The sequence below is a fragment of the Notolepis coatsorum genome, assembly GCF_963971535.1.
Source record: "Notolepis coatsorum genome assembly, chromosome: 3".
NCBI lineage: Eukaryota > Metazoa > Chordata > Actinopteri > Aulopiformes > Paralepididae > Notolepis > Notolepis coatsorum.
In genome coordinates this window covers 178,864,497-178,936,585 of record NC_140167.1, presented here as the reverse complement: position 1 = coordinate 178,936,585, position 72,089 = coordinate 178,864,497, and positions in this window count along the sequence as shown.

Genomic DNA, 72,089 nt, shown 5'->3' with positions numbered 1-72,089 from the left:
CCCCTGGCTCCAGAGAAGGAACCAGGAGACTAAATGATGGAAGAGGATCGGTGACTGTCATGCACCAATCGGAGTCAGTGCCAAGCAGTAGGAGCCACAGTACCCCCTCAAGAAAGGAGAAGTGGAAGATAGTGTGCCCCTACTGTGAGAAAGAACACTGGCTGTCACAATGTGACTCATTCCCCAAGATGAATGCGGAGGAAGCGAGTCAATGGATAAAGTCCAACAGACGCTGTTTTCGCTGTGCGCGATCACACATGGCAGCCGAATGCCGCTTAAAGAAAAAGTGCAGTCGGTGCGATGGAGCCCATCTGGACATACTCCACGACAGTAACAGACGGCGGCCTCCACCCGCACCATCAAGCAGCAAAGCAAGCGTCATGTACATCGACCCCGCCAGCAGCAGCGGAGCCAGAGTGCTCTTAAAGGTAGTCCGTGTGACATTGAGCTACCAGAATAAAGTCATGGACACTTACGCCGTCCTTGATGACGGGTCAGAGAAGACCCTTCTGCTCGCGTCCGCTGCGGCCCAGCTAGGGCTGCGGGGGAGCGAAAACCAAATGACAATTCGGACAATAAGAAGAGATTTGAAAACGATAAAGGGCGAGAATGTCTCATTCTCTATCGCAGCAAGCGGCCAGCCCGAGCGACGGTACAGGATTACAGACGCTTTCACCAGCCAAGAAATAGGACTCTCGCGGTACACATACCCCGTAGCCAAGCTGATGGAGAAATATGTACATCTACGCAAGCTACCGATCCCACTCATAGACGGTGCTACCCCGACACTGTTGATAGGCTCCGACCATGCAGACCTCATTGTCCCGATAGACCGGGTTCATACCGGACCCAGAGGCTGTCCTGCAGCAGTCGAGACCCGCCTAGGATGGACTCTCCAAGGCCCACTCGCCAAATCTCTCAACCGAACCACAGCCACTAGCTGTCTCCACTCCCGAATCACAGAGGGAGACACCGCACTCCTGCAGCATGTAGAGAGGCTATGGACCTTAGAACAAATGCCCTTTAAGAACGAAAAGAAAGACATTCGCTCTAAAGACGACATCTACGCCATTAACCTCCTCGAGACGGGAACAAAGAGAGTCCCAGTCAGCGGCGTGTTGAGATACGCCACGCCACTCCTGCGGCGGGAAGGGATGCCTACCTTTCACGCAAAGAAAGACGCCACAGAGCGGTACCTACTAAACACAGAGCGGCGCTTAGCCAAGGACCCCGCCCAAGAAAGTGTATACCGCGCTGAGATTGAGAAGCTCATCACAGCGGGACACGTCACAAAGATTGACATTAAAGAGGCCGACCAGACGACTGAATCGTGGTACGTGCCCCACCACAAGGTTCATCACAACGGCAAAGACCGCATCGTGTTTAACTGCAGCTACCAGATCGGATCCCAAAATCTGAATAAAGAGCTATTGCCCGGTCCTACACTCGGCCCCTCCCTACTAGGCGTACTACTCCGCTTCCGCCAGGACAAGGTGGCTATCAGCGGGGATATCAAAGGGATGTTCCTGCAGGTGAGATTAGTAGAGGAGGACAAGCCCCTGTTGCGGTTCCTATGGAGAGAGAGGCCAGGAGATGAGCACCCAGCCATCTACCAATGGGAAGTCCTCCCTTTCGGAACTACATGCAGCCCATGCTGTGCTACATTTGCACTACAGAGACATGTCGCAGAGGACCCAGCAGCGGACGAAGAGGTCCGACACAGTGTGAAGAACAGCTTCTACGTAGATAACTGTCTACAAAGCGTTTCGACCCAGGAAGAAGCCGAGGCTCTCCTACTTAAACTCCGCGCCTCTCTGATCAAAGGCGGCTTTGATCTCAGGCAGTGGGCCAGCAGCGATCCGCACGTACTGCGCAGCCTCTCCTCCGCGGACAAGGCAGCGAGCAGCGAGACCTGGATGGCCACAATCCCAGGAGAAGCCCAAGAGATGACACTAGGACTAGTGTGGCGCTTCAAAACAGATTCGCTCCACTATAGACACAAACCCCTGACCACGGAGCAGGGAAGGTCGACGGCAATACCGACCACCAGACGGAGTGTGTACAGAACACTCGCCCGACAATATGACCCGTTAGGATGTATACTACCGTACACCACCAGGGCAAAGATGATTGTACGAGCATTGTGGGACAAGGACCAGGGCTGGGACGACCGCACTCCTGCAGCATGTAGAGAGGCTATGGACCTTAGAACAAATGCCCTTTAAGAACGAAAAGAAAGACATTCGCTCTAAAGACGACATCTACGCCATTAACCTCCTCGAGACGGGAACAAAGAGAGTCCCAGTCAGCGGCGTGTTGAGATACGCCACGCCACTCCTGCGGCGGGAAGGGATGCCTACCTTTCACGCAAAGAAAGACGCCACAGAGCGGTACCTACTAAACACAGAGCGGCGCTTAGCCAAGGACCCCGCCCAAGAAAGTGTATACCGCGCTGAGATTGAGAAGCTCATCACAGCGGGACACGTCACAAAGATTGACATTAAAGAGGCCGACCAGACGACTGAATCGTGGTACGTGCCCCACCACAAGGTTCATCACAACGGCAAAGACCGCATCGTGTTTAACTGCAGCTACCAGATCGGATCCCAAAATCTGAATAAAGAGCTATTGCCCGGTCCTACACTCGGCCCCTCCCTACTAGGCGTACTACTCCGCTTCCGCCAGGACAAGGTGGCTATCAGCTGGGATATCAAAGGGATGTTCCTGCAGGTGAGATTAGTAGAGGAGGACAAGCCCCTGTTGCGGTTCCTATGGAGAGAGAGGCCAGGAGATGAGCACCCAGCCATCTACCAATGGGAAGTCCTCCCTTTCGGAACTACATGCAGCCCATGCTGTGCTACATTTGCACTACAGAGACATGTCGCAGAGGACCCAGCAGCGGACGAAGAGGTCCGACACAGTGTGAAGAACAGCTTCTACGTAGATAACTGTCTACAAAGCGTTTCGACCCAGGAAGAAGCCGAGGCTCTCCTACTTAAACTCCGCGCCTCTCTGATCAAAGGCGGCTTTGATCTCAGGCAGTGGGCCAGCAGCGATCCGCACGTACTGCGCAGCCTCTCCTCCGCGGACAAGGCAGCGAGCAGCGAGACCTGGATGGCCACAATCCCAGGAGAAGCCCAAGAGATGACACTAGGACTAGTGTGGCGCTTCAAAACAGATTCGCTCCACTATAGACACAAACCCCTGACCACGGAGCAGGGAAGGTCGACGGCAATACCGACCACCAGACGGAGTGTGTACAGAACACTCGCCCGACAATATGACCCGTTAGGATGTATACTACCGTACACCACCAGGGCAAAGATGATAGTACGAGCATTGTGGGACAAGGACCAGGGCTGGGACGACCCCATTCCCGCACACCTTGCATCCACCTGGAGAGAGTGGGAGATGGAACTCCACTCACTCCCAGGCGTTAATATACGCAGAAGCTACTTCCCACCCACGGTGAGGCCAGAGACATGTAAAATGGATCTACACGTCTTCAGTGACGCCTCCGAGGTCGCCTACGGATCAGTAGCCTACTTGCGGGCCCAAGAAGAGGGGGGAGAGATCTACACAGCATTCATCCTCGCCCGCTCGAGAATAGCCCCACGCAAGCAACAGTCTATCCCACGTCTAGAGCTCTGCGCAGCCCTCGCAGGAGCGCATCTAGCCACGCTCATCCAACGTGAGCTCACCATTCCGGTGCATAGAACAATCCTGTGGTCAGATTCCACGACAGTACTCGCCTGGATCAAATCGGATTCATGCAAATACAAAGTCTTCGTGGGAGTCAGAGTCACTGAGATTCAAGAGTTAACCGGAGAGTTAACCGGAGAAGCAAACTGGCGCTATGTTGATACAAAACACAACCCAGCTGACGTCATCACCCGGGGAATGTCCCTAGATGACTTAACCCGTCATAACATCTACAGTGACGGACCAGCATTCCTCAAGCTCCCGGAAGGAGATTGGCCCACGCCCACCCCGAGGGAAGCAAGTGACGAGGAGGCTGAGAATAAGAAACCCATGTTCTGTGGATTGAGCACCGTTGTCTCCGCAGACCCCAACATAGACGATTGCATTACCATAGAGAGTGCGCAGCAACGGACATTCCTGCGGCACCACCCAGAGATTAAGTCCCCCGCTGATATGTCAGCAGCTGACTACGAGGAAGCAGAACTGCTTCTACTGCAACGAGCCCAGAGAGACTCGTTCTCCGATGAACTAGACTGTCTACAGGGAGGAAAGCCCGTCCCATCAGACAGCAGATTGATTCATCTGGCCCCCGAGAGTGACACACATACCCTCATCAGAGTGGGTGGTCGCCTGCGGAGAGCCCCCAATTTACCGGATGACATTAAGTACCCGATCGTATTGAACAGCCGACACAAGGTCACAGAGCTGATTATAAAGAAATACGACGAGGATGTACACCACGCAGGAGCAGAGAGAGTCTTCGCGGAAATCAGACGTCGTTACTGGATACTTCAAGGAAGAGAGGCGGTGCGACGCTTCCAGCGAACCTGTCTAGACTGCCGAAAGTGGCGCGCGCAGCCCAGCATACCACGGATGGCTGACCTACCTCCATGTCGCCTCCGACTCGGCGACAAGCCATTCCACTCAACAGGCATGGACTGTTTTGGCCCGCTGCACATAAAGAAAGGAAGAGGCACCGAGAAGCGGTGGGGTATTGTATTCAAATGCATGACCACCAGAGCGATACATATCGAGCTCCTTCCGACCATGAGCGCAGACTCATTCCTTATGGCCTTCCGAAGATTCACATCACGGAAAGGAAAACCGTCTACATTATTGTCCGATCACGGGACAAACTTCAAAGGCGGAGAAAGAGAGCTGAGGGAGAGCTTCCAAGCTATGGGCCCAGAACTTAAGACCCACCTCGCTCCAGCCCAGATTGACTTCCAATTCAACCCCCCAAACGCACCCCACTTCGGTGGAACTTGGGAACGAGAAGTACGTTCTATAAAGACAGCCCTGTACGCAGTACTTGGGGCCCAGACTGTGGCGGAAGAAGTCCTAATGACAGTCCTCACGGAGATTGAGGGAGTATTGAACTCCAAGCCCCTCGGTTACGTCTCCAGTGATGTAGCAGATGTCGACCCAGTCACCCCCAACACCCTCCTGATGGGGCGGCTAGATCCCGCGTTACCCCAGACAATGTACCGGCCTGAAGAAGCGAACGGCCGACGAATGTGGAGGTACAGCCAAGTATTAGCCGACAAGTTTTGGAGCAGTTTCCTACTGCACTACCTACCGTCTCTACAGACCCGCCAGAAGTGGGTAAAAGAGAGAGACAATTTGACGGAAGGAACAGTCGTCATGATTATTGACCAGTCACTACCCAGAGCTATGTGGCCGGCTGGCCGCGTAAGCAAAGTGATCACCGGTGCCGATGGCAAGGTCCGAGCAGCTGAAGTACTCGTCCAGGGGCGCATTTACACCCGTCCTGTGGCGAGGCTCATAGAACTGCCCCGACTCCCAGACACAATCGATGATGACCATGACCCTATGACTTTGTGAGTTGACTGACCCTTACAGCGAACCCTTGAGTGGTAGACAGTGCGGTTAATCTGTCTCTGCTTAACTAATTAGGTTGGGACCAATTAGGGGCGGCTGTTCTGAAGGATCAGATTAAACCGAATATATATATTTATTTATATATATATATTTAATTGTATTTGTATATCCCCTGATATCCCTTGTATATTCCTTGTACAATATGCATTGAATATCCCTTCTAGTCTACTGAACATCCCATAATAGTCTCCATTCTACCATTGGACGAGACCTTGGTGCCAGGTCGCCATACCCCTCAGACCAGGTTCAATCGTACCGCTCAACATGTATGGACAAGTCCTAGTTCCGCGTAGGAATATGTCTACCGCACCACTAATGGTACTATTTGTTCATAGTGCGTATATATACTGCGCTATTAAAGTAGAGCTTTCCTTTTAGTCCAGTTCCTTACCCTCCAACAGAGTGACAGACGCAAAAGCCTCCCCGCGAACCACGTGTGGGCAGTAAGGCCAATTCGGCCCAGTATCGGCATTGAGACATCGTGTATATTAATATTTGAATAGTCATATTTGGCACTATATCGTCGAGTTGGACGTATTCTATTAAGCTAATAATAGTCTATTCATATGTAGTGCCTCGTGCTGTAAGAGTTCTATAGTAATCAGCACCCCCATCGTTTCGGGCACCAGCTGGACGCTTATCCAGGGTGGTTGACCCCACGTGAAGCTGCACCCGAGGAGCTCCAGGCCAACGAGCGAGTGGACCTGTATATTGGATTATTCTACCGACGACGGCTAGCCTTCCCCGGCTTGGATTATGCTTTGAGTACTTTGATTATTCTATGGATAAAGGCCAACACTGCGGTGTGTTGGAAATACCCCCCCCGGAGAGGACGACAGGTGAGAAGACGCTCTACACGACGAGGTCGCCTCACGTCTCTCCATCGTGGACCGGAGGACGCCGGCCACAGAGAGTCCAACTGCTTTCATCTGTGGATCGAGGATCGCTGGGCACCGGGTCGCACGACTGTGGGCTCTCCCAGGATACCCTCGGCCAGACGGGATACAGCCAGACTCTACCCCCCCCCCCCCTCCAGCTGTCCTACAAGCAGTCGGAACCTCCCCCTAGTGTATCCAGCTATATAATCATTCAAGTATCATTGCTATTGTTCCCTAAATATTCCAGGTTGTATATTTGCTTCCTGCGCAATCAGAGATTGGACATTCGATATTGATCTACCTACGAATACTCATTTGCCATAAAAGTGCATCCTATTTCAAATCATAAATGTAATTAAGTGATCGTTGTACATACCTTTTGCTATGTATTATTATTAAACGCAGACTTTCGACTTGGTACATTTGTGTTGGATCCGTTTCATCAGGTGGGAGTGTTTATCATAATTATTTATACCTAGTACTGGGTGGCCAGAGTCTAAAGTACAAGAGGTAGTGGTAGTAAGTATCATATCTAACCATACAGTCAGGGAATTGTACCCCTCAGTTACACTATGAGTTATTGGAAGCCAGTGTAGAGTGGCTAGGACTGGAGTGATATGTTCTCTTATCCTTGTATGAGTTAGTAATCGAGCTGCAGAGTTTTGGATAAGCTGAAGCTTCCCAATGGTTGCTTTGGGAAGACCAGTGAACAGTGCATTACAATAGTCAAGCCGACTTGATACAAAAGCATGAATAAGTGTCTCTGCATCCTTTTTATTTACGAAAGGTCTTACTTTCGCTATGTTTCTTAGGTGGAAGAATGACGTTTTCATCAGTGGCGTCGCGTGGGTAAAATAACAGGGGAAGCAAAAAAAAAAGTATTAAAAAAAAAATTATTCAATATTTTTATTAATAATTTTTTTTTTTTTTTTTTTTAAGTCAAGCAGTCACCATGTACACTACAGTATGGCTCGGCGGCCAGTCAAACGTTATTTTTATTTATTTAACAGATTGCAGAATGGGTACAATACAGTACGGCTCAATACACATTTACGATGAATTGAAAATGGGGGACCCTGATGTAAACAAGACGAAAGTCTTTCTCTGGTCTGCATCCCCTTAACAATTGTATGTATTGAGCTGTACTGTACTGTACCCATTCTGCAATCTGTTAATAAAGTTTTCATTCATTCACACACAATTGTATAAGGGGATGCAGACCAGAGAAAGACGTTTGTCTTGTTTACATCAGGGTCATTAATACTGCTGGAGCATTGGTTAATTTTTGGTCCGATTTTTCCTTGCGCGATTTTGCGCGCCGCGTGGGAGCAAATTCGAGACACATATTCGGTTGCAAAAAGGTGTCCCACGGTCTCCTCTATGGCCGTGAATATTTTCACGCGGATCGGAATCACGGCGCGCCCGTGGGACACTTTTCCGTTTCGGCGAGTTTATTCCACGCTTTCTGTTTTCCTTTTCTAAGCATTTTAGGGGCTACATGTGAATCAGTAAAAGTTGCGGGACGCCCAGATGTTTCCACGATAGAAGGCTCGCATGGATCCCATAATAGGCTCACTTAATACAGCGTTTTTAAAATCACGCGACATTTTCAGGGTCGCGAGCCGACCTTTTCCCCTCGTTTTCGATGATGGAAGTGATTTAGGAAAAGCTTCGGCACGCCGAGAGGTCCCCGTGGATTTAATCTCGCGAGGATCGGGGCAATATTCGGCCCGTGGGAACAGTTACGGGTTAATACAATGTTCAGAGTGCAGAGGGGAAAATATGGCACCTGCCCCGCCTCCAGGTGGAATATTATGCTGAACGTCTTCCTCCCAGCTCCGTTTTAAACTTTTAGGGTGTGGCCAGTGGCAGTCAGCTCGAATCTGATTGGCTAGGATCGGATTTGGAGTTTGGACTCACTCTATAATGCTGGAAGCCTGGAGAAAGAGACCTACCCACTGCTTCTCTCCTATACTAGCTGCAGTAGTGAGCACAGTCTGACAGTGTGTTAGAGGGAGTGAGAAGGAGAAGAGGGAGACATAAAAAAAAAAAAAAAAAAAAAACACAGATGCACAGATGAAAATGAATGTAAACTATATTAAAAAAAAATTATATTTTAATTTTTTTTTTTTTTTCATATTTCATATTTCATAATTTGATATGAAATTTATAGGGAGGCATGGCTTCCGTTGGCTTCCACAAGGATTCGCCACTGGTTTTCATGGCCTTATTTATATGAGACTTAAAGGTCAGGTCTGAGTCCAAGATGACACCTAGGCTTGTAACCTCAGTCTTTACATAGGATGACAGACTCCCCAGGTTTTCACACAGTACTTCCCTTTTCGCTTTTGGGCCGATCAATAGGATTTCGGTCTTGCTTTCGTTTAATTTTAGGAAGTTATTGTTCATCCACTTGTTTATTGCTAACAGACAATTTGTAATGGACTGTATGGCTGTAGTGTTATTTGGTTCTGCGGAACCAGTGAACACAACAAGCTAGCGCCGCAGCTAACAGCTGACTGGCTAACAACAGTAGGCCACAAACTAGCGCGCCAGCTAAGCAGCTATCACCTGAACTGTACACAACAACATAATAAGCCACACTTCAGACAGGCCGCCGCCTGAGTCCCTCCCCATCCTAAGAGGGAAGAGAAAAATAAATGTCAAACACAGTTTTCAACGGTGATTTACCAGACATACAGCGGAGCCGGCACAATTCCCGTATGGGCTGCAGCCGACTTGAGCATGGAACTCCCGATAACGAAGATCCATGACCACTTTTCCTCATGCTTTAGGGTGTACTTCCACATTCATGTGAAAGATGGGGCCTGCACAGGACAGAGAAGCATCTGCTCGTCCAGAGAATCCCGGGTTCAACCCAGGTCTCGGTCGCGGCCCACTAGGTTGACCATCATGGGCGTCAGACCAAGATCCTCCGTCCACCGCTTAAGAAGCCGAGCAGAGGACCCCAATCCGGGGCCGGCCTTTGTAAAAATTGTCAGCTAACCCCCATAGCGTAAACAGACAACTAGTGCTCGCAAGCAAACAGTACTCACCCAGCTCGGAAGCAAACCGGCTTCTCACAACAGCCGGTGCCTCCCACAGTCCAGCTGTATGACCGGAGGTTCAATACCTATCCAGCCGCAGCAAGGAGGACTGCAGGTGGGGAGTATATCAGCGGCGCGAGCCCCTAATACGAAAAAGCCGGTGGAGGTCAGAATGATCATCATCTTCCAGACACTCCAGTGACGAAGACAATATCGCCGTATTTTCTCGAAAATAGTGAGAGAGAAAATAAAGATATAATGTCAATGTATCTCCTTATCTTCCGTTTTCCTTTCAACTTTCTTCAGCTTAACAACCTCATCAAGTGATGTATACAACAGGCACTTCCTTGTGGTGAAAGTGAAGAAGGAGGCGAGTAGGTGACCACACACCTGCTTATGAAGGTAGCGGATAGGGGTGTGGCCAGACGAATGTTGGTATGTAAAGGTACATTGTGGATTTTTATTCAGTGCATATGCACGAAGTGAGGTTAGTGCAGATGACGCTGAGCGGCAGCCAGTATGATATAGAACTAACTTTATAGCTACTCCAGTTGGTTTTCATGGCATAACGAACATTAGGTGGCGATGTATGTGTTTAGAGGAATATTATTTTCTATACTGTTTATTCATTTGCCTCATTCATTTACAATGAGTTATAAGGTTAAATATTCAGGGTTTCCCATCAATGACCTAGACTGTGGCGGCCCATCTAATTAGTCCCGCCACAGTTGTATAATGAACCAAAAATAATATTTTTTTTTTTTTTTTTTTTACTATATTTTTTTTAATATAAAGTTTGCCAATAAGGATGTATCAGTAGTATTGGCAGTGGTAGTAGTTGTAATAGTAAACCACTATATCTTTTTATTTTCTAAAAAATAAACCAGTTCAACACAGGTAACCACTTTTGCTTCATTTCTTTGATGGCTCAAATGTATGCTCTAGTTCAGTGCTTCCCAATCCTCTCCTCGAAGCACCCCAGCCGTTCCATGTATTTGTTAAATTCCACCACCAGCACACCTTGATTCAATTAATAAAGTGCTAGTTAAGTTGAATCAGGTGTGCTGGTGGTGGCATTTAACAAATACATTGAACGGCCGGGGTGCTTCGAGGAGAGGATTGGGAAGCACTAGTCTAGTCGATTTTGTGTTTTGAGCACAAAGTTCATCATAGAATCTAGCCTCTTTATTTTGCTCTCAAAGTGCACCAGATTGATGCATTTAACACTTTGAGCGCCACGCCTGGTTTTCCGTTTTGCCACCATCGGCGCCAATGTTAACGTTAATATCGCCTAATCTATGTTTTAAATTATGGCTATGTGTCTAATCTGCCCATCGCATTATCAAATACTATTTTCCAGTCAGTGCTGTGAAGGCAGATTGTTTTTTTTATCGCGTCGTTTCCGTTTCAGAGCAGTTAGAAAAGCCCCCGTTTTGATATAAAAAACAGCTCATTCTGGAGCATTCTATGAAAATCGTCTTTTAGTGGAATATTCCACAACGTTGATATTCGTCGGCCTTTTTATGAATCGTTTTCAAATAAACGCTAGATGATCAATATTATACGTGCACGCAAGCACATTACGGCCGCGCACTGATAATCGCTCCGTTGATTTCCTCACGGACTTTTACAGTGAAACCGAAAGAGGACATTTCACAAAACAGCTTATAACTTCATCAAACTTACTCTGATTATCCTAACACTGATAACATAGAGTCCTTACCTGACATCAGATGGTATCCAACTGGTATATTCCAATTCCTGATCACCATTCGAAAAAAATCGATACGTGTATGGATCCAACGCGATACTGTAGATCTCCATGATCAACGGGGATCTGAGGTTCCAGAATGAACTGTGGTAACCCCGGCTGGATCAATGAACTGGAAAATGTGGAGTACCGGATTTTTTTCCCCATTCATTTTCATTGAGTCCATTCCAAAATCACTTATGTCATCTGGGAGACGACAGGGGGCGCTTTTTTCCACAGTGATCGCCGGCGCCCCTCGGCTATACTCGGGTAGGCTCGGGTGATGCAATAATTTTTCAGATCGCTAAAAAAAAAAAAAGAAAAAAAAAATCAGAGAAATCTCGTGAGTGGCTAGCAACCACCTATAAAAAACCAGAGAAATCTCGTGAGTGGCACGGAAAGTGTTAACTAGACTGGGGTCAGCAACCTTTTTGACATGGAGTGCCTGTTTGAAATATAGTTGTAACTAGTGTGCCTCAACAATATTCCATGCATCGTAATTTCTTTCCCTCATAATCGGGTCTTTTTAATGATAATTTTTACATTATTGTTATTGTTATTGTTATTATTAACAATATTATTATGATGGTTGTATCAACCCTAAATCTGAGTTGGGGGGGGGGGGGGGAATGCAATGCAGACAAACAGCTGCATACAGTGCGACCATTTCACTCACATTTGCCCATTCATTTTTGGACACATCACACACCATCGAGCTATGTGTTGTCATAGCTCCACCTACAGGCCTAATGGAGAACACCAGGAGAACACCAGGATGTAAATGAGGGTGAATGTGAGGTATATCGTGTAAATAAGTTTTGATTGATCGCAAGACTACACTGTAAAAAAATATATAATAATAAGTTACCAGAACTTAAAAATATTGAGTTCAGTTACTGTGCATTAAGGTTTTCAGTTTTCAATCCATAATAAGTTAACAGAAAAAAAAGTACACAACCACATTATTTCAACCTAATAAAACTGTGTTTATTGTCATTGTTTTAAGAACACAAGTTGACTTGGTAATACTCACATTTAGAGTAAAAAAATGGCTTTTAACATGTGCAATGTTCAATGAAATACAAAAATAAATAATAAAATGTGTTGAATAATCTCACTGGTCACAATGGTGACCGTAATAATGTTTTTGTTATAAGGCTCTGCAAATGTTACTGAATCATGTAGCAATGTATTTCCAGCTAAATTGAAATAATAAACAAATAAAGGGTCTCAATTAAATATGTGATAGTAAAAAGAACCTGTGGGAGGATTTCAACAAGATAAATGCGACAACAGTGCAAAATATTTCACTATAATATTAAAAAAAAAAAAAAAAAAAAAATTAAGAGATGATATTATGATATTAATTGAAAATAGCATATGAGAGTATTATATAGTAATAATAACACATGGCGATATACTAAAAAGCTATTTATAATTTTTGGCTGGTAAAAAATCTGCCCGGCTGGTAGTTTTTAAAATCTACCAGCCAAATGGTAAGTCAAAAAGTTTACTTTGTTCCCTGCTCACACCTGAGACCTGTAACAGATTCATGGGGGCTCGTTCCTGGATTGGCGCCATAGTGGTCGGAGGTCGTCAATCCAGAGATCATTGAACCTGTGGACAAACGAGATACATCATCAGAGCTGTGGACCACGCTAGTCCAGGGTACCTGTCTACAGTCTACACTTCAGCAGAGCGGGGAGTACACAAGTATCCAGACCGTCTGAAGAGTGTGCATCATGGCGGACAACAGTACCCGTAAAGGACTGACTTGGTCCATAAAAAAAGGACTGCTCCATCTTTCCTATGATGAGATCTCCCTGGTGGCGAAGGACTTGTTATCATCTGACCAGGATCCAGCTAAGTTGGAAGATGAGGGGTAGGGATGGGAATCGAAAACCGGTTCCCGTTGGGAACCGGTTCCTAATTGGCCGATGCCTGGAACCGTGTGGCTCCTGTGACTTTCGATTCCCTTAACGCTGCCAGGTTTTTCCTACAGTTGCGCGCGTTAGCATGTAGCCATGGCAGACTCTATTTGATTCCTTAAGGGCTCGAAATTGCCTGGCTTTTGGTCATATGCTCCCGAAATGCTCCCGCTGTTTGGCTACTTCTATGTGCAGTGAAAACTACTTGAATGCTTTCATTGATTTAGTTTAGGGTGAGCTAAAATTAGCCGCGGAGCTATCGCTAGCTAACGTGAGCTAACGCTATTTAATCAAGCTCACAAAGAGAGATAAACAGCTGACAGCGGATAGTACAGGTACAAATACAATAAAACAGCGGGTGGGGACTGTTCTGTAAACATTGTACTCTTTAGTTCACATATAATAAGAGCCGGATTGTTTATTTACTAAGTCCGTCAGACAGGAAGTACCATGGTGCAACATACAAATGTGTCCGTGTAGCAACACAAGCCAATACCTACAGGACAGGGGCCCGGGGAGGGAGCTCTGTGTGTCTGTGTGTGTGTGTGTGTGTGTGTGTGTGTGAGACAGAAGTCAGAGGAATAACGACTGTTATTCAATAGATTAAATTAGTTTAAGAATAAAAAAATAAATACATTTTAAGAGAATCTCAAATACATTATTTTATTTAAGTGTAGGCTATAGTTAATGTTTTATTTTTTACAGTTTTTGTATTTTTCTGACATGGTAAATGGCTGCTTTTTTATATAGCGCTTTTATCCAAAGCGCTTTACAATTTGTTCCTTACATTTTACCCAATCACTCACACATTCACACAACGACGGCGCAGGCAACCATGCAAGGTGCCAACCTGCTCATCGGGAGCAGTTAGGGGTTAAGTGTCTTGCTCAAGGACACATCGACACGCTGCCCGGGAGGAGCGGGAATCGAACCGGGAACCTCCGGATTGCCAGACGACTGCTCTACCTCCCGAGCCACTGTCGCCCCTGACATGGGGGCTCAACAATAAATGACAATCAGAAATGTCAAGTTGCATGTTGTTATTCTAACCAGCTTAGTTCTGTTGCATTTCCAATTTATTTATTTAAATTATAAATTGATCAGGTATCGATAAGAGAATCGATAAAGAATCGAATCGATAAGCAGAATCGATAATGGAATCGTATCGATAAAATCCTATCAATTCCCATCCCTAATGAGGGGGGGGTGTTTTGATCATATTTGTGGTTACATGTCTTCTACTACTGTATTACAACTAGAAGATCAGGGCATGGTACAGTTGTTGTGTTTGAAGGATGTAATTTATCGGATGATTGCAGGGCATGGTCATAGTCCAGTGACTCCACAGGGAGGAACAAGTCTGACATTGTTGATGCATCAGCAATTAGTGTAAACACAAACAACCTTACCCCTGCTTCCAAAACTGATACCCTTGAGTCACAATTTAACAAGTTAAACAGTGAGTTGCAACACCTACAATCCTCACCCATTACATACCAGCAGCCAACTGCAGATAACGGTAGCCAGTCCTACTGCGCACAGGCCAGTCAGTCCCCTCACAGAAGTGAAAGCTTAATCGCTCTCAAAGATCTAGCTCTTCTCCAGAGAAAGGAGTTTAAGATACATGGAGGCCAGATAGGGGATAGTGCATCTGACATTAGTTATGGTAATATCTGTAAACAGATAACCGAGGGACTAAAAGAAAAACACAGTGAGGGTTAAGTTATCCGAGTAGTGCTGTGCATCATCAAACCTGGCAACTTCAAGGACATGTTGATTAGTAAAGATTAACTGACCGTGACAGAGCTTAAAAGCTTCCTACAGCAGTGGCGGCCGGTGGGTACTTCGCCACTAGGGGCGCTATACCAAACATTTTGCAAAATGCAAACATGTACAGTACAGTACCACGCAACACTCATGGCAAGACGTGAGCGATTCGACTCACGCTCACGGCAATGAATCGGCTCTTATGAACGAGTCGCTCAGCTGTTACTACAACAACACACAACCAGTCAAATAAAGTATAGTCTAGACTCTAATTCACAACTTGAAACACAATATATAAATAGAAAAGTTAGAAACAAAACTCGCCCGTCTACAAACACAGGCAGATCTCTCCCTCTCTCCTTCTCTCTCTCACACACAGCGCGACGTGGAATCGATTCGTTACACAATCAGACCTATTATATACCAAGAATAACTTCAGTATGAGTACAGGGCTGTACACATATTTTGCATATTGTTAAACGAGCCAAGGCTAGCTATTAAACTATCGATATGAATCGAAAATCTGGGACCCTGATGTAAACAAGACAAACAACACTCAACAAGTACATTCCTTTGTCCATTTCCGCTCGAACAGACTGCAAACTACCTGGCGTTCTATCGCCATGCTCTAAGACAAACTCTAACCTTAACCAACTTTGAAAGAGTGCCTAAGCTTAACAGTCTAAAGAACTTCAGTCACGGCACGCTCGTCTAAGACAAACAGCTGCATGCATCTCACAACAACACAACTATCTCCACCGACCAACCTAGGACCAACCTAGGAACCAAGCTAGAAGCTAGAATTGGAACATTAGAAATTGGATTCGGCCAATCAGAGATCGTCTCTGTGAAATTCTGCCATGGAAAAAAATACTGGCGTCGGCCAATCAGAGAGCGTCTCCGCGAAATGCGGCTATGGAAATTCTTCACGGAAGTTCACGCTGCTGGCTAGACCGCTTCAAATCGCGCTCGGATTCCAACATAATAGTCATATTTCAACGCACAACGGCGTATGCACTGATTGGCTGTGACGGAGACAGCGATCAAACTGTGACGCGCACTCAGAGCGCTATCGCTTCTAGCCCGGGCGAGAAATACGAAAAAATAAAAAAAAACGTCACTTCCTGTTCAAGAAAACGAGTATTTCTTTTTTAATATAATAACGTTATATTGTGCATTGGAAACACAAACATACTTAAAATGAGTAAATATTATTAATTTTAAACATGTTTATATTATTTATAGGGCTTTAAAACAAAAAACTAAAAACTTATTTTTCTTGTTCTCTCATATAACCAGGGTAGGAGCTGAGGGGGGGCGGCGCCCGAGCGCCCCTAGTGGTAGAGCCGCCACTGTCCTACAGTCACACCTGGGAGAGAAGAATACAACGGAACTCTTCCAAGAACTGATAAATGCACTGCAGCATGAACAAGAAACACCACAACAGTTCCTCTACCGGATGATGGGGCTCAAGCAAAAAGTGGTTTTCACATCAAAACAGATAGATGTAACCGATGGTTTAGCTTGCGTTGTGTTCTGGTGTACTGTCAAAAATCAGGCAGGACTGGATATCAGGTTGTTTATTCACCCTGTTAACCCAAATAACACAGGAATTAATGTCTTGTCTTATCCTTTTTGGCCACAAGATGGCGCCTTGGTTCTTAGATTCTCTTAACAACCAGAGAGAAACTCCATTTTAATTCACATTGTAATAGCACATGGAATGAATAATACAACATGGGTCACTCATCCATCTGTTAAAACAGATACACAATAATACAATATGGGTCACTCATCCATCTGTTAAAACAGATACAAAATAATACAATATGGGTCACTCATCCATCTGTTAAAACAGATACAAAATAATACAATATGCCAATAATAAGATTGACTCATTACCTATTAAACAAATACATTAAAATAATAAACAAAACCATTAGTAAGATGGACCCATTACCTGTTAACCAGATACATTAAAATAATAAACAAAACCACTGATAAGATTCAATCTTTACCTGTTAACCCAAATAACACAGGAATTAATGTCTTGTCTTATCCTTTTTGGCCACAAGATGGCGCCTTGGTTCTTAGATTCTAATGGGAAGACATGCAACAGCGTCAGGGTTGAAGTCTACTCAATGTGTTACACAGAAAATTGAATTTCTAAATAACTCCACAGAAAGTGCACAAAAGTTACTGTTCACCATAGGTAGTTAATGTATATAATCTGGTTCATTGCCCAGCAACTTATCCATACATTTACACCACAATAATGCTCTTTTAACCCAAAGATATGTCTAGAACCACAGAGCAGTCCTTACCTCTTAACAACCAGAGAGAAACTGGCGCGAGAGGGGAGCACGCTCAGAAATGAGAGACGCGAGGGGAAATACGTCACTTCGGCAGGAAGTGACGATGTTTCAAAACAAAAGACTTTTGATAATAAAATAATAATAAACAAAACAATGAAAAAAAGGTGTTTTGGCGAAATTCACAAGAGGGACATATTAACCTGTTACATTCACCCCCCCCCGAATTTCCCCAAAATCACCTAGCACCAAAGCTGCACTTCAACACTAAGGACGCGCATAGGACACCACTCAATTCTACCCCTCTGGATCAGTCAACACACTGTTAGCAGGCAAGAGAGAAACAAAGAGAAAAAAAAAATAGATAGTCTACCACTGACCCAAACTGGCACAAGAGACAAAGGACCTAGTCCCCCAGTCGACTCAAAAGTCACCCCCCATAAGAGGTTCAGAGAATAAAAAGACTGGCCAAGTCTCAGAATTCCCCTAGACCAGCACGACGCCTGATACGCCACACCATTCTTGGCACTTATTAAAGAAATGATAGACACCTACTAAGAAAAAACTAACCGGGTCTCTAGTGCTCCAGACTCTAGCTCCATCCCTCACACTCGTCTCTGAGCTATCACCCCTGTATATAGGAGATCTCTAGCACCTGAGTAATCGAGAAGAAACAGAGTCCCCCACTAACACCCACTGGCTTTAAAAAAAATTCTGGGTCTCTAGGCCCTGGTCTCTAGCTCCACCCCTCACTCGTCTCTGAGCTATCACCCCTGTATATAGGAGATCTCTAGCATCCGAGTAATCGATAAGAAATAGAAATCAATTACCAACACCCACTACCCTAAAAGATAAATCCTGCATCACAAATTAACCTGCATCCTCACCGTCACCTAAGTATGTCCCACCCTCTGCTAGGCTCCTAACCCTCATAGACTAAGGTAGAAAAAAAAACTGGAATACTCTAACTGTAGTAGCAAAAAAAACTTGAATGAATGAAATAATTATATCACAATAATGAATTGACCAAACAGATCAATAACTTCCACTGTCCTCTAGAACAGACGGAAAAATGGACATTCACTGGACATCCTCTCCCTTTCAGAAAGAACACAATGTCCTCTTTTTTCCAGAAGAACACAATGTCCTTTCAACTGTGACAGTCACTTCGACACAACCCTCCCAGGGGAACTTTTTTTCTTTCTTTTTCTACTATTCCAATTGTCCTTGTCCATGTCAGCCCAATCAGTGAACTGTACACTCAACTGTACACTCAACTGTACATCAGCCCACTGGCTCACCTGGGCGTGGTCCATGGAACCACCTGACATTTTTCTCCTTTCTTCAATTGTCAACCTTTTCTCCTTTTTTTTTTTTGATTTATTCAAAATGCCCCACACGGCCAAGAGTGACCAACTTGGAACGAAGGCGATCTTCAGCTTCCCTCTGCGATCGAGACGACATCGATGGCAGATAAATCCGAAGGTCGACGGCACCAATGTAACCCGATGGTTTAGCTTGCGTTGTGTTCTGGTGTACTGTCAAAAATCAGGCAGGACTGGATATCAGGTTGTTTATTCACCCTGTTAACCCAAATAACACAGGAATGAATGTCTTGTCTTATCCTTTTTGGCCACAAGATGGCGCCTTGGTTCTTAGATTCTCTTAACAACCAGAGAGAAACTCCATTTTAATTCACATTGTAATAGCACATGGAATGAATAATACAACATGGGTCACTCATCCATCTGTTAAAACAGATACACAATAATACAATATGGGTCACTCATCCATCTGTTAAAACAGATACAAAATAATACAATATGGGTCACTCATCCATCTGTTAAAACAGATACAAAATAATACAATATGCCAATAATAAGATTGACTCATTACCTATTAAACAAATACATTAAAATAATAAACAAAACCATTAGTAAGATGGACCCATTACCTGTTAACCAGATACATTAAAATAATAAACAAAACCACTGATAAGATTCAATCTTTACCTGTTAACCCAAATAACACAGGAATTAATGTCTTGTCTTATCCTTTTTGGCCACAAAATGGCGCCTTGGTTCTTAGATTCTAATGGGAAGACATGCAACAGCGTCAGGGTTGAAGTCTACTCAATGTGTTACACAGAAAAGATAGTCACTTCTAAATAACTCCACAGAAAGTGCACAAAAGTTACTGTTCACCATAGGTAGTTAATGTATATAATCTGGTTCATTGCCCAGCAACTTATCCATACATTTACACCACAATAATGCTCTTTTAACCCAAAGATATGTCTAGAACCACAGAGCAGTCCTTACCTCTTAACAACCAGAGAGAAACTGGCGCGAGAGGGGAGCACGCTCAGAAATGAGAGACGCGAGGGGAAATACGTCACTTCGGCAGGAAGTGACGATGTTTCAAAACAAAAGACTTTTGATAATAAAATAATAATAAACAAAACAATGAAAAAAAGGTATTTTGGCGAAATTCACAAGAGGGACATATTAACCTGTTACATAGACACTGACATAAAATATGAGGCAGGAACTGTACAGAATGTATTCCTCCACACCATCTACCAGGGTCTACGAGAGAAGCACGATGACATCCGGAGGGAGCTTAAGCCATTGCTCTCTAACCCAACAATCACAGATGAGGCGCTGTTGAGGCAAGTCATCAAAACGACCAGTGAAGTGAGTGAAAGGAGACGTCGACTGGGTCAGAGCACACATAGCAAAGTGACCTACAGAGTGACCTTACAGCGGGCAAGTTGACACAGACCAGTCAACCAAAGATAAGGAAGACACTACCCGCACAGACAGGGATGAGGAAGTCCAACGACTGAGTGCCCAGATACAGGCGTTAACACGAATGGTGGAATCCCTAAAACCGCCACAAGCAGTGTCACAGCCAGCCACACCCCAGCGCCCACCTGAACATTCATGCTACTGTGCGAGTTCCCAGGCAAGACAAACACCACAGAGAAAGGGAACGTATGGCTGTCCTACCTGTGTTGAACAGAACTTACCTAACTGTAATCATTGCTTTGCATGTGGTGAAGAGGGACACCGTGCGTTGGGGTGCCTTAAAAGGTTCAAGTCGTCGGGAAACCAGCTGCGGTCACGGCAGAGGGACAACCAGTGACCGGCCCCAAACCCCAGTCCCACTCCTGAGTGGGCAGAACTAATTCAGCCCCATATAATGGTCACTTCCCTGTCGCCCCTCACTCACCTACCACCAGTGTCAAGTCTCCATCTGAAAGAGTAGCTCAGTTAATCGGGAAGCAATGTCACTTGAATGGCCATGCTGTGAGTGTTCTGTTAGACACGGGTGCCCAAGTTAGCCTTATCGATCGGACATGGAAAAAGAAATACTTGCCTCATCAAGAGACCCGCCCTCTCAGTGAGCTGATGGGTGATCGTGACCTTGATGTCTACGCTGCTAATGGAGAAACAATACCCTTTGATGGCTGGGTTGAAATGACAGTCAACTTACCTGGCAATGATGACCCCGGGCTCTCCATCAAAGTGCCGTTCCTGGTGAGCTGTGGGGACCTGTTAAGGCCACTGCTGGGCTTTAACGTCATTCAATGAATGAATGAATGAATGAATGAATGAATGAATGAATGAATGAATGAATGAATGAATGAATGAATGAATGAATGAATGAATGAATGAATGAATGAAAACTTTATTTAACAGATTGCAGAATAGGTACAATACAGTACGGCTCAATACACACAATTGTTAAGGGGATGCAGACCAGAGAAAGACGTTTGTCTTGTTTACATCAGGGTCCCCCCTTTTTCAATTCATATTGACATTTATGACATAAACAACATACATGACATTTATGGCATAGGGACATACAGGTATTTAGTACTGATACATTTGTGACATATACGGTATTCAAATATACAGTACTGTTACCCATAGATCCTGACAGAGTATATACATATGATGGGGAGGGGACTGTACATAGGAGGGGGTGGGTGGGTGGGAGAGAAATATACATACGGTGGGGAGGAGACTGTACATTAGGAGGGGGTGGGTGGGAGAGAAATATACATACGGCGGTGAGAGAATATATACATGCGGTGGGGAGGAGACTGTCTATTAGGAGGGGGTGGGGGGGTTTAGAAATTTACGGTGGCCAGTTTCGAATTGCAGCCTCCTGTAGGTGCTCTTTAACACTTTCAGTGCCCAGCAGGGGGCGCACATTTAGTGCTTGAATGCCCACCATCCACTGCAATGTTAGCATTAATATCGCCTAATCTATGTTTTAAATTATGGCTATGTGTCTAATCTTCCCGTCGCATTATCAATGACTCATTTCCAGTCAACATTGTCAAAGCGGATTGTTTTTTTATGGGTTCATTTCCGTTTTATAGCATTTTGAAAAGCCCTCGTTTTCACGGAAAAATAAAAGATTCCATGATAATCGCCCTGTACTGTAATATTCTAGAACATTGTAATTTTTTGGCCTATTTATGAATAGTTTTCAAATAAACGCTAGATTATGTGTATGTGTGCACGCTGGTGCCGTGCGCTGAAAATCGATTCTCTCAGTTCCTGATCGATCTTCCTGCCCTGTCCTTTGCCCTGGCCCTGTCCTTTAGCCTTAGCCCCTTAGCCTGCTCGCCTCTTAAAGGCACAGTGCCAATTTTCCCTAATTCTTGTTTCCAGTATTTTGTGTTCTCCCTTAAAGGGACAGTGCCGCTTTTTGTTTGTATTCAATAAATGCCCTGTTCTTGGCTTACTCTCATACCTGTCTTGTGTTGTGCGATTGGGGTCGGTTACAAACCATAACAGTACGACCCGACCAGTCGACGACCCCAGCCAGCACAGACAGTGTATGTTGAGTTAGCCTTTGTTAGTTCCCCTGTTAGTTCCCCTGTTGACTCCCCTGTTAGCTTCCCTGTTAGCTCCCCTGTTTAGCCTGTTAGTCTCCCCTGTTAGCTTCCCTGTTAGCTCCCCTGTTAGCCTGTTAGCTCCCCTGTTAGCCTTTGTTAGTTCCCCTGTTAGTTCCCCTGTTGGCTCCCCTGTTAGCCTGTTAGTCTCCCCTGTTAGCCTGTTAGTCTCCCCTGTTAGCTTCCCTGTTAGCTCCCCTGTTGGCCTCGTTAGCTCCCCTGCAGCTTGCCAGGCCTCTACTACCAGCTTGGCCCCAGTCTGCTTAATGCAGCCCTTTCAGCTAGCAAGGTCAGTTTCCCCACTGCTAGGACTGCCCCTTCAGCTAGCAAGGTCAGTTTCCCCACTGCTAGGACTGCCCCTTCAGCTAGCAAGGTCAGTTTCTCCCACTGCTAGGACTGCCCCTTCAGCTAGCAAGGTCAGTTTCCCCACTGCTAGGACTGCCCCTTCAGCTAGCAAGGTCAGTTTTCCCCACTGCTAGGCCTGCCCTTTCAGCTAGCAAGGTCAGTTTCCCCACAGCTAGGACTGTCCTTCCAGATAGCTTGTTCTCTCATGCTGGTCCAGCCCTGTCTGCTAGCCTAGCTCCGGCAGCTAGCGCAGCCTCTATGTTAATGTAGCAGTACAGCTAGCTTAGGCCCTGTAGCTAGCAGTGCCCTGGTAGCTACCCTGTCCCTCTGCTAGCCCCACTTTTGGTGTAGCTTCCCCGCTAGCATGGCCCAATTTTTTGTTTGTTGCCTTGTTTTGTCCCCTGCCCCTCTGTCTGTATTTTTGGGTCGCCCGGTGGCTCCCGTGGAGGGGGGGGTACTGTGAGGTTCGCCTGTTCCCTGGACCTTTAATTCCCTGTCTCCTCACCTCACCAGGCCCCACCCTCGCGTTGTTGATTTATTGCATTCCCTGCCTCGCTCCGTTCCTTTAAGGTACTGTGAGGATTCTGTGTTGATTGGTCCGTGCCGAACACACACTTCTAAGTCAAGTATCAATTACCATCACGCACCTGATGTGTGTTCTAATTAGCGCCCCAGAGGGCTTTAAATACCTGGACTTCCCCTTCAGTCCTCGTCGGGTCGTTCTCTAATCTCTATTCCATATCCGTATCTTATCTGTATGCTGGTTCTTCTCCGGCATGAGACGAGGTGCCAGCCATCGCCACCTGTCGCCGTTTGCCTGGAGTGGGACACAGCCGGTGCGCTCTCTAATTCTCTACGGGAGGTTTTCCAGTGTTCCACTCCAGACGTCTAGCTGGCGCGCTACTACTCCAGACGCACATCGCTCCCTATCCTACGGGGGGATGCGCGCTCTTCAAGCCGACGCGCCCCACTCCAGACGTCTAGCTGGCGCGCTACTACTCCAGACGCACATCGCTCCCTATCCTACGGGGGGATGCGCGCTCTTCAAGCCGACGCGCCCCACTCCAGACGTCTAGCTGGCGCGCTACTACTCCAGACGCACATCGCTCCCTATCCTACGGGGGGATGCGCGCTCTTCAAGCCGACGCGCCCCACTCCAGACGTCTAGCCGGCGCGCTACTACTCCAGACGCACATCGCTCCCTATCCTACGGGGGGATGCGCGCTCTTCAAGCCGACGCGCCCCACTCCAGACGTCTAGCCGGCGCGCTACTACTCCAGACGCACATCACTCCCTATCCTACGGGGGGATGCGCGCTCTTCAAGCCGACGCGCCCCACTCCAGACGCGCTACTACTCCAGACGCGCTACTACTCCAGATGCGCTACTACTCCAGACGCGCTCCACTCCAGACCCCCGAGCCGTCGCGCTCTTCTAGCCGGCGTGCTACTACTCCAGACGCGCTACTACTCCAGACGCGCTACTACTCCAGACACGCTCCACTCCAGACCCCCGAGCCGGCGCGCTCTTCTAGCCGGCGCGCTACTACTCCAGACGCGCTCCTACTCCAGACGCGTTCCTACTCCAGACGTGCATCGCTTCCTAATTCTCTACGGGAGGATGCGTCTCTCCGAGCCGGCGCGCTCTCCGAGCCGGCGCGCTCTTCAAGCCGACGCGCCCTACTCCAGACGTCTAGCCGGCGCGCTACTACTCCAGACGCGCATCGCTTCCTAATTCTCTACGGGAGGATGCGTCTCTCCGAGCCGGCGCGCTCTCCGAGCCGGCGCGCTCTTCAAGCCGACGCGCTCCACTCCAGACCCCGAGCCGGCGCGCTCTTCAAGCCGACGCGCATCGCTTCCTAATCCTCTACGGGAGGATGCGTCTCTCCGAGCCGACGCGCTCCACTCCAGACGTCTAGCCTGCGCGCTCCTACTCCATCCCTGTAAGCAGCTCTGGCCCTCGCCCTGTCCAAGGCCTTAACCCTGTTTTTTCTGTCCCTGTCTCCAGCCCGCCTCCCCGGGCCTCTGTCCCTGTTCCCCTCTCCAGTGCCCCTGTTCCTGCCCTGTCCTTTGCCCTGGCCCTGTCCTTTAGCCTTAGCCCCTTAGCCTGCTCGCCTCTTAAAGGCACAGTGCCAATTTTCCCTAATTCTTGTTTCCAGTATTTTGTGTTCTCCCTTAAAGGGACAGTGCCGCTTTTTGTTTGTATTCAATAAATGCCCTGTTCTTGGCTTACTCTCATACCTGTCTTGTGTTGTGCGATTGGGGTCGGTTACAAACCATAACAAAGGAATGATCACAGAGTCACATTGAAAATTATATTGTTAAACAGGACAGAACCAGTTGGTTTGATCCAAGACACCAAGTTTTGTTTTGACCAGTGATAGTATGCACCAAAAAAAAAATACTAGAACAATGCATAACGATTATCATAATCACCTTTTATATCAGTTTTATTAACCATTAGGTTAACGGTTTTCAATTTTATTTTGACACATTAGCCACTAAGGTAATGTCTATTATAAATATTACTATGTTTGTATATGTACAACCATGACATTAACTCCCCTGAGTCACGACATGAACGACTGAAGGTATGCCAAGATATGTGCACAGCTATAGCTTCTAATGATTATGTTAAATGTTGTTTGATATCAGAGTTGAGGACCACTCATTGATATAGGTATTTTGAGCGATAAATAAAAGAAAAGGGTGATATCTATTCCCACATCTCTGATATAAAAATAACACAGACCGCAGTCCAGTCGATCATGTCATGAATCATGTATATAAATAATACTATTTTAAACTATTAGGCCAACCAACAGATCACATTGGCCAACATTTTCATTATTTTAATTATCTTCTATTTTATTCATTATCTGATAACCGATGGATTACATCGGTCCCATTCTTGTACCATACCTATTCACGTTTACCTGTCCCAAACAACCCTGGTATATTATACATTAATCTCACCCACAGTATAAGAAAGAAAAGTGAGTATTGTGGTATAATGTTCTCATGTAAATATATTCCCCTCCCCTATATCCCCTTACCTGTGCCCCCCCCCCCTATCTGTGAAATAAGACATCCCCCTCCCCTCTCCCCAAACCTGTACCCCCCCCCCATCTGACCTATCAAATGGGACCACCCCCCCCCCCCCCCCCCTTGTTACCTATATAGGTCTCCTCCCGAGATCTATCGGGGTCTTTTACCTGGGTCATTTCAGCTGATCACCTGGGGGAAGCCCTCAGCCATTCTATCTATGTATTCTATCTGTTTGGTTAATAAACCTTGTTATTATCCAAACCTCGGTTGACTGAGAACATCCTTCATCAGGATATCCACAAATATCCCACACTGCTATCTGAGTTTTACTAAGGAAAAAACACAGAACAGAGAGGGCCCCTTTAAGAGCCCCGGTCCAGACTTACACATGTGCTTATGTGGGCCAAACCTAACCCAGTTGTAGATCACAACGACACACACAACCCTTCATCACAACAAAAAATGGCAAAAGTACACTCTTACTACAGAGGAACGCAGTTTTTCATAAGTCCTTGATTACGTATTGGCCACAGGCCTTGCTAAGCACACATGATAAGTGACCAAACAACCTTTTCTTTAGGAAAAAATAGTTTCTCAAGCGGAAGCACAACCCCAGCAACTTAAGCTGAGGGTTACATCGTATCCCCACAAACACAGTGACACAATATATTGTAAACAAACATGTCTGAGAGGAGGGGGGGAAGCCCCAGGGAAACCAGGGGGGTCACCCCTCCTACCTTACCCTTGATACGACCATGTTGAACAGGTACTCCTGTTAATATGTGAACATGCTGTTTATTGTCATCACAGGCTGAGAAAAAGATTCATTCCTCAATCACATGTCACTAAGCATAGCTTCACAGGTTAACTAACCCTCTTAGTTGTGAGTTCACCCACGTTTATAAACGTTACATGAACACACATGTTCTCATCACAACTAACCAGTTCATTTTTACACATGTAAAAAGCAATGCCGATTTTCTATGGAGAGAGAAGCTATACCAGTGACAAGACAATTCACACACAACACGCGTCATATCCTCAATGTATTGCAGCAACACATGTTTTGAAAACATCGTTATTACAAAACATTTAGAAGGGAAGAAAAGAAGAAGTGTTTAAAGCCCGGTCAGGACTCCTACCTTCACCCTGAGCGCAGGCCGAGAGGACTGCAACACTGGTCAACGGGACACAGAGTCGAACCCAGCATCTCCTGCGTTGGTGACGAGGGTATGTCCGCTACGCCACCCAGCTGCCGTTCTCCATGTTGACGAAGTCCTCGCTGGCATGGCACCCGGGTGTAGGGTCGACTAACATCCTCTGTCAAAGATGACGTCGTAGTCAGAGTGTTTAAGGCATGTTATAGTCACAGTAACGTTCAACAGTGTAGCATTAAGCTACAGCCGTCCGACTGATAGCAACAAGCTAACGTTTACTAGCCTAGTAAGTAAGTAAGTAAGTAAGTAAGTAAGTAAGTAAGTAAGTAAGTAAGTAAGTAAGTAAGTATTTATAAAGCACCTTTCATACATGTCATGTAGCTCAAAGTGCTGTACACAAATATAGGCATATATAACGATAAAAGCAATAAAGTCACAGTGATCAGTTAAGATCAATGTTTAAAAAAAAATTATAATAATAATAATAATAATAACGTAAAAATGAAAATAACGTAAAAATGAAAACAGTCATTTGCCTACCAGTTTGGGAGAACAGGTCCGCACAAACATGTCCGCTCAGTAGCAACCGGAAATGCACTAAACCAATGCACTTGTACGGTAGGTAGCAATGTTTAGCTCTTATAACGCTAGTGTAGTTACGTTTTTATCAGTGGTCAGAGTTGGGTCCACAGGACTTTTCCAAGTCCCATGGATCCATCAGTGGCCGTGTATTGTGTGCGTATGTACCCGTTCCCTCATGTGGTCAGTGGCCAGAGTTGGGTCCACAGGACTTATCCAAGACCCCATGGATCCATCAGTGGCCGCGTATTGTGTGCGTATGTACCCGTTCCCTCATCTAAAGAGTTGGGTCCACAAGACTTTTCCAAGCCCTACGGATCCATCAGTGGTCGTGTATTGTGTGCGTATGTACCCGTTCCTTCATCTAAAAAGTTGGGTCCACAAGGCTTATCCTAGCCTCATGGATCCATCAGGTTTTTCCAAGCCATAACTATTTGTAAGCTAGACTGTATAGGTACGTTTTTAATTTTCCTTTAAAAATGTGTATGGAGCTGGCGTTTCTGATGTGTGTTGGTAGTGTGTTCCATAGTTTTGGGGCATAGTTGGCAAATGCCATACTTCCTATCCTCTTTTGGTTTCTGGGCGTGTCTAGTAAACCTGTAGTGGATGACCGTAGCATTCTTGAGGGCAGATAACTAACTAGGGAATTTGCTATGTATTTTGGGCCTTGCTCATTAAGAGCTTTATATGTTAGGAAAAGGACCTTAAAATCAATTCTATGAGTTATTGGAAGCCAGTGTAGAGTGGCTAGGACTGGAGTGATATGTTCTCTTCTCCTTGTATGAGTTAGTAATCGAGCTGCAGAGTTTTGGATAAGATGAAGCTTCCCAATGGTTGCTTTGGGAAGACCAGTGAACAGTGCATTACAATAGTCAAGCCGACTTGATACAAAAGCATGAATAAGTGTCTCTGCATCCTTTTTATTTACGAAAGGTCTTATGCGTTCCACTCCAGATGCGTTCATTTCCGTTTTATAGCATTTTGAAAAGCCCTCGTTTTCACGGAAAAATAAAAGATTCCATGATAATCGCCCTGTACTGTAATATTCTCGAACATTGTCATTTTTTGGCCTATTTATGAATCGTTTTCAAATAAACGCTAGATTATCGATAGTATATGTGTATGTGTGCACGCTGGTGCCGCGCGCTGAAAATCGATTCTCTCAGTTCCTGATCGATCTTACAGTCAAATCACCATATCACATTATAGGGGAAAAGCTTATATCTCCGTGAAAACGGGTCTGATTATCCTAAGACTGGTAAAATAGATTCCTTACCTGAGATCAGATGGTATCCAAATGGATTATTCCAATTCCTGATCGCCATTCCAAAAATCTATCCTTTTATTGATCCCACGCGTATACTGTAAAACACACTCTGTGCTGAGGGTCCAGAATGAATCTGATCGGCTCCGGTTACATGCGTGAGAAGTAAAATGTGGATTCCGGACTTTTTTTTTTCATCCATTTTCATCTAGTCCAATCCAAAATGGTGCATTACCATCTGAGAGACGATAGGGGGCGCTTTTTTCACATCTGAGCGCCTGGCGGGGCAGGATTACCAACGGTAGACTCGGTTGATGAAATATGAATTCAGATCGCTAATAAAAAATAAATCAGAGAATTCTCGTGATGGGCATTCAACCCGCGGGCTGATAACCCGAGAAATCTCGTGATGGGCATTCAATGTGTTAAGAGCGGTTTTGAATGTGGGTAGGGATTCACATTCCTTTACAGCTTTGGGTAGGGCATTCCACATTGATGTGGCATAATTGTGAAACGTGTTTAGTCCCTTGTTTGAGCCGAATCTGGGTTTAACATGATTTGTTGAGCTTCCTCTGGTGTTGTGGTCGTGGTATTCACTGACCTTTGGGAAGTATTTTGACATGTACATGGGTACCTTAGTCGTATAGTGTATCTTGTAGACCAGGCCCATTGTAAGTTGCTGTACTCTGTCATCTACTCTAAGCCATCCCAGAGACCAGCAGGGCTGAGTCGTCCGCAAACAGGAACAAATTGCATTCACAAGCTGACGACATGTCATTTGCATAAATTAGGAACAGTAGCGGTCCTAGTATGCTTCCTTGAGGAACACCACAGCTCACTGTGAGGGGGGGGGGGGGGATAGAGTACCGTTTACCTCCACCATCTGTTCTCTCCCCTCCAGGTAGGATTGCATCCAGCTCGCTGATAAACTATCAAAACCAATTGCTTTTAGCTTGTCAATCAGAATGGAGTGATTGACAGTGTCGAAGGCCTTTTGTAGGTCCAGCATGACCATGCCGCAGTATTTGCCCGCGTCCACCTCTTGTTTGATGTGGTCGTTCAAATAGAGAAGGCATGTGTCAGTGGAGTGGGGTGTTCTGAAGCCAGATTGGAATTTGTAGATTCGATTTTTTTTCGCCAGGTACCTTTCGACCTGTTCGTAGACTATTTTCTCCATGACTTTCGAGATGGAGGTAAGAATAGAAACAGGGTGGTAGTTGCCTGGGTCTAATTTGCTGCCCTTTTTGTGCAGAGGGGTCACTCTGCAAGGGAAAGGAGATGGAATGGAAGTCCTGTCTATCATCGTTGACCTGCTAAGAGGGGCCATGGAGATTGGAAGTGAGAAAGCAGAGGCTGTGGTGAGTTTTCTCCAGACCCAGAAACCTGTTGATGAGCAAGTATCTGTCAAAGTAGGTTACCATGAGTTCGTTGTACGCCCTGGTCAAGTTACTCACCTGAAGTGTCCAGTGCCTGCAGGTTTCTCCTCTTCTGTCGAGGTCAACTACCATGACCGGCATTTGGAACAGTTAGATGTAGGTGATGGACTAGTCGAGGTGCATCATACTGAGTGAGAGACCATTCGTAAGAATCCCTGTGAGCAACAACACCAAGCACAATGTAACCTTACCCAGTTGTACAGCCCTAGGCAGCATCCAGCCGATAGACAGAATAGTACAGACAGACCAGACAGACAGTGTCTATGTGAATGAAATGAACTCACCTTCCCCCATCAGTAGAGATGAAAAGAATAGCTCAATAACTCGGTGGCATCCCACAGTTGACGTTAGCCATCTAAGTGAAGAACAGCAGACAGTAGTGAAGCAAATGCTTTATGAAGAATCCAACGCATTCGCCCGTGACGATAACGACCTAGGGTGCATTCCAAGTCTCCAAATGACTATAACTGTGAAAGATGACATCCCAGTGGCCTGTACGTTAATGCCAAGCAAGCAGTGCAAAAATGCTTCCGCATTCGTCACCGCACGCTAGTGCGGTAAAGCGCCCTTCTTTTCAGACAAATGCTACCGTGCGTGCACCGGCGGCGGCGTGCTCGCTCAGGTGCGTGCGTGCGCCGGCGTGCTCGCGCGAGGTGCCCGCGCATGCGCATGAGATCCCGCCTTGAGCGGAGCTCAATATATATAAGTCACCGCCCCTTATTCAGTATCTACCAATAGCTCAATTGGCAAGGACACATGGCTGTGGATCCTATGGCTTGTTTGCTGGCGAGTTCGAATCCCATCGAAAATATTTTTTAACGTGATTTTTTTTTAACGTGTATTATTTCGCCGGTTAAGGTTATTTCGCCGGTTAAGGTTAGGCATGGTTAAGGTTAAGGTTAAGGTTAGGCATTGTTTCGGAGTTGGTTAAGGTTAGAACGGTTAAGTTTAGGCGCTGTTAAGGAGCTGGTTAAGGTTAGAGTTTGTCAAAGAGAATGGCAATATAATTTCTATGGTTAAGGTTAGGCATGGTTTCGGAGTTGGTTAAGGTTAGAACGGTTAAGTTTAGGCGTTGTTAAGGAGCTGGTTAAGGTTAGAGTTTGTCAAAGAGAATGGCAATAGACAGCCTATTTCCGCGCGACCTGGGCGCTGGGCGGCGGAAAATGAAAGGCGCATTACTGCATGCCACTAAGGTAAATTTTTGCACTGCTTGCTTGGCATAAAGCTACACGCATCCCAGTGCAGCGGTGAGTGGCGGCTGGTCAATAGGGGCGCTAGAGCGCCGCCCTCTCTGTTTTTTTTTTCTTTTTTTTTAACCCTAGAAATAAAATAAACATGTTTAAAATGAATAATATTTACTAATTTAAGTATGTTTGTGTTTCCAATGCATAATATAACGTTAATATATCAAATATAAATAATTATTTTCATTAACAGGAAGTGACTGTCTGGAAGTGACTGTCTGAGAATAATACCGCCTCTATACTTTCCATAGCCGCATTTCGCTCGGGCTAGACGCAATAGCGCCTTACATTGGGCGTGCACTGGTTTCATCGCTGTATCCGTCGCAGCCAATCAGTGCGTAACGCGCTGTGCGTTGAAATATGATGTATTTATGATGGAAGCCGGGCACGTTTTGAAGCGGTCTATATCATTTTTTTTTTTTTTTTGTCTTTTTCCCCCTCCATTTTCCTCCGATTTTCTCCCATCCCAATGTTAGTCGTATGCCAATTCCCAGTCCCTTCCTGGTCGCTGCGCTTTACCCCTCACAGTCAGATCATTTGGGAGAGTGGAGGCTACCACGTGCTTCCTCCGACACACGTCCAGCCAATCACCGCTTCTTTTCACCTGGCAGCGCGGATTCTCATTGAGAGGGCGTAGCGTGTGGGAGGACCACACTATCCCCCTCACGTCCAATCCGCGCTTAGCAGGCGCCCCGACCGAACTGTAGGAGTCGCTGTTTACAACGACCCGGACCCACCCCGCCAGCTTCTCCCACCCTCTGATACAGCCAATTGTATCAGTGCAGACGGCCAGCCAAGCTGGTGACAACCCCGGAGCTGTGAGCTGGATTCGAACAGGCGAACCAAGCTCACAGCTCCGGGGCTGGTGACGAACGCAATCTCCGCTCGACCACCTAACCGCCCTCGGTCTATATCATTCTAAGCAAGCAGCGTCTATATTTTCCGTAGCCGCATTTCTCGGAGACGCTCTCTGATTGGCCGACGCCACTGTTCGAAGTTGGTTAAGGTTAGAGAGAGTTTGTCTTAGAGCGTGACGGGCTGACGGCAAGTTCTTTCGACGGTTAAGCTTAGGCACTCTTTCAAAGTTGGTTAAGGTTAGAGTTTGTCTTAGAGCATGGCGATAGAACGCCAGGTAGTTTGCAGGCTGTTCGATGCTGTTGTGTTGTGATGCAGTCTGGACAGTGGGCAGTGGATATACATCGACAACAGTCTGGGACTGTGGGACAGTCAGTGGACATACACTTTATCAAGCCCTCCGGCTGGACCACGTTTCAATTAAACAAAGTGAGTTAATTCTCTCTCTCTCTCTCTCTCTCTCTCTCTCTCTCTCTCTCTCTCTCTCTCTCTCTCTCTCTCTCTCTCTCTCTCTCTCTCTCTCACTCTCAACACACCGTGTTAATTTCGCAGCGCGTGATGGCATAATGGCTGAATGAATGAATGGTAACTTGTTTAAAATGACAAGATATATGTGTTCATTATTGGATTGATGATCATACGTGTACTAGTGTAGTATGAATGAACTCGCGTCTCGCGCCCACCCAAATGTAGTTCACAGCGGCCGCCACTGGCAGCGGTCATATGTATCTGTACCTAAGCCACTTTATAAAGAAGTTAAGGATTATATCCAAGACTTGCTTGCCAGAAAGTGGATAGTGAAGTCCAAGTCCCCATACGCAGCCCCGGTGGTGTGCGTGCGAAAAAAAGATGGAACTTTGAGACTCTGCATAGACTACTGCCTCTTAAACCAAAAGACTGTCCCAGACAGACACCCACTCCCACGCATACAGGACCTAATGGATACACTTGGAGGTTACCGCTGGTTTTCCATCCTAGACCAGGGTAAAGCGTACCATCAGGGATACTTTGCAGAGGGGTCCAGACACCTAACCGTGTTCGTCACACCCTGGGGGTTGTATGAGTGGGTACGCATCCCGTTCGGGCTTTCAAATGCCCCGGCTGCATTCCAGAGAAGTATGGAGGAGATGTTGAATACTCTACGTGATGAATGCTGCATTCCTTATTTGGATGATGTGCTCTGCTTTGTTGAAACGTTTGAGGCCCATGTCGACGGACTGAGACGTGTCCTGAGGGCTCTGCCGCATCACGGTGTCAAGCTCAGGCCTGCCAAGTGCAAGCTATTCAAGGAGGAGGTGCAGTATGTTGGGAGACTTGTCTCTGCCAATGGAGTGCGTGTCGATCCTAAAGATATAGCAGCTGTCCAAGCACTGAGAGAGAAAACCCCGAGCACAGTTGGAGAAGTCCGTAAGCTGTTGGGATTTCTCAGCTACTACATGACATATGTGCAGGACTTTGCAAGGATTGCAAAGCCAGTCTATGAGCTTCTACAGGGGAAAGGAGACCACATGGTGACAACTCGTCCAAGTCAAGAAAGGGGAAAGGTGCCCAGATGCCATCACGGACCCCCATACAGTGGACTGAGGAACACCAAGGCATCCTTGACCAGTTGATAAACATCCTGTCCAATCCGCCTGTATTAACCTACCCTGATTTTGACCTACCTTTCGTGTTACACACGGATGCATCAGCAAAAGGGCTTGGAGCTGTATTGTACCAGCGTCAGGAAGGGAAGCTCAGGGTCATTGCATACGGATCCAGAACACTCTCACCTATCTATCACATGCACTCAGGGAAACTTGAATTTCTAGCCTTAACACTTTGATTGCCCAACCCGAGTTTTCTCGGGTTTACCCCCGACGGGTTGAATGCCCATCACGAGAATATGCGTTTTTTCTAGTATTTTTTTTTATTAGCGATCTGAATTCATATTTCATCAACCGAGTCTACCGTTGGTAAATGAGCCACTCCAGGCGCTCAGATGTGAAAAAGCGCCCCTTATCGTCTCCCAGATGGTAATTCATCCTTTTGGATTGGACTCAATGAAAAGGCATGAGAAAAAAAAACCCGGACTCCACATTTTACTTCTCACGCATGTGACCGGAGTCGATCAGCTTCATTCTGGACCCTCAGAGCAGCGGGGATTATGTGTTTTACAGTATACCCGGTGGATCAATAAAAGGATAGATTTTCGGAATGGCGATCAGGAATTGGAATAATCCATTTGGATACCATCTGATCTCAGGTAAGGAATCTATTTTACCAGTATTAGGGATGCACCGATATGAAAATTGGCCACCGATACCGATTGTTCAACTAACACAATCGGCCAATACCGATATTTGTGGCACAAAATAAGTATTTGTAATTTTTTTTAATATATATTTTTTTTATATATTTTTTTGTAATTTCTTTTTTTAATGAAACTACTGTATATTTGTATGTGTATGTTTGTATTTGTAGGCCTCTTTACTTACTTAAAAAAAGGAAACATCAAGAAATATGTTTATGGTATTAATTCCACCATGCCAAGTAGCACTATCCCTCTCCCAGTATCGTCTGGCGGCCTGCAGATGGATACTATTCTCTCAACCAGCGCTCTCAACCAATGCAATAGAACCATGACAGTCGATTCGGCCAATTACGTCACACCGCTAGCACCCACCTCCTGCTGTTCTTACCACCAATCGGCAAGCGTTTATTCATTTTCTACTTCCGGGCATTGATCTGCTTGCGAGAACCACAACAAGTTAATACGTTAGCTGCCCGCCGACCAGCGCTCCACAAGATGACCAAACGAGACACAATGATTTTACTGCAACAAATGTTATAATAAAACAAAGCCTTTCTATACATTTGTCTGGTTGAAAACTTTATTAACAGATTGCAGAATGGGTAGTTGGGTAGGGAATGAGCAACGGAATGGAACTGAGCTATGAACGGAGTAATGCCTTGCTTACTTGCTATCTTCGGGTAAATAATATGCTGATGTTATTGAACGTGTAACACTAACTATATAATGTTAATGCCACAAAACGAATGTTTGTGTCATTTTAACAGCAGATACTTTCTTAAATGCCATCTTCCCGAGAGAGGGGTGTTGACGGGGAGCTGTGATGGGTTCGCTTGGTTGTGTTATTAATAGCATTGAACAGCTAACCGAAAGCTAGCGTTAACTAACGTTAAAGGTTTAGCCATAACGTTACCTTGGCTAAAGTTGGGGCTATTCATAATCCAGCAATAATGGCTGCAGACCTGCAAGCAAAGTACAGCAAGTTGGCAAAGGAGTATTCCAACGTAAATCACATTTTCACCAGTAACGTTAGTCTTCCATCTGCCGGTAGCTCATGCGAGCTAACCTAGCTCATGTTAGCGTAGTCACTGAGCGACCACCTCGCGTACACAATTAATGACATGTTGCGGACAGCCATATCGGTGACAATGTTTAGCTTTTAGTGCCAAATGATAAGAGTCTGAAGCGGAGTCTCAAAAGAGAATGTTGAATATTTAGTAGTAACTTTGATGCAGTAGCTTGTGTGTGTGTGGGGGACTGGGGGCGGCGCCGTTGTGCAGGACGCGACTGAATTTATCGGCTACTGCCATCGGCACATTCGAGCTTATCGGCCGATAGGCCGATTGCAGTCAACAAGGCACTTATCGGCCGATACCGATACCCGACCAATACATCGGTGCACTCCTAATTAGGATAATCAGACCAGTTTTCACGGAGATATAAGCTTTCCCCCTATAATGTGATATGGCTGTTTGACTGTAAAAGCGATCAGGAACTGAGAGAATCGATTTTCAGCGTGCGGCACCAGCGTGCACACGTACACATATACTATCAATAATCTAGCGTTTATTTGAAAACTATTCATAAATAGGCCGAAAAATGACAACGTTCTAGAATATTCCAGTACAGGGTGATTATCATGGAATCTCTTCTTTTTTCCGTGAAAACGAGGGCTTTTAAAAATGCTATAAAACGGAAATGAACCGATAAAAAACAATCCGCTTTGACAATGTTGACTGGAAATGGGTCATTGATAATGCGACGGGCAGATTAGACACATAATTTAAAACATAGATTAGGCGATATTAACGTTAACATTGAAGTGGTGCTGGGCATTCAAGGGGGTAAAAAGGAAAACACGGCCGGCTCTGAAAGTGTTAAAGTGGGCTGTGTGCGAAAAGTACAGGGATTACCTTTTCTATGCCCCTCACTTTACAGTGTATACAGACAACAATCTCCTAACCTATGTGTTGAGCACTGCCAAACTTAATGCTGTAGGCCACAGGTGGGTTGGAGAACTGGCAGACTTCCGGTTTGAGGTCAAGTACAGACCTGGCAAAGTGAACATTGATGCTGACACACTCTCCCGGTTACCCCTGGAGATGGATGAGTATGTTGCAGGATGCACTGAGGAAATGTCCAAAGACACAATCCAGGCAGTGTGGGAAGGCAGCCAGGCAGCAGAGAAACAAGATGTGGCCTATGTAGGCGCGTTCAACCTGTCACTGGATAGCTCTGAGCCCCATACACCCGGACTTCTCCTAGCTATCAGTCATGGGGAGCTTTTACAAGCCCAGAGAGATAACCCGAGTATCTGTGGAGTCATCAAGCTGAAAGAGACAAATCAGACCCTAACCAATGACACAAGACGGGGTGTCAGTGGTCCTGGAAGGAGACTCTTACACGAGTGGGGAAAGCTTCAGATAGAAAATGATCTACTGTACAGGAACACCATCCAGAGACAACAGCTTGTCTTACCTGAAAAGTACAGACCCATTGCTCTGAAACACCTCCATGATGACATGGGACATGTGGGAACTGAAAGGGTCCTTTGCCTGGCCAGAGACAGATTTGACTGGCCATATATGAAGAGTGAAATTGAAATGTCCCTGTATTAAACAAAAGAAGCCTGCATTGCACATCAGAGCGCCCATGGGTAGTATCACCACTCACTCACCTCTGGAACTTGTGTCCATCGATTACATGCACCTAGAGCCAAGCAAAGGGGGCTTTGAGTACATATTGGTCGTCATGGACCATTTTACCAGATTCGCCCAGGTCTACCCTACAAGGAATAAGTCTGGGAAGACCGCAGCAGAAAAGATATTCAATGACTTAATTCCACGGTTTGGCTACCCAGGAAAGCTCCACCATGATCAATGTCGTGAGTTTGAGAATGACCTGTTCAATGCCTTACAGCTGATGACAGGAGTGGGACACTCCAGGACCACACCGTATCATCCCCAGGGCAACCAAGCAGAGAGATTCAACAGAACCCTGCTCCAGATGCTGAGGACCCTAAAGGAGAAAGAGAAGGATAGATGGAAGGAGCATCTGCCACAGATAGTTCATGCCTATAACTGCACCAGACACGAGGCGACAGGGTACTCACCATTCTACTTACTGTATGGCCGTCATCCGCATCTGCCTGTTGACCTGTTATTTGGCTTGACAACTGAGAAGGAAGCCACGACTCCCAGAGGTTACGCTGAAAAGTGGGCTGCAAGGATGAAAGAGGCGTACAAGGTGGCATCTGAAAACAGCCGCAAGTCAAGCGATAGGGGGAAACGGTACTATGACCGTCATATGAGGGGGATTGTCCTCCAGGAGGGTGACCGTGTCCTGGTCCGAAACCTGAGCGAAAGGGGGGGGGGGGGGGGGGGGGGGGGGGGGAATTGAGGGCTTACTGGGAGGATGCAGTATACACAGTAAAAGAGCATGTGGGTGACGGCCCTGTCTACATAGTGTATCCAGAGAAGGGTGTCCCAAACAGAGTCTGTACCCTGCATCGAAACCTCCTACACCTAGTGAATGACCTACCAGTAGACCTACCTGTATCCTCGCCGTCAGCACCACCTGGAAGGAGAAGAGACCTACCTGCATCATCGTTGTCAGCACCACCTAAAGGGAGAAAACAAAGAAGAGACAGATAATTAGACCAATCTGTGAGCAGACTTAGATGATGAACCAAGATACTGGCTGAGAATACCTGTAGTGAGGGAGCCTGAGAACGCCCCATTGCGACCCGCTCGTGAGCCTGGGGGAAGCTCAGCTTATGGAACAGTCCCACCAACACTGATATCAGAGACCAGAAGAAACTTACCTGTGAGTGATGTCCCTGAGAACAGACCTGCAGATCCCCTGCCAACAAATGAAGAGGGTGGACCAGAGGAAGCTGAGTCAGCCGAGTCAGCTTTTCAATCAGAGGAAGCTCAAGTCCCTCAGTCAGTCAGTGACCAGCTAGATCCGCAGCCTATTTTTGATATACCTGAGACAGTCAGTATTCAGCCTAGGCTGACAGAAACTAGAACGTCTACCCATGATAGGAGGCCGCCTCAGATGTTGACTTATGAGTTATTAGGTGAACCTTCTTACTACCTTCCCAGCACTGCCAACACTGTAGGGGTCTATGGGGTAGGGGTAGCATCGACACCAGTTTGGGGAATGCAATGACATTACATTCCATATCTGCCACCGTACCTCAACGTACCCTACCATGGGTCACCATACAACCACCTTGTGCCTTACATCACTCCTACACATGTATATCGATAGGAAAATGTAGGCCAATAGGTTATGTCAGGAGCCATTTTTCTTTGAGGGGGAGTGTGTGACACACATATACTGTATGTGGTCACAGTGTTTTTATTTGTTTTGTATAAATATGCATATGCTATGATTAACATTTAAGGGACTATTTAGTTTAGCCAGCAGATGGCAGTGGAGTGTTAGGCCACACCGGAGCTGTAACTATTACTGCTGCGCGTGATGCTTCCTGTCATTCTGTGACAGGAAGCCAATGGAGACAATAACGATCTTCTGTCTCCTTGTTTCTTTTTTTAAAACTTTATTTTTTAGCGTTTATCGCTTTTCTGGTCAAGCATGACCGACTGTTGTAGGGTGAAACGGGAGAGAGAGCAGGGGGAGACATTCGGCAAATGACGGCGAGTCCGGGAATTGAACTCGGAGTCAACCAGATCCGTGACGCAGCACGGAGTCCCGCGACGCAGCGCGGTAACATGGTGTGCTACTGGAGCACCCCTGTCTCCTTGTTTCATCTGTTTACAAACAGGTCAGTAGCATGAAATAAGCACTCAAAACATTCACAAAATGTATGTAAAGCGATGATATGGATGTGGACATTGTTTATTGTATAATTTCGTAACAGATGTCTGTAGATGGAAAATGTGGATGCAAGCTAGCAGTCACCTATCTAGCTGCTAACAGTAGAAAACGTCAGTTGGTTATTGTGCGTGCAGGACAGGTGTAAACTAACTTTATAGATACTCCAGTTGGGTTTTCATGGCATAACGAACATTGGGTCTCATTCCCGAAAATTTTTCAAAGATATATTCTGGAAGACTTATCTTGGAACCACTGAGACATAATCTATGACAAGTACACTCTGAGTCCTGAACGTGCTGGAGATATGTCTTAAGTGGCTGAAACGGTCGCAGAAATTATATGATCTGATATCTGCTTGGAGAATGGCATTCTGTCGTAAACTCCAAAGCGCGTTCCCGTTCAGCTCATTTGCATACAAACCACGCCCCCGACAGTCCTTATAAAGCAACTGTTGACGCAGCTGTGTGAAATGGAATGGCGGAAGTGCTTTGAGAGCCGCGTGATTACGAAACCTAGCGTCAGTCAGTGCCAATCAGAGAGCGTCTCCGAGAAATGCGGCTAGGTTTCATAATCACGCTTGCGCCCATCAAAACTAGATTAGATTAATGTATTGGCATCATATACAGCTCGCGGCAGCCACCTGCCGCAGCGCGCGCGCACACACACACGCGCGCAGTACTGTATATGAATGAATGAATGACATATAATATATATAGCCTACGGGCCGGCGGGCGTAATGAATGAAGCAGTATGGCTTATTATTCCATAAGCCTATGGCTACTGTTCATTCGTAGGCGCACACAAGACTTGTTATGGAATATTAATGCAGTCTATTTCCACCGATTAGCTTTAGTTCTTATTTATTTATCCACTGTCATTTCAGTGTTGGTGTATAGGCTATATAGTGTATTTCAATATAAGTTTAATTGATATATTCGAAGGAATGCAGGTTTATAGCTATATCAACCCCCTCCAATGTACAGTAAATTACCAAGTATGGTTTTGTCAATATTCCAATGTACAGTTTTGCTTGTACAGTGTAAGTCTACCACCCCTCCAACCTCCTCCAACAGTTTCTACGTCAAATGTACTCTATTTTCTGGACTCTTTTTGTATCACAAACAGTACTGTATTTGCAAATCTGGTATGTCATAAATGTATAGATGTAGCAGTACTGTCTATCTGTGTCGTGTGTGTCATATGATGAATTGAAAATGGGGGACCCTGGGCGAGCTCCCGTAGCTCACCGCGTACCTCGGCGCCATTTCTGCGTCGGGGACAACCGTGCTCGTCACGGATCTGGGGTACACGAGTTCGATTCCCGGACCCGCCGTATTTTCTCAGAGTGTCTTCCCCTACTCTACATCAGTGGCGTCGTTAGCCCTGGGCTTCCGGGGCTTTAGCCCCGGATGTTTTTCTCCTAGCCCCGGATCTATAAAAAAAAAAAAAAAAAAAAAAAAAAAAATTGTTTACATTTTTTTTTTTTTTTTTTTACTTTTTTTTTTTATGTCAGCATCCCCATTGTCTTTGCTGAATGTTTGTTAGTGTTTGGTATTTTTTGTTGGTTTTTAGTACTTTTAAACATTTTTAGTAAGTAGTTTTCATTTGATCCTATAATTTTTCATTCACCGATTTGTGGACTTTTTTTTTAGTGTCCTGAAAGGCGCCTTATAAATCAAATGCATTATTATTATTATTATTATTATTATTATTATTATTATTATTATTATTATTATTATTATTATTATTATTATTATTATTATTATTATTATTATTATTATTATTATTATTATTATTATTATTATTATCATCATCATCCAGGAGGGAAAAGACACTTTGGATAGTAGGGACTGCATCTCTGCCTGTCCTGACCAGGAAACACTTTGCAACTGTGATCTCCTCTGGCAATAGTTGGATATTGTAATGTGTGGCGAGGGGTTGCAGCAATTCCACTGAGAGAAACTGGTCTGAGGCTGGATAACATGCCTGTATGCCTCTCATAAGTTGTTATCCAACTCATGAGAACCTGCTCTCAAGCTCTGGATAGAACAGTCTCTGTCTCAGCTGATCTCCTGAGCTGAGGTCTGAGCTTGTGCCACAAGATGCCATTACATATGGCCTTTGTCCTGTCATACATGTCCACTGCCATCTCTGAGGTGCGATAACCTTTGAGTGTGTCCTGCACTGTGCTTTTAAATAGTACAGATAGGTATTGAAGATGTGCACTTTAACGCAGCAGCACCTGGAGCCTCCATACCCATGTCCAGTGTCCACTGACAAAGACATGCTCATGATACTGTGATAAACTATAATAAGCTTTAATCGAACCCTGGTTCATTTCCTCGGATAGTCCGGTTGGTTTGGGGTGGTGTGAAAGCTCATTCACTCTTGCAAGTGAACCCTGCATTTGACATGTGAATGCAAAGCGGACCAAAGGCAGGAAAATACCCCAAAATCTAATATCTTTTTTATGAGACTTTTTTTTTTTTCGATTGCTTAAGCATGATTTTTAAAACGGGCCCGGTGTTTCAAAACACACAATTAGCACAACCACACACACAATTATCAGAACACCTCAGATCCTTTGCTAAATTAAACACTTGTCAAAACCATACACTAATTTAAAAAAACTACATTTTGTTACTATATGAAACACACGTTTTATATGACTTAATTCTGTTTGAACCAGTTACTCACACTGCTGTGCTTAACCTAAAACACATTTAGCTATTCTACTTCTCAGTGATTAGAGTACTGTAAGTGAAGTACGCAGAGAATGTGCAAATATACAATAAATTCACCAAACACTACACAAGACCAATGCTGTAGACTGATGAAAATATTATTTATTTATCTACATATACCCAAATCAATGATGCAGACTGCTGGAAAAAAAACATTTTCTCTCCATATACCCAAATCAATGATGCAGACTGATACAATTTAAATAGAGTACAGAAAATACTAGACATTATCTCTTTGCCTAGCTGGATCTGGCAAGATACTTTTTTGCTCTGTGTATTGTTTTGCAAAAAGTGTGAGGCTGACATTGTGCTTATAGAGGTGCAAATCTGGGCCTATGTTTTGCTCCTTGAGTGTAATGTTTTGATAATTGTGTAATACTTTTGATTTGAGTGTTTATGCAATTGAAGAAAACTGTAAAGACTAGAGATGAACTGTTTATTTCTTTTGTACATAGGCTGTGCATATGTTTGTTTGTTTGTTTATTTGCTTATGTGTATGATTCTTAACTGTTTTTATTTTGTTATTGGTGTATATGTGTGTATGTATGTACAGTATATGTATATATATATGTGTATATATGTATATTTGTACTCCTGTTGGGGCCTCTTGGACCAGATCAATGTTTTATCTGGCTAAATAAAGGTTAAATAAATAAATAAGAAACTGATGATTTGGTCCTGTTAACTTTGAATTTTCTATGGGGACTGCCCAGATCCCTCTCATGGACATGGACCTCACTTTGAGAACCTCTAATGATTCTAGTTCTTCAGTATTCATCTCTAATTACTCTAAAATTGCGTATTACTGTGTTTAAAAAAAAATGGGGGGGGGGGGGGGAAACCCCCCTCCACCCCCCTGGGCTGAAGCCCCCAATGTTTTCTAACCCTAAAAACGCCCCTGCTCTACATCCCATTCAACCTGTTTCTGTCGGTCATGCTTGACCAGAAAAAGCGATAAACGCTAAAAAATAAAGTTTAAAAAAAAAAAAAATGGGGGACCCTGATGTAAACAAGACGACGTTTTTTCTCTGGTCTGCATCCCCTTATGTAATTGAGCTGTACTGTACTGTACCCATTCTGCAATCTGTTAATAAAGTTTTCAATCAATACCAATCAATGGGATACATTGCATGTTGACCTGCATTCTTTCAAATGTATATAATTAATCATTAAAACAGATGTGTAACTAATAAGAAATGCAAATTCCACAGAAGGCATTCAATTATTATTATTTTCAATCATTTCACAATAATTGCATAATTGTGTTTGAATATCTGAGTAATTAAAGTAATTATACATTTGTCCAAAATAGCTGGTTCAGATATGGTTAATCCAGCTGCCCTGTGATCAGATGAATCCATATTATTTATTTTTCCGACATCAAATGCGTAATTTCTTATCGTACAAATATTGTCATATTTATTTTAATTATGAGCAAGTAATTAATTCCAAGGAGGCCTGTAGCGTTAACATGAGGAATCACTATGAGAACACAGTCTGTCAAGTTGTAATACAGTTTTAAATTAGTCAATCAATCATGAGATTTGATCGTGGGCTGAGAGCATATTTAAGAGTGCTCCTCAGCACTCTTGGATCTGCTCTCAAATAAGATCTCAGGAAAATTTGAGGACTCCCACTCCCAGCCCTAATATGTCTTAAATAGGCCGAAATCTGGCTAAGACGAAATATTTTGTCGTAACTACGTTCGAGAATGAGACCCATTAGGTGGCGATGTATGTGTTTAGAGGAATATTATTTTCTATACTGTTTATTCATTTGCCTCATTCATTTACAATGAGTTATACGGTTAAATATGTATTCATTTGCCTCATTCATTTACAATGAGTGATACGGTTAAATATATATATGTTATATATATTTGCAATTGTTCTGTATTTAATTGAGCTATCTATACCAAAAGAGTTGGATTCAGATGTATTTTTAATAAATGCATTCTGTGATAGGAAGCCAATGGAGACAATAACGATCTTATGTCTCCTTGTTTCATCTGTTTACAAACAGAATCCTATCTGTTCCCTATTCCCCGTACCTGGCTAACTGAGTTAGCCGGATCATTTTCAGCATAGCTTGACTTAAGCCAGACATTTCCGTTCCCAGACGTCAGATTTTCTAAGTCGCTATGGCAACAGATAGAAAAGTTTGAACCTGCTCCAGAGCAGGTTTAGTTGAGTTAGCTGGATATAAGCTGGCCACTCCCTCGGAACAAAATGGCAGCTCCCTTCCTCAGAGATTGATTGATTGATTGGAAACTTTATTAACAGATTGCAGAATGGGGTACAATACAGTACGGCTCAATACACACAATTGTTAAGGGGATGCAGACCCAGAGAAAGACTTTCGTTTTGTTTACATCAGGGTCCCCCATTTTCAATTCATAATGACATTTATGACATACATGACATACAGATATACATCATGACATTTATGACATACATGACATACAGATATACAGTACTGTTACATTTGTGACATACAAGATATGCAAATATACAGTACTGTTAAACAGAGATCCTAACAGAAAATATATATACGAGGGGGAGGAAACTGTACATTGGGAGGGGGTGGGTGGGTGGGAGGGGGTGTTTGGACATTTACGGGGGCCAGTTTAGAATTGCAGCCTCTCGTAGGTGCTCTTTGATCCCATTATACCATTCTGAATAATGTTTTCGCGAGATGATTTCCAGAATGTATTGATTTCATAGAATGTGTGAAATAGGCCTATGATTAAAAACAATTAAAATACATTAAACTGGTCAAATAAATGCTTTTGAAATTTAAAATAATAGACCTAAAATGCTGATAATAAATCATATTAATTCCAATTAATGGAAGAACAAATATAAATGTAAGGGAGTAGGGATCAATAAGCTTAGCTTCCCTCTACTCCTTTTTTGGACATGTCTGCTAACCAAACACATTGCTCTTGACCTTTTGTTTATAATTCCTTATTTTTTTTAATGTTTTTTATGTTTTTCTTTTAATGTTTTTTTTTATTTGTTGCTATGATTGTTTGGTTTGACGGAACAAGATATCGTGAGTTGTTTGGAGAAATATGGAGAATAACAAAAATAAACGTTTTCATTCATTCATATTCAGCCTATGGATTTCCTATACTGCACGACACCTGTTTGAGCTGCGAGATGAGGCGCGCTTGTTTCTGATGGAGAATGCGTCCGAGATCGCTGCCCACCTCCGATGCCGACTAGATATCAATTGAGGGGGAATACGCACAGCTATACCTACATATTCGAAAAAAAACATTATCTGCACTGACTTATATAAAAAATAAGTACAGATCACGTCTGAATGAATGTGGAGGATGATCTCCGAGTCGCTGTCTCCAAAATTAAACCCAGACTATGCCCATCCATCTCATTAGGTGAGTTGAACATTATAGCCTTCTAAATGAAACACGCTATATGTATTCATTTTATGGTTGTTTGATTATTGTGTTATTTTGTGTAGTTATTGTCCGTGTTAAAAGCCTCCAATGCATATGAGTGCGTGTGAACGTTTGCATGTTTCAACCACCTCATAATAGTGGGGGTCGCGGCTCTCTGACACCGTTATTTCGGGGGTCGCGGCCTGAAAACTTTACGAACGATGTATTTATTATATTACATGATACCTAAGCGCATACAGTACATATATCCTCATAAGTATCTATTAATTCGTATCAATTAGATATACTCTTTATCTTTGGGCTTGTTTTTGTATACTTATTCTGAAAGAGTTGAAATAATTATTTTCGCTAGCAAGATCTCATTCGATTATTAAGTTAAATGCATAATCTATAGGCACATTTAAATAAATATAATCTGATTTATTGGGGTAATGAGGGATTTAAAATGTGCCTATAGATTATGCATTTAACTTGTCTGCGAGGCTATTGAGCCGTACTGTATTGTACCCATTCTGCAATCTTGTTAATAAAGTTTTAAATCAATCAATCAATGCCATTAGAAAATCAGGATTTCTGCGATCGACACCTGCTGTCTTTTCAGGTCAGGCGGCCGCGCGCAATTATCCTGAGTATCAAGTCTGGTTCGAATTAACGAGACTGAATCAGCGTTCGAGGAACAAGGAAAGCCCGGATTCAAACATCGGGTTAATTGAAATTTGGATAATGGGACTTTTGATCGACTTAGTTGAACCAGGTACGGGGAATAGGGGTCTCACACCTGAGACCTGTAACATATACAGTGAAATGCAGGGGGTCTTGCCCGCAATGATTGTGCAATAATACAATAATAAGAATAGGATGAGAATAAGACATTTGTGCAATAATACAAGTAATAAGAATAAGACATAACAGGTATACTGTATGTACATAAAGTTTACAAAAAGCATGGTAAGACACGCTAAGGTCCTGCGATAGTGCAATACACTGTTAGCTACGGATGAGGCACCGGGTCTTATGTACACTACTATACAATGCTATACTATACAATCTAAATCTACAGTTATACTATGTGTCTTTATGCTAGCTTGCTATATCCATCTGTTTACTATACAAGAACCACTCCCGTTCTTGTTTTTAAAGTGACCTTTCATTGTGTAAAGTGACCGTTGAGTGTGAGCGTGTGCAGCATGTGTGTGTGTGTGTGTTCATGCTAAAGTGACTGCTAGTGTGTGAGCGTATACAGTGTGTGTGTTGTGTGCAGTGTTGGGAAAGTTCACTTTCTACATGAACTAGTTCAGTTCACAGTTCACAATTTTTAAAATGAACTAGTTCAGTTCATAGTTCATAATTCAAAAATTTGAACTAAAGTTCATGGTTTCAAAAAAGAACTAATTTATAGTTTATAGTTCTTTTTTTTAAATTGTTATAGTTCTTTTTTCAATACGTTGCTGGCTGCGAGCTATTATTTGTAAAAATGATTGAACCACAGACAGCAATCGGAATACTGGCATTTGCATTTTTCATTTGTCATATATGTGTGCTGATGAATTGAAAATGGGGGACCCTGATGTAAACAAGACGAAAGTCTTTCTCTGGTCTGCATCCTCTTAACAATTGTGTGTATTGAGCTGTACTGTATTGTACCCATTCTGCAATCTGTTAATAAAGTTTTCAATCAATCAATCAAGTTCAAGTTTCAAGTTTCTTTAATAGTTGTCATACAGAAGTACAGAATACTTTTATACAAAATGCTTCTTACTGTTACGCTCCAGAGACTGTGCAAGACAAGATAAGTATGAAATAAAATAACATAGTAAAATTAGAAGTAAAAAAAAATGAGGTCACAGTGTTCAGTTTAGACATATGTACAATGTTCGATGCAGAAGACGTAACTGAGTTACCATACAATATACAATACTGTGCAGTGTACTAATATACAATACTATATAGTGCAAGGCAGAAATGGTACGAGGTGCAATTTAGGTACAATTCACAGTAGGTGTACGAGTTGTAGTGCAAATCCTTTATCAATAAATATAAAGTGTAAAGTGTGTTTGTGTGATCTAAAGTGTGGAGAGTGGGTGCTGCAGTGTGTTGTTTGTTTGAGTGAGTGTGTGCGTGTGGGTGTGTGTGCTGTGTGCATTTGATGGTTGTTGCATAGTGTTTATTGTTCGTTTAGCAGCCTGATGGCCTGGGGATAGAAGCTTCTTCTGAGTCTTTCTGTGCTCGCCTTAAGACTCCGGTATCGCTTGCCTGACCGCAGCAGTTCAAAGAGGCAGTTGTTTGGGTGGCTCGAGTCCTTAATAATTCTCTTAGCCTTCCCCTTGCACCGCTTGTTGTAAATGTTCTGGAGGGTGGGAAGCCCCCCTCCAATTGTGCGTTCGGCTGAACGTGTCACTCTTTGTAGTCTGCTACGGTCTTGTGCAGTGCTATTCCCAAACCAGGAGGTGATGTTGCCGGTCAGGATGCTCTCTATTGTACATGAGTAGAAGTTCCTAAGGATCTTCTGACTGACTTGGAACTTCCTTAGGTGCCTGAGGAAGTAGAGGCGTTGTCGTGCCTTCTTCACAACACTGTCAATGTGTGTGGTCCATGTCAAGTCCTCGGATATGTGGGCTCCGAGGTACTTGAAACTGTTCACTCTCTCAACCGGTGCCCCGTCGATGCTGAGGGGGCTGTAGTCCTTGACCCCCGACCTCCTGAAGTCCACAATCATCTCTTTTGTTTTGCTGACGTTCAGGGAGAGGCAGTTCTCCTGACACCACTGTGACAGGTTCTCTACCTCTTCCAGGTAGGCCCTTTCGTCGTTGGCAGAGATCAGGCCCACCACTACTGTGTCATCAGCAAATTTGATGATGGTGTTGTTGTTCCGCTGTGCTACGCAGTCATGTGTGTACAGGGAGTAGAGGAGGGGGCACAGAACACAGCCCTGGGGGGCCCCTATGTTGAGCGTGATGGATGAGGAGGTGCAGTTGCCGGCTCTTACCACCTGGGGTCTGCCCGTCAGGAAGTCCAAGACCCACTGGCAGAGGTCATAGTTCAAGCCCAGGTCCCTGAGCTTGGCTATGAGTTTGGAGGGGACTATGGTATTGAATGCTGAGCTGTAGTCGATGAACAGCATTCTCACATAGTTCCCCTGCCTCTTGTCCAGGTGTGATGCTGCTGTGTGCAGCACATGGGCTATGGCGTCCTCCGTGGACCTGTTGGGGCGATATGCAAATTGCAGAGGGTCCAGGTTGATGGGGAGGGAGGAACAGATGTAGCCCTTCACTAGCTTCTCAAAGCACTTCATGGCTATGGAGGTGAGGGCTACAGGGCGGTAGTCGTTGAGGCAAGCGGGCGTAGATTTTTTGGGTACAGGGATGATGGTGGACTTCTTCAGACAGGTGGGGATGGCAGCCTGTTCCAAGGACAGGTTGAAGATGTCAGTGAATACCGGGGCCAGTTGGTCGGCACAGACTTTTAGGACGCGGCCGGGGATGCCGTCCGGTCCTGCTGCCTTCCTGATATTCACTTTTTTAAAGATCCGTCTCACCTCATGCTCTGTTACCCTGAACACTGAGTCTCCATCAGCAGACCCCCCCCCCCCCTCCCCCATTGCCGTGGTTTGTAGGCTGGTGTTGTTATTCACAGCCTCAAACCTCGCATAGAAGGAATTGAGATCATTTGCTAAGGAGATGTCACTGTTCAGTTTGAGGGGGGTGCCTTTGTAATCTGTCATTGTTCTGAGGCCCTGCCACATGCCTCTAGAGTCAGCCTACAGACATAGTCAAGCACCGTTTCAGTGTATTCGTTAATATTGGCTGTGTTATCACGGAATACACTCCAGTCTGTGCATTCAAGTGCAGCTTGGAGTGACTCCTCTGACGTCACGGTCCAACGTTTAACCTCTCGCGAGACCACCGGCGTTCGCTTGAGACTTTGTTTGTACTTTGGCAAAAGAAAAATGGCGGCGTGATCGGACTTCCTGAATGGACTAAGAGCCTGTGACTTATACCCATTCTTAAATTGCGAGTATACATGGTCTAATATGTTCTCGCCTCTGGTGGGACAGGTCACATGCTGATAGAAATTCGGCAACACCTTTTTAAGACGCGCGCTGTTGAAATCGCCCAGAACCAAAATGGCAGCGTCAACATTAGCTGTCTGGAGTTTGTTTACCTCGTCGTGAAGTTTTGAAAGTGCGACCCCAGTGTTCGCGTGTGGTGGAATGTACACTCCGATGAGGATGATGGACGTTAACTCTCTTGGGAGGAACATTTTATCGTGATAAACTCCAGGTCTGGGGAGCAGTGGTTAGACAGTTCCTTTGCGTTGCCTACATCGCACCACTCCTTGTTTATCATGAAGGCAATGCCGCCTCCTTTCTTCTTTAGTGACTCTTCTGCCGTCCGGTCCTTGCGGAGGACGAAGAAGTGGTCTGCCGGTTCTATTGCGTGATTCGGGACATCTGGACTCAGCCAAGTTTCTGTGAAACAGAGGACGTTACAATCCCGAATGTCCCTCTGGAATTGGATCCGTGCTCTGATGTCGTCCAGTTTATTCCCTATCGATTGCACATTGGCCAACAATATGCTGGGCAATGTGGTTCTGTGTCGTTTGGACCTCAGTCTGTTCCGGACTCCGGCTCTCTTCCCTCTTCGTCGTGGCGTCTCCTGGCTTTGGCCATGGCCACAACAAAGGATCTCCGCTGGCCATTGTTGTTGTTCGGCAATCCGATCCAGAGAGCAATCCAATCGGTAAGTTTTCTTTAATCCAATGTCAATGATTGACTGACGGTCATACACGTATAATGCACCAACAGTAGGTGCAAATAAAACTCTTAATACTATAAAAATTAACAAAAGAAAGCACAGTCTCGACGGAGCGATCAGAGAGGCAGCCGTTCGTTGCGGCGCCATGGTGTCAATCAATCATGCATTTCCATAACGCTTTGCTGTCGCCCATTCAGTCCACACTAGTAGCAGCTGCAGCTTTCATCTCTACAGTATATTTTCAAAAACATGAGGAAAAACTTTGCTTGAATTGTCTTTATTATGAAAACAAAAACGTTTGCTTATTCTCAATGTGCCGTTTAAACTTTAAGGTTTGCTGTCGATGTTGTCGATGCGCGGACTTGCTTCTTCAAAACGAGTGGACAAAGTTTATAGACAAACGTTAGATTTTTTCCGTCTGAGTCAGTACTGACTTTAACGTTAAACTCTTTTAAATGCTCATACGCCGACATCGTAGAGGTAGAGTCTGACTCTGAGCGAGTGCTGCTCTCGACCTGCTGCTGCTCTCGGCTTCTGCTCGCAGATTCCGCTGTTCCGGTCTGGTCTGTTGTTGTGATGAGTCTGATGACGTAGCCAGGGGGTGACAGGCGCATTGCCAGATCGGGTGGTTTTCCGCATACTTTTGTAGCCTGTTTACTAGGGATGCACGGAATGGGAAATTCTTGACCGAAACCGATACCGAAAATAGGAAACAGTTGGCCGAAAACCGAAAGCTGAAAGGCCGAAAATGATTCATAGAATAGAATTTTTTTTACCAATGTTGTTCAGCTACCTGATTATGGAAAAATATATGATTATGGCAAAACTTAACTTAAATAATAAATAATAACTATTATGGGTCTTTTTGTATCACAAACACTACTGTATTTGCAAATCTGGTATGTCATAAATGTATAGATGTAGCAGTACTGTCTATCTGTATGTCATGTATGTCATATATGTCCTGATTAATTGAAAATGGGGGACCCTGATGTAAACAAGACGAAAGTCTTTCTCTGGTCTGCATCCCCTTAACAATTGTGTGTATTGAGCTGTACTGTATTGTACCCATTCTGCAATCTGTTAATAAAGTTTTCAATCAATCAATCAATCAGAGAGAGAGAGAGAGAGAGAGAGAGGGAGAGAGAAAGAGAGAGAGAGAGAGAGAGAGAGAGAGAGAGAGAGAGAGAGAGAGAGAGAGAGAGAGAGAGAGAGAGAGAGAGAGAGAGAGGCGGACATCTGTGCTCTACTGAGCGCACCTTTCTAGTCCCCAGATGACTTTGGCACAGTAGACGCGCGACAGACAGCGTCAATGTGAGAAACACAATCCCTCCCCCTCTCGCTCTGAATAATATGCATATTAGATCACTCAGTGATTAACCGCAACGGGCATATAGTAAATAAGGATAAAGTATGTTAAAGACGCATTTATTGGACTCATTGCGCGCAGAGTTTACATAGAAACAGCGCGACTCCCGAGGAGATGCATTGCTCCCGAGTCCCAAGAGGAGTATCACGCAGGATACCACCTTCAGACAGGTGGGCGTTTTGATGACATCATCACAACAACACGCGTTAGGTTACAGGTTGCTTCTGTTTCTGTGATATATTTTCGGTGAAAAAACTCTTTCGGCCGAAAGCCGAAAGGCCATTTTTGGCAATTTTCGGCCGAAAACTTTCGGTGGCCGAATTTTCGGTGCATCCCTACTGTTACGAAGGATCAGATTAAACCGAATATATATATTTATTGATTGATATATATTGCATAGGATTTGTATATCGTCTGATATCCCTTGTGTATTCTTTGTACATATACACGGAATATCCCTTTAACCTAGTACAGACCATAATATTCGTTCTCCTATTGGACAGCGGTCCCTTAGGCGCCACTGCCATACCCCCAAGGTCTAGTTCAAAGTCACCGCCAAAGACATGCCTGGACATGAACGGCTCTGCGCAAGAATACGAGACAGGAATAAGGCTGGTACTAGTTTGTTCGCCTAACATATAAATATGGCGCAGGTGAATACAGAAGTAGTTCGAGTTACCCAAGTGAAGCCTCACCCACGATACAACGTGCGGTGAAGTAGGGCCCGTTTGGCCCCAAATAGAGCATTGAGACCGCGTGCAAATTGATAGTTGAAGTATCAGAGTTTAACGCTGTACCGTCGAGTTCGACCTATTCTATTAATTCAGTAATAGTCTATTTATGTATAGTGTATCGTGCGGCTACCGTTCTACAGTGACCAGCATCACCAACGTTTCCTCGTACCAGCTAGTGTGCTTATCCAGGCTGGGCAGCTTACCCTGGCGCCTTCACCCGAGGACATGCACACTGGATAACCTACCCGACGACTGCATAGCCCTTTTCGGCTGGATTATATTTGCTTTGGTCCTGTAACTGATGGAGCGGAGAATCGTCTACACCCACAATTGTGTGGGATTTACCCTGTGAGGAGCAACGTCGAGCCCGCCTCTAGGACGCCCGAGGCTGGCTAGCTTTCTTCAATGTGGAGCTGCATACCGGAGAATAGCTGTTATTCGTCTGCGGATCAAGAGATTATTGCACCGTCTCCTGTACTTGGAGTCTCCCTATTCTTCGTTGACCCAGACCCTTCGTTACCGACAAATCCTCTCCCCTTGCTGGCCTACAACCGGAGGGACCCTACTATTATCTCCCGCTGCCTTACTAGTGTACCATAGATATAATTCCTAAGATACAGGTGGTATTCATTATCTCCTGCGTAATATGCCAATGGACTTACGCTCTTGACTTACTCACGCACATTCTTCGCCTTATAAGCGCGACTCTAAGTAAAGTAATGTAACATATTATTATTGCTGTTAATAAATATTATTCTACCTAAGATTTGTGTGGAACCGTGTCATTGTGGAGGTGTTCATCTCATATACCTGTGTACTGTATGGCCAGTAGTAATGTACATAAGACAGTAGTGGTTTAATGATACCATACTTATTTAATACAGTCAGGGAATTGTACCCCTCAGTTACAATTGGTCCTTCGAGCCGGATGGTAACTAGTGTAATATTAATAATATTAATATTGACATGGCCAATGATGAACACTCCACAAAAGGTTCTCCTAAAATAGATCGCCCGCAGCGCAGACGGCAACCACCTCATTACCTAGAGGACTACGCTGCCAGTATACTACCTAGCTTTCTACAGACGTTAAACGCGGAAAAAGCGGATAGTAAAAGTATGCCAAACCCTACCGAACAGGCGACCCCGACAGTAGAGACCCTAGTGGGTTCTAACGTAACTGAACAAGCTCACGGGGGGGACCAGGAGGGACTAGACATGACTTTACCCCCCGCCAACGTCAACGAGGTAGTCCCCGGAGAGCTCCAGGATAAAGAAAGCCCTCCCGGGACAGAACCCGACCCACCACCAGAAGAGACGCGCACCCAGGAGACTGACCTCCTCGGTACGCGACCGGAGAACGGATCTCCAACGAGTACTACCAGAAGCCGATCACCTACATCAGCGTCTTCCCCCAACGAGGCGGACAAGATGCTGGCGCAGGCTTTCATCGCCACCCTGGCAGCCTCAACCGAACGCGATCGGCTCCAAGCACAGATGCTTAGCGAGCGCGAACATTCTTCCATGGAACAAGAACGCTTCCACGCGAAACTCCAAGCGCAAGCCCTTAGTGAACGCGAACACTCTGGGATCGAGCGAGAGCGCTTCCAGGCGCAGCAACGGAGTGATGAAGACCGAATACGCCTAGAGACTAGACGCCTCCAGACGGAAGAGAATATGGAAAGAGACCGCGCCGAAGCCCAGCGCGCCGTCGCCGACGCACAGCGCGGAGCCGCCAATGCACAGCGCGACGAAGACCAAGCCCAACGCGAAGCAGAGCGCGACCTCGCTCACATCAAGCGCGAAGCCGAGCGCGACCGATTACAAGCGCAGATAATGGAGCAACTGATTGCCAGGGTAACCCCCACTCCTTCCGCACGGAGCTCCAGGGCCTCGTCAAGACAAGGGTCTAGGGCACCCTCCCCTACCCGATCAAGCGACCCTGAGCCCGGCCAACAGAGAGAGCCTATACCCCTCTCCGAACCCCTTCCCCGACCGGTCCAGGCGAGACCCAGCAACAGGGAAGAACCGGCCTATGCCGCGGAGAGGCAAAATAGACGATTACAGGATCTAGATGACCTGGCAGAGGAAGAAGAAGAGGGAGAGGAGGAAGGTCAAGCCCAACAGCAGCATCGTACTCCACAGGACCAGGAGGTCCAGTACAGCCCAGACTTTACCCCCGCGGCTCTGCGCTACAGACCCCCGACTCAATTCACGGGTGAGCTTGACGCAAGACCAGCCCCGAGGAACAGCACCTGGGTAAGAGGAGACTCGCCTAGGAGGCCTCTCCTCCAACGCTCACCGATGTGCCAGCCATCCATGGCATCGTACCTTGGCACACCGACGTTCCCGGACTTCACACACGAGAACAGAGCACAGTACACAGAATTACGAATGAGCTTAGAGACAATGATGTCCGATGTAACAGATGAACCGTACAAGTATGCTATCCTACTCAAGCACCTGAAGGTGCCCAGAGCGCACAATATAGCGCTGGCATATTCTACCTCTACTACCCCATACACAGCGGCTCTAGCAGCCCTCGACCAACATTATGGACGCATATGGGACTACGTAATACAAGAGATAAGGAATATTGACCGCCTACCCCCAGCCACAGACAATCGCTCACTAGATGACCTGTCTATCAAGGTACAATCCCTGGTAGGGATGCTGGGGGCACAAAAGGAAAAGGGTATGCACGAACTGTACGCAAACTCTAATGTTGAGAGGATATTAGAGAAGCTCCCGCCCGCCCGACAAGAGCGCTTCAGGCGGCAAAGAGACCACCGTGATCCTAACGGTCCCGAGCCATCCCTCCTAGACCTAGCCGACTTCCTGGCGAGAGAAGTCAACAGCCTACGGTTGGATACGTTCGTGCGGAGCACACCAAGCTCCAGAGAGGGACCGAGGAGAGCAAACGATGGCCGCAGGCTGGTGACCGTCATGCACCAAGCCGAATCAGTACCGAGCAGCAAGAACCACAGTACCCCCTCGATGAAAGAGAAGTGGAAGATTGTATGCCCGTACTGCGAAAAGGAACACTGGCTGTCACACTGTGACACGTTCAAGAAGATGACCGCCGACGAGGTGAGTCAATGGATAAAGTCCAACCGACGCTGTTACCGATATGCGCGCAGTCACATGACAGCCGAGTGCCGCTTAAAGAAGAGGTGTAGTCGGTGTGACGGAGCCCACTTGGACGTTTTACATGACAGTAACAGAAGAAAGCCTGCACCCTCAAGCAGCACAAAGGCAAGTGTTATGTACATTGACCCCGCCAGCAGCGGGGGCGCCCGGGTGCTCTTGAAGGTGGTCCGCTTAACACTGAGTTACGAGAACAATGTCATGGACACCTACGCCGTCCTTGACGACGGGTCAGAGAAGACCCTTCTCCTCGCATCCGCTGCGGCCCAGCTGGGGCTGCGGGGGAGCGAAGACACAATGACGATTCGGACAATAAGAAGAGACCTGAAGACGATCAAGGGCGAGAACGTCTCCTTCACTATCGCAGCAAGCGGGCAGCCAGAGAGACGGTATAGGATCACTAACGCTTTCACCAGCCAAAACATAGGCCTGTCGCAGTACACCTACCCCATCGCCAAGCTGATGGATAAATATGTGCACCTGCGTCAACTACCTATACCGCTCATAGACGGTGCCACCCCGACCCTGCTGATAGGATCTGACCATGCACACCTCATCGTCCCGATGGACCGGGTCCACACAGGGCCCAGAGGCTGTCCAGCAGCAGTCGAGACTCGCTTAGGATGGACACTACAAGGCCCCCTCGCTAGGTCTCCCAACCGAACAGCAGCCACTAGCTGCCTCCACTCCAGAGTGACAGAAGAAGACACCACCCTCCTACAGCACGTCGAGAGGCTATGGACACTAGAGACAATACCCTTTAAGAACGAAAGGAAACACATTCGTTCCAAGGAAGACATTTATGCCATAGCCCTCCTCGAGCGGGGGACAAAGAGAGTCAAAGTCAACGGAGTGATGAGATACGCAACTCCACTCCTGAGGCGAGAGGGTATGCCTACCTTCCACGCCCCAAAAGAAGCGACGGAGCGGTATCTATCGAACACAGAGCGGCGCCTAGCCAGAGACCCCGCTCAAGCTACTGTGTACCGCGCTGAGATTGACAAGCTAATCACAGCGGGACACATAAAGAAAATTGACATTAAAGAGGCCGATCAGACGACCGAATCATGGTACGTGCCGCACCACAAAGTCCACCACAATGGCAAGGATCGTATTGTGTTTAACTGCAGCTACCAGATCGGATCACAAAATCTGAATAAAGAACTCTTGCCCGGCCCAACACTCGGCCCCTCGCTACTAGGCGTGTTGCTACGTTTCCGCCAAGACAAGGTGGCCATCAGCGGCGACATCAAAGGGATGTTCCTGCAGGTGCGACTAGTGGAAGAGGACAAGCCCCTGCTGCGGTTCTTATGGAGAGAGAGGATCGGGGATGAGCAACCATCCATCTATCAATGGGAAGTCCTCCCTTTCGGAACCACATGCAGCCCATGCTGTGCTACGTTCGCACTGCAAAAACACGTCGCAGAATACCCAGCAGCTGATGAAGAGGTCCGACAAAGTGTAGGAAATAGTTTCTACGTGGACAACTGTCTGCAAAGCGTCTCGACGCCAGAAGAAGCAGAGGCCCTCCTACTCAAGCTCCGCGCCTCCCTGATCAAAGGCGGCTTTGATCTCCGGCAGTGGGCCAGCAGCGACCCTCAAGTATTGCGCAGCCTCTCCCCAGAGGACAAGGCAGCAAGCAGCGAGACCTGGATGGCGACCATCCCAGGAGAAGCCCAAGAAATGACATTAGGACTAGTCTGGCGCTTCAAAACAGACTCGCTCCATTATAAACACACACCCTTGACCAAGGAGCAGGGAAGGTCGACTTCACTACCGACCACAAGACGGAGTGTATACAGAACACTCGCCAGACAATATGACCCGTTGGGATGTATCCTACCTTACACCACCAGGGCAAAGATGATTGTGCGAGCGCTATGGGACAAGGACCAGGGCTGGGACGACCCCATAACCGAACACCTTGCCTCCACATGGAGAGAGTGGGAGACAGAACTCAGCTCGCTCCCAGGTGTCAACATACGCCGCAGCTACTTCCCACCCACAGTGAGGCCAGAGACGTGCCAGATGGACCTGCACGTCTTCAGCGACGCCTCCGAAGTAGCCTACGGTTCGGTGGCTTACTTGCGGGCCCGAGAGGAGGGAGGAGAAATACATACTGCCTTCATCCTGGCCCGCTCAAGAATAGCCCCCCGCAAGCAACAATCTATCCCGCGTCTAGAGCTCTGCGCAGCCCTAGCAGGAGCACAACTCGCCACGTTAATCCAACGTGAACTCACCATCCCGGTGCATAGAACAATCCTGTGGTCAGACTCCATGACCGTACTCACATGGATCCAGTCCGATTTGTGCAGATACAAGGTCTTCGTGGGAGTCAGAATCACAGAAATACAAGAGTTAACAGAAGCAGCATGCTGGAGGTATGTGGACACAAAACAGAACCCAGCTGACGTCATCACCCGGGGAATGTCCCTGGATGACCTCACCCGTCACAATCTCTATAGTGACGGGCCCGAGTTCCTCAAGCTCCCGGAAGAAGAGTGGCCTACACCCACCCCACGGGAGGCGAGTGAAGAGGAGGCAGAGAAGAAGAAATCTATGTTCTGTGGGTTGACACACACACTCGTCCCCACAGATCCCAACATAGACGACTGCCTCACCCTTGAGAGTGCGCAGTTAAAGACATTCCTGTGGCACCACCCAGAGGTTCCGCCCACTACTGACATTACTGCAGCTAACTACGAAGAAGCAGAACTCCTTCTGCTACAGCGAGCCCAAAGAGACTCGTTCCCCGACGAGCTAGACTGTCTGCAGGGATCAAAGCCAGTCCCGTCAGACAGCAGACTGCTCCACTTAGCCCCTGAGAGCGACGCCCATAATCTCATCAGAGTGGGTGGTCGTCTGAGGAGAGCCCCAGACTTACCGGATGACGTCAAGTACCCGATAGTCTTAAACAGCCGACACAAGGTCACAGAGCTCATCATAAAGAAATACGACGAGGACGTGCACCACGCCGGGGCAGAGAGAGTCTTCGCGGAGATCAGACATCGTTATTGGATACTGCAAGGAAGAGAAGCAGTACGACGCTTCCAGCGGACCTGTCTAGACTGTCGTAAATGGCGAGCACAGCCCAGTATACCCCGGATGGCTGACCTACCTCCCTGTCGCCTCCGACTCGGCGACAAGCCCTTTCACTCCACCGGTATGGACTGTTTCGGCCCGCTGTATGTAAAGAAAGGAAGAGGGACTGAGAAGCGGTGGGGTATTGTATTCAAATGCATGACCACCCGAGCGATACACATAGAACTCCTTCCAACCATGAGTACGGACTCATTCCTTATGGCCTTCCGAAGATTCACATCACGGAAAGGGAAACCGTCTATATTATTGTCTGATCACGGGACAAACTTCAAAGGCGGAGAAAGAGAGCTGAGAGAGAGCTTCCAAGCTATGGGCCCAGAACTTAAGACCCACCTCGCTCCCTCTCAGATTGATTTCCAGTTTAATCCCCCGAATGCACCCCACTTCGGTGGAACCTGGGAACGAGAAGTACGTTCAATAAAGACAGCCCTGTATGCCGTGCTTGGGGCCCAGACCGTGGCGGAAGAAGTCCTCCGCATTGAAGAAAGCTAGCCAGCCTCGGGCGTCCTAGAGGCGGGCTCGACGTTGCTCCTCACAGGGACACACTGGATAACCTACCCGACGACTGCATAGCCCTTTTCGGCTGGATTATATTTGCTTTGGTCCTGTAACTGATGGAGCGGAGAATCGTCTACACCCACAATTGTGTGGGATTTACCCTGTGAGGAGCAACGTCGAGCCCGCCTCTAGGACGCCCGAGGCTGGCTAGCTTTCTTCAATGCGGAGCTGCATACCGGAGAATAGCTGTTATTCGTCTGCGGATCAAGAGATTATTGCACCGTCTCCTGTACTTGGAGTCTCCCTATTCTTCGTTGACCCAGACCCTTCGTTACCGACAAATCCTCTCCCCTTGCTGGCCTACAACCGGAGGGACCCTACTATTATCTCCCGCTGCCTTACTAGTGTACCATAGATATAATTCCTAAGATACAGGTGGTATTCATTATCTCCTGCGTAATATGCCAATGGACTTACGCTCTTGACTTACTCACGCACATTCTTCACCTTATAAGCGCGACTCTAAGTAAAGTAATGTAACATATTATTATTGCTGTTAATAAATATTATTCTACCTAAGATTTGTGTGGAACCGTGTCATTGTGGAGGTGTTCATCTCATATACCTGTGTACTGTATGGCCAGTAGTAATGTACATAAGACAGTAGTGGTTTAATGATACCATACTTATTTAATACAGTCAGGGAATTGTACCCCTCAGTTACACCTACTGTTTACGGTGTGTTTTAACTGGGTTTTCGGCTGAAATGCATATGAAATCTGGCACACCTTTGAACGCCGTTATAATAGAGTGCTGAGAATGAACGCACGTTTGAACGCCGTTATACAGCGCTGATAATGAACGCGTTCTCAATAACGTTAATTTAGCGGATAATCAGTACGTTCAGTTCACGTTCGCCCAAAATACGAACGCGTTCATGAACGATCGTTCATTGAACGCGTTCAGGTACATGACTGGTTGTGTGTATGCTCATGTGTGCTTGTGTGTGGAGAGTTCAGTGTTCAAGACTCTGATGGCCTGGGGGAAGAAGCTGAGCCGAAGTCTCTCTCTCCTAGTTGCCGGTGTTCGCAGGCGTTTGCCTGACCGCAGCAGCTTGAACAGGGTGTTGTTGGGGTGGTGAGGGTCTTTCATTATTCTGCAGGCTCTGGATTTGCACCTCTTGTTATATAAGACCTGCAGGGGTGGTAGTGCAATACCCGTAGTACGCTCAGCTGAGCGCACCACTCTCTGTAGGGCCTTCTTGTCCTGTGCCGTGCTGTTTCCATACCAGGCAGTGATGTTTCCAGTCAAGATGCTCTCTACAGCTCCGGAGTAGAAGGACTGGAGTATCTTCCCCGATACTCTGAACTTCCTTAACTGTCTCAGGTGGTAGAGGCGCTGCTTTGCCATCTTTACGACTGAGTCTATGTGTGTTGTCCATGTCAGGTCCTCTGAGATGTGGACCCCCAGGTACTTGAAGCTGCTCACCCTGTCCACGGTAGCCCCGTTTATCCTCAGTGGTGTGTGTGTCCCCTGCTGCATTCTCCTAAAATCCACAATCAGCTCCTTGGTTTTACCAATGTTCAGGAGCAGGCGGTTGCCCTGGCAGCAGTGTTCCAGTACCTCAACCTCCTCCCGGTAGGCCTTCTCGTCGTTGTCAGAGATCAGCCCCACCACCACTGTGTCGTCCGCAAACTTCACTATGGAGTTGGAGCTGAACTTGGCCACACAAGTGTGTGTATAGTGAATACAGCAGGGGGCTCAGGACACAGCACTGGGGGGACCCGATACTCAGGGTGATGGTGTTGGAGGTCTGACCCCCCACCCTGACCGCCTGGGGCCTTTCACTCAGAAAGTCCAGTATTCAGGCGCTCAGAGCAGAGCTCAGACCCAGCTCGATCAGCTTGTCCACCAGTCTGGTGGGGACTATGGTGTTGAACGCTGAGCTATAGTCAATGAACAACAGTCTCACATAGCCCCCCTTCTGGCAGTGAGAGAGGGTGCTGTGCAGTACTTGGGAGACCGCATCGTCGGTGGACCTGTTTGGCCTGTATGCAAATTGAATAAGGTCCATATCGCTGGGGAGGGAGAAACAAATGTAATCCTTAACCAGCCTCTCAAAACATTTCATGGCCACAGAGGTGAGTGCCACCGGTGTGTAGTCATTAAGACATGTTGGGGAAGATTTCTTTGGTACCGGGATTATAGTGGACACCTTGAAGCAGGCAGGGACCATGGATTCAGCCAGGGATAGATTAAATATGGTGGTGAACACTGGGGCTAGCTGGTTAGCACAGGACTTAAGTATACGTCCTGTTATCCCATCTGGGCCAGCTGCCTTTCTGGTGTTCACCCGCATAAATGCTCTTCTCACACTGTGTTCCGTCAATGAGAGAGTGCCCCCCCCCCCCCCCCGCCGGTGCGTCAGTGACGTCGTTAGCCGGTGAGCTAGCGTCGCCACTGTTTGCACCGAACCGCGCGTAAAAGGAGTTGAGGTGATCCGCGAGAGAGGCGTCGGCACTCCCCATTGAGGGGGCGCTGACTTTGTAGTCACTTATCGTCCGTAGCCCTCGCCATAAGCCTCTTGTGTCGTTCTGGGCCATTTGTGCCTCCATCTTGTCGGCGTATGACCTCTTAGCAAGTTTTACAGCCTTGCGCAGAGTATAGACTGTAGCCTTTTTTGTTTTTGTATTTATAAAAAAAATTTTTTTTAAACATAACATAAAATTAGACACACAAGCATTAACAGTAAATATCCGAAGTAAATCACAGGACTATACATTCCATTTGAATCAATATAAATGTAGTTTACGAGATATCTACCCAATACTTGCTATCCAATACAATACATACATGCTCTTGCTCGCTCTCCCCCCCAGGACCCCCACTTGGATAATCCATCCATTTTCATTTGTTTCTAACCAGGAACTACAATTCATATGCTAGCCTTTATTCTCTCTACCACTTCTAACCAGATTGCAATGTTGGTTTCACTGACACCTAAAATTCTTGCTGTAGATATCTCTAGATAAATCACATCGAGATAGGTAAGAACCCATACCTTCCGGCACATTTTATCCGGTTGAATCCATCGTGATGCTATCAGCTTTTTAGCAGCTGTGAGACCGGATAAAACTAGTCTCTTTAGCTGTATAGGGGTTGCAAACTGAAAAACATCATTCAACAGCAATACAGATGGGTGTACAGGTATGTTCAGAAATAAGAATTCTGATAATTGCAGGGTAACTTTTTCCCAGAATATCTTAACAGGTGGGCAATCCCAATACATATGCATAAATGTACCCTCATCACCATTTGTACATAAGGAACATAGAGAATCTTGTCTAAGTCCCATTCTGTTCAATCTTATAGGAGTCAGGTATGTCCTATGAATATAATTAAGATTAATTTGTTGATGATCCGGGTTGCGTGACGCAATTCGAACGTTTGCCCAGACTTCTTGCTAATCAAAATCTATTTCCAAGTCTGGTATATCCCTCCTCCAGACTGAGTCTACGGGAAGGATTCCATACGAAGACGTTAGTAAGTGATGATAAAAATCAGATACGAAGCCTCTCGATGTCTCTCTTTCATAGAAGAATTTGTGATATCTCTGGTGCTCAATATTGGTATCTTTAATGGGACTCCATGAGCCTTCAAACATTCCAATAACTGTGCGTAGAAATAATATGTGGAACTGGTGAGGTTAAATTTGTTACGTATATCTTGATAGCTACAAAAACCCTGTTTGTTGAAAACATCTCCCAATGTATGTATGCCCTGCTTTTCCCATTTGGGGTATCTGATAGGTCGTTTTCCAATAAGGAGTGCATTGTTATTGAATAGGGGAGTATGGCTATGCCATTTATGTTGGTTAGAATATTTTTTTTGTGTTTCACGCCATATCCGAATCACATGTGTAATAAGAGGGCCAAATTTCAATTTGCATTGCTTAATTGATAATATGGTTTATACTATGTCCTGCAGTCTATGTGGTGCTACTATATTTTCTTCTAAGTTTCTCCAGGATACAGATGCTTGGGAGTCAAACCAGGTTGTCAGTGGTCTTAAAGAGTACGCTTTAAAATAGTGGTAAAAGTCTGGAAATGCTAAACCTCCGTCGGCTTTGTTTCTCTGTGTGGTGGATCTTTTTATTCGTGGAGGTTTGTTATTCCAAATAAATGTATATGCGTGGAGTGTAATTTTTTCCAGTAACCATCAGGAGGGGGTAACGGTAACATTGAGCTAATGAAGTTGATTCTAGGTAAAACATCCATCTTAACTATTGATACTCGGGCCTGTACTGAGTTTTTAAGTTTGGACCACCTGTCAAAGTCGTATTTGATCTTATCTTGGAATTTTGTGTAATTGTACTTCACCGTTTGGCTTATAGTAGGGAATACCTCAACTCCTAAACATCTGAAGTGTTTTACCATTGGTATTTTTTCTGGAAGGAGTATATTCTTTGCAGGGGAATTAAGTGGTAGGAAGGCCGACTTTGGCCAAAGTCATCAATCAACTTGAGAAGATGAGGCATTGAGGTGGTAGGGTTTTGCATGAACAATATTACGTCATCCGCATATAAACTAATATGATGTTGTGTGCCCTTAATTGCGATTGGTTCTATGGATTGGGATTGTCTTATTGTGCTAAAGGCTCTAATGATAAAGCGAATAGTCCGGGACTAAGTGGGCAACCCTGTCTGGAGGAGCGCGATACCGGAAAGATTTCGGAAAGATTACCTGTTGTAATCATGGCCGATGGGTCTTTGTATAATACTTTTATCATATCAATGAATCCGTTTCCTAACCCCATCCGTTCTAGTACTGCCCATAAATAAGACCATTCCAACCTATCAAAGGCTTTCATCGCATCCAGGGACAGCATCGCTATAGGTGGGGTGTCATCCTTGCTGGCATCTAGCACATGTAGTAACCGTCTTATATTATCCGTGATCGAGCGGCCTCTTATGAAGCCAGTCTGATCAGGATGAACTAAAGATGTCATATGCTTTTGAAGTCTGATGGCTAATACCTTGGAATACAGCTTGATATCGGTTCCGAGGAGGCTCAAGGGTCTATAACTACCGCAATCGGTGGGGTCTTTGTCTTTTTTAAGGAGGACTGTTATGAGTGCAATATTGTCAATCTTATGGAAATTCCCCTCCTTGATTGAGTATAAAATCATATTAAGTAATAGGGGTCCAATTACATCCCAGCATGAGAGGTACATTTCTGGTGGGATACCGTCCCTTCCAGTAGCCTTACCAATTTAAGACTGTAGCCTTATACTCTTCCATGTTTCCTGACGCTCTGCCCAGGTTATAAGCAGTGGTGCGAGCGTTCAGAGCCACTCGGATAGTATTGTCAACCCACGGTTTCTGTAAGTAAGATTTACCAGTAAGATAAGATAAGATGATCCTTTATTGATCCCCTTGGGGAAATTCGGGTATCAAAGCAGCATGTTTGGGGGATACAGGGTGGGGGATGCATAGCTTAACAGTCCTAGTATATACACTATAGGTACACTTAAAGTATAGATACAAATACAATATAATGTAAAAAAAAGTACAAACACAAGATAGTCCAGTGATGAGAGTCCAGTGATATTAGTCTCTAGTGCAAAATACAAGATAGTCAGTACGGTGAGTCTCTAGTTCTCAAGTCCCGAGTTGTGACAGTGATAGTTCTGGCAGCAGATCCGGCCGCCCAAGCCCTTTGTTGTAGGCCTAGTATTGACACATTTAACCTCAATTTGATTCCTCCTTTTTTAATTATGCAGGGTTCCTGATCAGGGACGTGCACAGGACTTTAGAGGGGCAGGTGCTCAAAGGCTGAAAAGGGCACTATACCTGTGTGTGTTAAAACCGAGCGTGCGAAGCGTGCAAGCCCGATTTGTTTGGGGGGGGGCTTTTTATGCTTTTTGGGGGGTTTTGGTGATCAAATATTGAATATTGAACTATAATAATCAGTGCAGGAGCTCACTTATCCTTGAAAGACACTTTTATCACTGACTTAAAAGGCCCATACATCTCCATAAATGTTCAGGGGGGAGGGAATAAGTGCTTACCCTACAGACCTCAAGAAGTGTTGTATATTCTGTATTGTTTAATATAAATACCTTTTTTATTCCAATCCCAATTTGTATTTGAGATTCCCAAATCCCATCAGACTTGACTTCTTCGTGTCCCTCAGTGAGTTTAATACCAGCATTCAACAGCGTGTTCTATCATCATCATCATCATCACTACCCACGCTATGCATAAAATATATAGGTCCGCGGAGAGGCACACTGAGGAGGCCGTGCAAACTGCAATGGAATACGGGGCATCTCTCTCTCTTTACCTAATATTTTGATTCTATCCTGAATTTGTTCAGTTTGAAGGGCAATCAATATGCTTACTCCGCCATCTTGGAGAATGTTGTGTTGTGTGCGTGTATTTGTGTGTTCATGTGTGCTTGTGTGTGGAGAGATCAGTGTTCATTGTTCTGATGGCCTGAGGGAAGAAGCTGAGCCTTAGTCTCTCTGTTCTTGCTGCGTATACACGGAGGCACTTGCCTGACCGCAGCAGCTTGAACAGGCTGTTGTTGGGGTGGTGAGGGTCCTTCATTATTCTGCAGGCTCTGGATTTGCACCTCCTATTGTATAAATCCTGCAGGGGTGGTAGTGCAATACCCGTAGTCCATTCTGCTGAGCGCACCACTCTCTGTAGAATAGAAGGAGTGGAGTATCTTCCCTGATTGTCTCAGGTGGTAGAGGCGCTGTTTCGCCTTTTTTACCACTGTGTCTATGTGAGTTGTCCATGTCAGGTCCTCTGTGATGTGGACTCCCAGGTACTTAAAACAGCTCACCCTGTCTACGATAGCCCCATTTATCCACAGTGGCTTGTGTGTCCCCTGCTGTATTCTCCTAAAATCCACGATCAGCTCCTTGGTTTTACCAATGTTCAGGAGTAGGCTGTTATCCCAGCACCAACGTGCCAGTACATCAACCTCCTCCCGGTAGGCCTTCTCGTCATTGTTAGAGATCAGCCCCACCACCACGGTGTCGTCCGCAAATGTCACTATGGAGTTGGAGCTGAACCTGGCCACACAGTCATGTGTGTACAATGAATACAGCAGGGGGCTGAGAACACAGCCCTGGGGGGACCCGATGCTCAGGGTGATTGAGTTGGAGGTGTGTCCACCCACCCTGACCGCCTGGGGCCTGTCGGTCAGAAAGTCCAGGATCCAGGCGCTCAGAGCGGAGTTCAGACCCAGATCAATCAGCTTGTCAAACAGTCTGGTGGGGACTATGGTGTTGAAAGCTGAACTATAGTCAATGAACAGCAGTCTCACATATCCCCCCTTCTGACTGTCAAGGTGAGAAAAGGGTGTTGTCCAGCAACATGTCCAATCTGCTTATGGACATTCAATTGTTGTCACAATCGTGTGCACTGTGCAGTTGTGTATAATTATGTGAAATACTTTTGCTGGGGGGCTCCATTAGGGTAAAACAGTAAATATGAAATACATACAGTATAAAATATAATAACAAGATATAAGCAGTAAAATATATTAAAATATAGACATTTAATTCAGGCAAACAAGGCAATGAATATTGCACAGGGGTTGGATTTCACTTTGCTTGTGTGTGTGCGTGTGTGTGTGTGTGTGTGTGTGTGTGTGTGTGTGTGTGTGTGTGTGTGTGTGTGTGTGTGTGTGTGTGTGTGTGTGTGTGTGTGTGTGTGTGTGTGTGTGTGTGTGTGTGTGTGTGCGTGTGTGTGTGCGTGTGTGTGTGTGGGGGGGAGGGGGGGTAATGTCTGTGTTTGTGTTTTTCTTTTTTACGGTTGTCTTTCATTTTTGTTTTTCTGTTTGTATTTTCTTTTTGATAATGGAATAAAATTTCAAAATATAAAAAAAAATAACTCAACAGCTTTCTCACTGTGTGTTACTTCTTTTTCTAAGTGTACTTATCACTCCTTGCAGCACTAAGTAGCTGTTTGTTGAGTGATAGTGATCAGGAGCTCACTTCTCATACGCTCCATGCAGCACCTGTTACTGCTGTCACTCCATTTGATGGAATGCACAGGATGTGGCTGATGATTGACAGCATGATAGGCAGGACAGCTACTTGAAAGATAGCCACAAACTTGGCCTTTGGACTTCCATTCGTCTTCTGCATCTTCTCTTAGCCCCTTCAGCAGGGCTGCTGTCGTGCATTCATCATATAGTTCATACATGTTGACTTTATGAAGTAGGTTGAGCTTGCCAGTGACCCTATCAATATCACTGAAGAAAGTAATGGGAACTTACCTTGCCATACAGCTGGTTAGGAGTGGATTGGAACACCCTATAAACATTTCTATGACACTGAACAGGTTGAAATGGTGGTAACATTGTTTGCACTGAACAGCTACCTGAATACCTCCGATGGGCAATAGCTTAATGTTACACTTCAATTTGCATGACAGTCGGCCAGCCTTTGTTTCAATGCTCGACGTGGCGCCCCTACTCTGCTATGACGATACAGAACAAATTGCATCTCGTATTGATTAAAAACGGAACAGAAGATTTAATTGTCAAATACAAGACAATTCCGTATTCTACGGAACAGGTGGCAACCCTAATCACAGTAATAATAATAATAATAATAATAAATCAAATTTCTATAGCGCCTTTCATGAAACCCAAGGTCGCTTTACAATCAAGAGTAGTCACATCATTACAAATGTAAACTAACCCTAACTCATAGAGTTCAGGGTCAAAACCAGTTTGGTACAAATGGAAATGGGTAATGTTCTTGAACGTTCTGGATCCCAATTGCATTTGCTGAAACGTAAGGTGAATGACCTATTGAAATGTCCTCACTGTATAAAACTAGACCGTTATATATTGGATTATATATTATATTTATATTATATAGTTGCAGAGCCATGTGATTTCTCCCCCACTCACTAGTGCTACCAAGGCAAACGTGAACACACACTTCCCCACAAGTCTGGCCAATACAATGCTAGATCAATGTGTTACAGCTGACAACAGTAGGTACAGGTTGTAAGTCTTTTACAATATGTTCTCTTTTCTGTATTTTCTATATAATTTATGGACTTTATGTTGACATAAATGACTCCAGCTACTGAGAAAGTAAAGTAAAATAATACTGAATACGTACGTAAAAAATAATGTTCTTGGAGGGCTAGGCTAATGCTACACAGCAAGCTAGGCTCGCAACATGTCCAATCACAGGGCGACAGTGGCTCAGGAGGTAGAGCAGTCGTCTGGTAATCCGGAGGTTCCCCGTTCGATTCCCACTCCTCCCGGTGAGCAAGACACTTAACCCCTAATAGCTCCCCATGAGCAGGTCGGCACCTTGCATGGTCGCCTCTGCCATCGGTGTGTGAAGATTCAAACAACGGGGGAGACGGCTACTAAGGAAAGGAAGGGGGGTAATACAGCTCTGCTGTGTAACATTGTGTCCTTCCTGCCTGGCCATGGACTGCCCCTCCTGCTCTTCCACTCCCCTTGTCATTGACATTTGTTCTCCTTGTCTCTCTTTCTCTGTGTTCTGTCTCTTGCTCTCCCCTTCTCTCTCTCTCTCGCTCTCCCATTCATCTAGCCCTGTTTAGGGTTTTCATATTATTGTGTTTCTCTTGTCTAGGTCTAGTCATCTTGTATTATTTTCTCTGTTATAGTATTAGTCTTTGTATTATTCTTGTGTCTTTGTTACTCTGTTTCATCTCCCATTCCCAGGTATCTCTAGTTGTAATTATCCCAGGTGTGTCTCATTTGCCATTTGCTCCTGTGTATTTTAGTTCCTCTGTTCCTGTTCACTGTGCTGGTCCACTTTTTCCTGTTAGATGTCTATGTTCAGTGTCTCCTGTTTGATGTCAGAGTATCTTCTGTTCTGTCTTCTCATTGAGACTTGTTTAGTTTATCTCAAGTCTAGAGTTTGTTTGTGGTCACTTCCCAGTGCATCAACTGTATTATATTTGACCTTTTTGAGTCTGCCTAATTAAACACCCTTGGAAACTTGGAAAAAGGAGGAGAGAAGAGGGGCAGGCTAAAAAACTTAAAAAAATAAAATAATAATAATAAGGCCTAAAGCCTCCCCCAATAAGTCTTGAGTTCACAGCTCCAGCTGTCCCATACTAACACAATCACAGTCAATGTCAATGTTATCTCTAGGAAAACTACTACATTAGGCTATAGCCATTTTAATTATTCTTGTATTTTATTTTTTTATAATTTTTTAAACAAACACATAAACAAACATGACAACACACGATAAGATATACAAGCATTAATTGTCAGAGCACATCCAATGAAATCACATTTTAGTTAATTGTCTTATATAAGATATACCCCTAATACCTGTTATCTAAAAACCTACACACATATGCTCCAGCTCGAACCCCCCCCTCCCGGACCCCACCTTGGGTAGTACCTCCATTATCCCTCGCACCTAACCAGACACTACCATTATAAGCTAGCTTTTATTCTCTCCACCACTTCTAACCACATTGACATTTTGGATTCATTGAGACCCAGAATTCTTGCTGTAGAAATTTCTTGATAAATCACATCGAGATATGTAAGAAACCAAACTTTCCGGCAAATTTTTTCCGGTTGAAACCAGCGTGATGCGATCAGCTTTTTAGCTACTGTGATACCCGATAAAACCAATCTCTTTAGCTGTGGATTTACTGCAAACTCAAAAACATCATTCAATAGTAATACCGAGGGGTGTACAGGTATATTCCAAGATATGAGTTTTGATAATTGTTGGGTCACATCTTTCCAGAATGTCTTAACTGGTGGGCAGTCCCAATACATGTGCATAAATGTCCCTTCGTCCCCATTTGTACATTGGGAGCATTTGGAGTCTTGTTTAAGACCCATTCTGCTCAGTCTTATAGGAGTCAAGTATGTCCTGTGAATATAGTTAAGATTGATTTGTTGATGGTCCGGGTTCCTTGATGTAAGTCGGACATTTGCCCAGGCTCCTTGCCAATCAAAGTCATTTTCCAGGTCTGGTATATCCCTCCTCCAGGCAGAGTCTAGTTGGAGGGTTTCATACGAGGACGTTAGTAATTGATGATAAAAATCTGAAACAAAACCTCTCGATGTCTCTCTTTCATAGAAGAATTTGTGGTATCTGTGGTGTTCAATTGGTATGTCTAATGGAACACCGTGAGACTTCAAACATAGCTGTAACTGTATGTAAAAAAGCCATGTGGACTTGGAGATAAAACATTTTGCGTATTTCTCCATAACTACAAAAACCCTGTTTGTTAAAAACATCCCCTAATGAGTGTATGCCTTGCTCTTCCCATATAGGGAATCTTATAGGTCGTTTTTCAATTAAGAGTGCATTGTTATTGAATAAGGGAGTATGATTGTGCCATTTATGTGGGTTAGGATTTTTTTTTGTGTTTCACGCCATATCCGGATCGCATGAGTAATTATGGGGCCAAATTTCCGTTCACAGTGCTTGATTGGTAGTTTAGTGTATGCTATGTCCTTCAGTCTATGTGGGGCTACTATGTTTTCTTCTAATTTTCTCCAGGATACTAATGCTTGGGGGTCAAACCATGTTGTCAATGGTCTTAATGTGTACGCCTTAAAATATTGGAAAAAATCTGGAAATGCCATGCCACCATCTGCTTTATTTCTCTGTGCGGTGGATCTTTTTATACGTGGTGGTTTGTTATTCCAAATAAATTTCTATGTGGAGGAGTGTAATCTTTTCCAGTAACCCTCTGGAGGGGGTAACGGTAGCATTGAACTGAAGAAGTTGATTCTAGGTAGTACATCCATCTTAACTATTGATATCCGTGCTTGTACTGTGTTTTTAAGTTTTGCCCACCTATCAAGGTCGTCTTTGATTTTGTTTTGGATTTTTGTGTAATTGTGCTTCACCGTTTGTCTTATGGTGGGGAATATTTCCACTCCCAAGCATCTAAAATGTTTTACCATAGGTATCTCTCCTGGGAGGGTTATATCTTTTTTTGCAGGGGTGTTAAGTGGAAGGAAAGCCGACTTCGGCCAATTTATCTTAAATCCCGATAAATCACCAAAGTTCTCAATCAACTTGAGCAGATGAGGCAATGTGGTATTGGGGTTTTGCATGAACAATATTACGTCGCCGCATATAAACTAATTTTATGTTGTGTGCCCTTGATTACGATTGGTTCTATGGATTGGGATTGTCTTATATATTGTGCTAAAGGCTCTAATGATAGATTGAATAGTCCGGGACTAAGAGGGCAACCCTGTCTGGCTGAGCGTGATACCGGAAAGATTTTGGAGATGATTGTACCTGTTGTAATCATGGCCGATGGCTCTTTGTATAATACTTTAATCATATCAATGAATCCTTTTCCTAACCCCATCCTTTCTAATACTGCCCATAGAAACGACCATTCCAGCCTGTCAAAGGCTTTCATAGCATCCAGGGACAGCATCGCCTTAGGTATGGTGTCATCCTTGTCGGCATCTAGTACGTGCAGTATTCGTCTTATGTTATCAGTGATCAGGCGGCCTCTTATGAAGCCAGTTTGGTCCGGGTGAACTAAAGACGTCATATGCTTTTGTAATCTGATGGCTAATACCTTAGAGTACAGTTTGATATCGGTTCCGAGGAGGCTTAAAGGTCTATAACTACCGCACTCGTTGGGGTCTTTGTCTTTTTTAAGGAGGACTTTTATGAGTGCAATATTGTCATTCTTATGGAAGTTCCCCTCCTTGACTGAGTATAAGATCATATTTAGTAATAAGGGTCCAATTATGTCCCAACAAGAAAGGTACATTTCTGATGGGATACCGTCTCTTCCAGGAGCCTTACCACTTTGCATTTCGGATATGGCCTTCTTGAGTTCCTCTAGTGTGATCGGTGTTTCTAACTGTTTAGCGTCATCCTCTGAAAGTTTAGGGAGAATAATTTGATTAAGATATGTGTCCATTTTGTTTTGATCGAAGGTCGTTTCTGATTTATATAATATTTTAATTATTCTATGTTTGGTGTTTGATATTTTTAATGGTTGGACCTTTAAGTTTTGTCAGATATGTCTCATG